Source organism: Mustela putorius, unplaced genomic scaffold (genome assembly GCF_011764305.1).
Source record: "Mustela putorius furo isolate JIRA1106 unplaced genomic scaffold, ASM1176430v1.1 tig00000056_pilon_pilon_pilon, whole genome shotgun sequence".
Taxonomy (NCBI): domain Eukaryota; kingdom Metazoa; phylum Chordata; class Mammalia; order Carnivora; family Mustelidae; genus Mustela; species Mustela putorius.
In genome coordinates this window covers 2,536,343-2,608,431 of record NW_025421263.1, presented here as the reverse complement: position 1 = coordinate 2,608,431, position 72,089 = coordinate 2,536,343, and the positions used below count along the sequence as shown (strand labels likewise).

At 38.7% G+C, this 72,089-nt stretch overlaps 1 protein-coding gene and 1 pseudogene across 1 annotated transcript; both read left to right on the top strand.

The window, feature by feature from the left end:
• The first annotated feature begins 20,900 nt into the window (after positions 1-20,900).
• On the top strand, positions 20,901-24,705 carry SNAI2 (snail family transcriptional repressor 2). Its single transcript, XM_004775699.3, has 3 exons — positions 20,901-21,164; positions 21,968-22,513; positions 23,408-24,705. Exons 1-3 carry the CDS (start codon positions 21,086-21,088, stop codon positions 23,587-23,589), a joined length of 807 nt encoding a protein of 268 aa, XP_004775756.1. The 5' UTR covers positions 20,901-21,085; the 3' UTR covers positions 23,590-24,705.
• Positions 24,706-35,706: 11,001 nt separating this feature from the next.
• LOC123394157 lies at positions 35,707-46,924 on the top strand (annotated as a pseudogene).
• The last annotated feature ends 25,165 nt before the right edge of the window (positions 46,925-72,089 follow it).

Here is a 72,089-nt window from a genome sequence, read left to right as displayed (position 1 = left end):
AAGACCCTAGGATTATGACCTGAGCCACAGGCAGTTAACTGACTGAGCCACCCAGGCACCCAAGACCATGCTTAAATTTTAACATGAAGTTATAAAACAAGCAAAAATTTAAATTTAAAACCCAACATCAAAAATTGGTGGTGACAGAGGGAGAAAAGTAAACCCTATCCTTTCAGTCCCTGCTTTCCTGATGGGGCACCAATGAATACTGCTTAACATTAATAAATCAAGGAATATTATTTGAACCCATGGAGAGAAATTACAACAATTTACAGAAATAATAACAGTAATGCCTCTGAGCATTACTAGCAACCACTAGTAAGGTTGAAGACATTTAATTTTAATATTTATAAATGTAGACTGCTTGAAAGGTGACTTAATTCTAAAACATGAGTATTTTATAATGAAATGTCAACATACATGTTTACACACAAAATTTCCTCTGTGATCTTCCCATTTATCATTGAATAAAGATATGCCAACCATAGCCTACTAGACTCAGCCTCTCCTCCTCAGCCTCATTTTACAACACTTTTCCTCTGTCCCTTCTGAGCTAACACAGGGGGCTCTTTCAGTTTCCAGGTATTCATCAGGTTCCCATCCATTTATAATTCCTTCTATCTGGGATATCTCCCAGCACCTTGCAGTCAGCTAATATTTACTCAACCTTCTGAACTCCATTCAAATATCACTTCATCGGTGTCCTGATGCCCAAGAAGAACTGATTTCTTGTTAAATGTAGCATCTTTTACACATCTCCATTCCCCTAATCTGTAGTTCATATTTTTAGAAGCAATAAGTCTCCCTTTCCTCTATGAACTGTAAACTCCATGAGCTCAGGGCTATGTCTGTTTTGCTCAATATGGTTCCCCCAGTGTCTAGCACATGGTCTTGTACAAACTGGGCATTTGATAAACATTTGTTGAATAAATAGTGAAAATATATAAATCTAGCTTTCTAAAGCTCTGTACACATCCTTGTACAGAATGTCTGAATGCCAGGTAATTATCCTTGAAGGTAAGAGTAAAGGGGAAATTAAATCTCTCTCTTCCCTCCCACACTCCATTTACCTCAGCCACATGCTTTTCAATATGTTTTAAGCCATTGCAGTGCAACAGACTTGATTCAAGCAATGCACTCAGTTATAACACCTTCATACTTTATAACTCTAGTCCCCAGAAATAGGACTAATACCTGTATTATAAGCTTGCCATATTATTTAAGATTTTGGCAGGTGTCCTTGTTAATTTTGGAAGACTTAGGTTGACTGGCAATGAATCCAAATCTGCAGATGAGTCATGTCTTAACAAGGATCTACTGTACTGTTAAATTTTGGCTGGGGAGTGACAGAAGGTCCCAAAAGCTTACCTTGGCTCAGATCCACTGCTCTCTTATGCGGTAACAAACAACACCAACCTAAGAATTAACAGTAGCCAGAGTACAGACGGGACTTTTTTTTTTTTTTTTTTTAATGAAGTCTTAGAGTTGCTTCTACCTCAACCTGTCTTAAGATGCTTCAAAGCAAAATAGAACAAAAAGGTACTAAGGGTATCCTAGACTCATAGCAACAAAGGGCAATAGCAGTGTTTCTGAAATACAACTGTTGTTGTATTTTTAAATTGCTAATGAAGTTTCTTTTAAAAAAAATGCTTTCATAACAAAAAATGATGTCGCATAAGGGTGTCATATTATTTCTGACAACAAGAGTTATCATTAACTTGATTCCTCTGTTAGAGGTCTTGGAGTAGGAGAATCTCTGGAACAAAACAGATGAAAACAAGTGTTCTGGAGCCAGGTTGACTAAATTTGACTTATCTTTAGGACCTATCGGTGATTATGTGGGCAATCCATGTACAAAATGCAATTTCATCAGGACTGAGTTAAAGAGGTTGTAAGAGAATTAAATAAAATAAAATCTGTTAAATTGCTTAGCATAGCACCTGGCACAGAGTAAACACTTAATAAAGGGTAATTCTTTTTATACTGCTATACACTGGGTACTATAGTTAGCAATTTATAGATATCATGTCAAATCCACAGAACAACTCTGCAAGATAATCATAAGTATTCCCATTTCACCAGTAAGTAAATGGAATTTATCTAGTTATTTATTTATTTTTATTGTGTTATGTTTGTCACCCTACAGTAGTACATCATTAGTTTCTGATATAGTGTTCCATGACTCATTCTTTGTGCATAACACCCAGTGCTACATGCAATTGGTGCCCTCCTTAATATCCATCACTGGGATCACCCATCTCCCCACCCTCCCACCCCTCTAAAACTCTCTGTTTTCCAGAGTCCATAGCCTCTCATGGTTCATCTCCCACTCTGATTTCTTCCCCTTCATTTTTCCCTTCTCCTAATCCTTCATGCTATTCCTTATGTTCCACAAATAAGTGAAACCGTATGATAATTGACTTTCTCTGTTTGACTTATTTCACTCAGCATAATCTCCTCCAGGCCCACCCATGTTGATGCAAAAGTCAGATATTCATCCTTTCTGATGGCTGAGTAATATTCCATTGTGTATATGGACAACATCTTCTTCATTCATTTGTCTGTTGAAGGGCATCTTGGCTCTTTCTACATTTTGGCTATTGTGGACATTGTTGCTTTGAACATTGGGGTGAATATGGCCATTCTTTAAATAATTAGCCTGAGGTCAACTAGCTGGTAACACTAATCACTATTCAAATCCAATCCTATTGAACTTCGAAGTCTGCAATCATAGACATCTGAAACTGCATGATTTAATGGGCATTTAGGTTACATCATGTTATTCTTTATTACGTCCTTAGCCAAACACAATTACCCCAGTCTGCATAAGGGCTGTAATTGTTTGATTTACTAATAGTTGGAGGTCAGTAAATTGCTGTTCTCCTAATATCATTTAAAAAACCAATAGACCTAGAGTTAGAATGACTGCTAATGTATGTGCATTCTAGGTCTCTGTGGCATCAGTTGTAAAGTGATGAATTATACCCGTCCTAGAGAGTTGCTATGAGATTTAAGTAAGATTAATAAAAAAAGTTATTGCAAATCTTAGTTCCAGGTTGGCACTCAATAAGTGTTTATTGAAAAAATGTTATACATAACATTATTCATATAACATATATATGCATGTGCTTTTTTTAAAAAAAAGATTTATTTATTTGAAAGAGGGAGTGAGCAGAGGGAGAAACAGAGAAAGAGGGAGAGAATCTCAAGCAGACTGACTGCTGATCAAGGAGCCCCATGCAACACAGGACTCCATCTCATGACCCTGAGATCACTACCTGAGCCAAAATCAAGAATCAGAGTCAGATACTTAACCAACTATGCCACCCAGAAGCCCCATATATATGCATGTACTTCTAAGAATATAAAATAAAATAAAGAACTAAAGGAATGGAGGAAAGAGAGAAGAAAGAGTTGGAAGTCCTTGCAATTTGAAAACTACCTAAACTGAGAGTATAGGCCACCTTCATGCCTATTTACCTCTTCATTTTCAGGTGAAAATGGTTCAGATAAACTATAAGCAGTGCCCGTATGGCTGTGTGGGTAACTGTATTATCTTTCAGAATGTCTAGTAGTGAAAAAGTAAAGAGGAAACAAGTGTATAGTTTTTAAATTCCATTAATTCCAGAGCTGAAGGGCACAGAAGCCTCATTGATGGTGGTTTGAGTGTGACAAGGGGAAGGTCTACTCTTCTGAGTACTCACCAACCAGCAATAGTTCTCAGTTTCCTATTCTATATATAACAGGATTTTCAACTGACTGACCTAGGTTAGGTTCATCCTGGCATTCAACCACCAGGGAATGTCTGCTGGATAGGGGTAGATCACCCCTCAGGTAGTATTTGTATAAAAGACCGAGAAGCTTTCTAGCAAAAACTGAATCAATGGGTGCAAATCTGAAGACAACTGGTTAGTTTGCATTGAGCTTAGTATTTGTCACTTCTGTTGTACTCTGAGTAAGTTTCCATGGCCTCGCTTCTTTTTTCTATGTTCTAGAATGAGGGGCTAAAATAAAGTGGAAGCAAAAAGTGTGAGGCTCTGTAAGAAAGACCTTGAGGCCATGCAGATGCTGTATTCAATGATCTGTATAGCTGAGAACAGGGCAAGTCTGGTGTGAGAGTTTCTATCCCTTTTGAGGGCTGGAGCACATTGGAGTGACAACATCAGAGTCTGAGCAAGATGCATCTGCATTTGGAAACCAAGCCAGTGGGAGAATTCTCTTGCAGGTCATTCATGCAAGTTTTGTGATAACATTGATAACCTGCACCAGATGTTCAGCAGCTCTGGTGGCTGTGGAAGGCCTGAATCAGGGCCAGGAAAGGAGACTGACATTAACATGATTACCAAGATGGGTGAGTGAAACAGTGCATGGAGGACTCTAGGCAGAAGTTGGGCAAAACCTGAGAAGAGTGGTCTTTCTACAAAGCTGGTGGGACAAAGCAGAACTATTCATCAGAACTATTCATCAACTGATTTTATTTACCTGTACCTTCTTTATTTAGGGTGATACAGCTCAAGAAATACTAAGTTGCCTGTAAAAAAGTATTTATAAAAAATTATTTTTAATTTTCCTTTCCAAATCAAAAATTGAGACATTCTTCACATAAATGTACTAGCAATCATGTTGATGCTCACTTGAGTGGTTCATCTACCCAAACTGACTATAATCTTATCTGGTAAATAACTTGAAAATACACAATTTAAGTGTTCTTAAGATGAATTATGATGATAATGATGACAATAATCATGATGAAGGGCATAACAGTTCCTAAAATTTACAAATTATTATTATTTTTTTTAAAGTTACTTTGGAGGGGTGTGTGGGTGGCTCAGTGGGTTAAAGCCTCTACCTTTGGCTCAGGTCATGATCTCAGAGTCCTGGGAGCCCCACATTGGGCTCTCTGCTCAGTGGGGAGCCTACTTCCTCCTCTCTCTCTGCCTGCCTCTCTGCCTACTTGTAATCTCTGTCAAATAAATAAATAAAATCTTAAAAAAAGTTTTCTCTAAAAAAAAATAAAATAAAAAATAAAGTTACTTTGGAATCCATTGACTCACTGCTGGTGGAAATAACCAACATTTCTAGTCAAAGTACAAAGGAAAAAAAAAAAAAGCAGCTCAATCTTATTTTCAAAAGAGAATTACACCATACATAGGATCATTTACTGAATAGTAAGTTTAATTTGCCTGGGACAGTCTACAGATACTCAGTTTCCATTCCATTTGAGAGTAAGATCTGTAGGCTCAGTTATTTTTCCAGCAGGTGTTCCCAGAAGAGCTAGTAACTGCAGAGCAAGGGAAGGTCTCCCTTTGTGGCAGGCTTCCTACTGGGCACACCCATCCTCCTCACACTGATACCTAAATCCTGTTTTCAATACCCAGGCCTTTCATGCTGAGCAGTCTTGATTTTCAACATCATTGTCAAATCAATGACTTCCCTCAGGCTTGTGGGTAATTCTCCTCCAGTATAAACTCTCCATTCTGACAGACACAACTGTCACTTTGATAATGTCATGGGAATGACATGGACAATTTGGCTCTGAGTCCTCCCCATACAAAGGTACTTTGCCATTGCCTACATGTTTAAAGATAGCTGGCTACCATGAATATCATTTTCCTTCCTTATCATAACTTGATAAATGTTCACTATTATCTTTAGAAATGAGGGAAATGTTTGTTGTACGTGGAGGAGATTGGATTGCTGTTTTGTGCCCAACAGTGGTATTTCTACAGTCTCTGCAGGAGGGTTGTGGCAGGGAGGGGAACCTAGCCAATTAGAGAACTTGTCCCACAGCTATTTGGCAAAGTCACGGTTCCTCAATGGTCACAAGTTTATTTGGTGGCTTTAAGGTAGGTATGAAAGACTAAAGAATGTAAAAGTTATCTTTGGGAACACCACCATATTCATAAAATTTGGAGATCAGAATTCAAGTTATCTGTGCATTAGACCAACTAAGCTGTCCCAAAATCATAATGATGGTCAAAGGGAATTCACTCTTCAGTTAAGTGTAAAGAGAAAACCCAAAACTGGGGGTCAGGACATCATGTTGAACACTTCATCCCTTCACAGTAAGTTCTTCCTTATGCAGAATATTTCATTTAGGGTGATGTGGCTTAAAAGTCTTCCTGAGCACTTTGGTGTAAAATTATTGATACTGAGGCACCTTGAAACTTCTGTCATTTTCTTTCCATAAGTAAGCTGACATTTCTTAAGGTAAGTACAGTTGTCACTTTAAGCAATATCCCCTGTTTTTAACAATCTTCAACACACAGCACAAGGGCATCTGTTCTGATGTGGTTCTGTACCAGGTGTAGAAGCATAAGAATGAACCAAAATTAAATATGGACCACTTCACAAGTGGAGGAGAGCAAAGCAGAACAGGGTACTAATTTCACCAGAGTTTGAAAATAGAGGTCCATTCCTTCTTTCTACATTGATTTCTTTGAAGGGCTTTAAGGAGACTTTGTAGAAGCTGATCAGTTATATTTCAGAATTAAAGACAACCTGCCACAAGGCACACCTCTGCTAGTGCTGCTGTCCACTAGTGCGTTATACTAGAAATTAGCACATTTCAGATCTAATCCCCTGTGATGTTAAGAAGATTCATATCCTTGAGCAAACCTCTCCTTACACTCCCTATCCAAAATAAGCAAACAAATAAATAAATAAAAATAAATAAAGGAAGTATTGCAATCAATTGCTAAGGTCCCCAGCTCTAACAGTCTATGATTTTATTCTATCTTGGTTTCCTCTTAAGACTCAAATCTCTTTACACTGCTCTGAAGGATAATTGCTGGTCTGGATCATCTTTCACTCATCATCAATGTAATTCCAAAATTCAAGAGAAGTTGAAAGTTTAGAATTATTCTCATGCCCTTTCATCCATAATCACTTTCAAATGATTCATGGTGTCTCCAGCTTCCTCTTTTAAAAGTGCAATAATGAATTCCAACCCTCAACAGAGTTTGAGATCCTGTGGCTGTGCTGGAGAGGGAAGGAAGGCATCTCTGTCTGGGGATACACAATGACAAAGGAACCCACCAGCCCAGCTCCTAGAAGGGCTTCCACATCTGCAATCAGCCAATTACCTCTAATTGCTGGTAAGAGTTACATTAAGAATGACTTCAGTGTTAGATTTGAATTCTCTTCAGCTGCCAGTTATGCTGGATGGCTACTTCACCTGTCAACTGGTCAACTGGGGCCAATTGTCCTTTAGTGCCAGCAAATGGTTTATATTCAAGGACAGGGTATTAAGGTCCAAAGGGATGAGTAAGCACAGTATTTATTTCCCATTATCATACAAAGACTTTAATTTTTAAATGCAAGCCAAAGAGCACTTCTAGAAAAGATCAGTCTACCTATGTATCTGGAGATACATTTCTTTTTAAATAACCATGGTATAATTTAAGAAAATGTCTATGTTTAAAAATATTGCAGTGTATAAAATGACATTTTGTCCAGGCAAAAATCCAGATATTTCGCTCTTCACCAGTGCTGATCCCAAATACCCACAAGGGTCTGCCTGACTAGGCTCTTGATCTTTTTACTGGGGGCCTGCTATAACTGGTTTGACTGGTGGTAAAAGTCATGTATCTGAAGCAGAGAAAAGTAACAAAGTGCTTGCAGATGCCTGGAAAGCTCTCACAAGCCCTGTCTTCTCGGATAGAGGTGCATTTTGGAAAAAGGCACACCAAGTTTGTGACCCAAGACTTCAATTAGGGAGAGAATCATAAATATGGCACAATTTAAAGTTTGCTTCTCTAAATAGTCTTGGAAAGTTTCAAAGTCTGCTGTTTTAAGGAGTTTCAACTTCAGTGTCCAGGTAGATGTGTTGATGATTCAGATCTGAGGCAAAGAAATAGGTGAGACACTAAGTGAGGGCATTTCTGACTCGGAGTCCGTGTGAGTAGGGGTATGAGCTCATGTGTGCTCGCTGTCCCTATCTTGGTATAAAAGTGACACCTATGTTTCCTGCCAATGAATAGGACCTGAACACACTGGAAAGTCATTTAGGAGTCCATATGGAGTCCCTCATGGTCTTCACGGCAAGCGTTCAGTTTACATGTAGAATACAAAGCATTTGTTCTCCTTGTACTCCTGTCTCTCTCTGAAATGTGCTGCCACGTGTTCCAGGCATTTTTTTTCTGCAAGGAAGAACTACTCCCCTGCAGGTACTCCCCTGACTGCACTGAGAACCAGAGTATCTAGCAGGCCCTTGTATTCTTAAAGGGCAGCACCTCCACTCCCACTGGTACCTCACATGTCTCAAACACTCCCAATACCTGTTGGCGTGGCTGCCACTATAGCTAATGCCCTGGCCCCTGTGGTTATCAATACTTTGTAGTGCTCCACTGTCAGGGATGGCAGGTACTCTCATGAGCCAGGTGTTTGTTTGTTTGTTTGTTTTTAAATAAACTCTATCTTAGATATTCCACAACAATATTATCTACCCTGTAAAGATTAACAGCATTCTAGTGAATCCATATTTCAGGTTCACTTTCTAGGCCCTACCCCAAGCTGAAGCACAGAACCCTAGGGTGCTTAGCCAAAAAAAGACATTGAAGTGACAGGTGCAGAGCTGTACTCAGAAGCAACTCACCTCTTTGGGTCCTTACAGGATCAACTTGCTGAGCCTGGCTCCCTGTTCTGGAGGAAGGACTGCAAGTCCTGCTTATAAATGAATGTGGACCAACCTACCCTACCAAACACACTCATTCATACATGAACCAATGGAAGCTTATGCTCAGAGTGAGGCAGTCATAAGATACAAGTATATGCACACACACATGCACAGACATGCATGCACACACACACACACACACACACACACACGGACAGAGAGAGACACTTCCCAATGGTAGAACTCCTCTGTTATATTTGTACATACTGATTCTTGATCTATGGGTTTATTTCCCCCCACATAATCCCAGAATGATTAGTGGTTGTCTCCCTTGGCAGACCAAAAGACCAAGGCAGCTACTCACTTAAACACTGAGCATTGTAGTCCACATGTCTTCTCAGAATCACACCCAACACCTGGAGGTAAATGTTATCAAGTGTGAAATCAAACAACCGTGACCTCATGTTACTGAGGCAAAGAGGGAGACACAGCAGAGATGATGGAGGATGGGACAGAAGTGGAAACAGAAGCTCCACATACCAGAGATTCTAAACTCTCTGTGTAAGTATTCTGAGTGCAGAAGAAAGTAGGAAGGCACATTTTCAGAGAGGCCATGTCTTGCAGTTGGTCATGAATCTAATTCAATCCTATGGTGAGAAATTATAGTCATAACAAAGTGGTGAAATGAGTAGGATTTGAAATAAAATCCCTACTTCCACCTGTTCCTTGACAGCAGTATGATTTGATCAAGATATTTCATTTGTGTCTTCATTTCCTCATCTCCAAACATGGATGACAATATCTACTTTGCAGGATTAGCCAATTTGGGGGGTCAACTAAAGCAGTTATATACGGAGTGCTTAGAATACTAGCCAGTTCATATTAAACATTCACAAATGGTAGCTAGTAGCATTACCCAAAAGTCCACAAACTGCCTGGTACTGGGTACCTTCAGGCTACCTTATAAGCCAAAGTAGTGAGGAGTCAAGATGGCAGAGAAGTAGCAGGCTGAGACTACTTCAGCTAGCAGGAGATCAGCTAGATAGCTTATCTAAAGATTGCAAACACCTGCAAATCCATCGGCAGATTGAAGAGACGAAGAACAGCAATTCTGGAAACAGAAAAACAACCACTATCTGAAAGGTAGGACTGGCAGAGAAGTGAATCCAAAGCAACAGGAAGATAGACCCCGGGGGGAGGGGCCGGCTCCCAGCAAGCGGCGGAGCAACAAAGCACAAAATCAGGACTTTTAAAAGTCTGTTCCACTGAGGGACATCGCTCCAGAGGCTAAACAGGGCGAAGCCCACGCGGGGTCAGCGTGTCCTCAGGTCCCACAGAGTCACAGAAGAATCGGGGTGTCTGAGTGTCGAGAGTTTGCGGGTATTAGAATGGAAAAACCGGCTACAGAGACAGAGCGGACAGTGGGCTCACAGCTCAGTGTTACCTTGAACCGGTCCCAGGCTCAGTGAGCTCCGAGCGAGGCCGGAGGCCGGAGGTCAGGCAGACAGGAGTAACTGGGCGCTGTTCTCTGAGGGCACATTGAGGAGTGGGGCCCCGGCCTCTCTGCTCTTCTGGGCCAGAGACCAGGAGGCCGCCATTTGTATTCCCATCCTCCGGAACTCTACAGAAAGCACTCAGGGAACAAAAGCTCCTGAAAGCAAACCCAAGCGGATTACTCAGGCCGGCCCCTGGTAAGGGTGGTGCAATTCCGCCTGGGGCAAAGACACTTGAGAATCACTACACCAGGCCCCTACCCAGAAGATCAACAAGAAATCCAGCCAAGACCAAGTTCACCTACCAAGGAGTGCGGTTTCAATATCAAGGAGAGCAGCAGAATTCCAGAGGAGGAGAAAGCAAAGCACGGAACTCATGGCTTTCTCCCTGTGATTTTTTTTAGTCTTGCAGTTAATTTAATTTTTTTCTTTTTCATTTTTTTTTCTCTTCTTCTGTTAAATTTTTTTAACTTTTACCCTTTTCTTTATTAACGTTTTTAACTAGTTTATCTAATATATATATTTATTCTTTTTTATATTTTTCTTTATTCATTTTCTTTTTTTTAACTCTTTTCTTTTCTTTTTCTTTCTTTTCTTTCTTTTCTTTCTTTCTTTTTGAACCTCTATTTATCCCCTTTCTCCCCCCTTATGATTTGGGATCTCTTCTGATTTGGTTAAAGCATATTTTCCTGGGGTTGTTGCCACCCTTTTAATATTTTACTTGCTCCTTCATATACTCTTATCTGGACAAAATGACAATGCGGAAAAATTCTCCACAAAAAAAAGAACAAGAGGCAGTACCGAAGGCTAGGGACCTAATCAATACAGACATTGGTAATATGTCAGATCTAGAGTTCAGAATGACAATTCTCAAGGTTCTAGCCGGGCTCGAAAAAGGCATGGAAGATATTAGAGAAACCCTCTCGGGAGATATAAAAGCCCTTTCTGGAGAAATAAAAGAACTAAAATCAAACCAAGTTGAAATAAAAAAAGCTATTAATGAGGTGCAATCAAAAATGGAGGCTCTCACTGCTAGGATAAATGAGGCAGAAGAAAGAATTAGTGATATAGAAGACCAAATGACAGAAAATAAAGAAGCTGAGCAAAAGAGGGACAAACAGCTACTGGACCATGAGGGGAGAATTCAAGAGAAAAGTGACATCATAAGATGAAACGACATTAGAATAATTGGGATTCCAGAAGAAGAACGACAGAGGGGAGCAGAAGGTATACTGGAGAGAATTATTGGGGAGAATTTCCCCAATATGGCAAAGGGAACGAGCATCAAAATTCAGGAGGTTCAGAAAACGCCCCTCAAAATCAATAAAAATATGCCCACAACCCGTCATCTAATAGTAAAATTTACAAGTCTCAGTGACAAAGAGAAAATCCTGAAAGCAGCCTGGGAAAAGAAATCTGTAACATACAATGGTAAAAATATTAGATAGGCAGCGGACTTATCCACAGAGACCTGACAGGCCAGAAAGAGCTGGCATGACATTTTCAGAGCCCTAAATGAGAAAAACATGCAGCCAGAATATTATATCTAGATAGGCTATCATTGAAAATAGAGGAGAGATTAAAAGCTTCTAGGAAAACAAAGACTGAAAGAATTTGCAAACACCAAACAAGCTCTACAGGAAATATTGAAAGGGGTCCTCTAAGCAAAGAGAGAGCCTACAAGTGGTAGATCAGAAAGGAACAGAGACCATATACAGTAACAGTCACCATACAGGCAATACAATGGCAATAAATTCATATGTCTCAAAAGTTACACTGAATGTTAATGGGCTAAATGCCCCAATCAAAAGACACAGGGTATCAGAATGGATAAAAAAACAAAACCCATCTATATGTTGCCTCCAAGAAACTCATTTTAAGCCCATAGCCACCTCCAGATTTAAAGTGAGGGTGTGGAAAAGAATATACCATGCTAATGGTCAACAGAAGAAAGCAGGAGTGGCAATCCTTATATCAGATCAATTAGATTTTAAGCCAAAGACTATAACAAGAGATGAGGAAGGACACTATATCATACTCAAGGGGTCTGTCCAACAAGAAGATCTAACAATTTTAAATATCTATGCCCCCAACGTAGGAGCAGCCAACTATATAAACCAATTAATAACAAAATCAAAGAAACATCAACAATAATACAATAATAGTAGGGGACTTTAACACTTCCCTCACTGAAATGGACAGATCATCCAAGCAAATCAGCAAGAAAATAAAGGCCTTAAACAACACACTGGACCACATGGACATCACAGATATATTCAGAACATTTCATCCCAAAGCAACAGAATACACATTCTTCTCTAGTGCACATGGAACATTCTCCAGAATAGATCACATCCTTGGTCCTAAATCAGGACTCAACTGGTATCAAAAGATTGGGATCATTCCCTGCATATTTTCAGACCACAATGCTCTGGAGCTAGAATTCAACTACAAGAGGAAGTTTGAAAAGAACCCAAATACATGGAGACTAAACAGCATCCTTCTAAAGAATGAATGGGTCAACCGGGAAATTAAAGAAGAATTGAAAAAAATCATGGAAACAAATGATAATGAAAATACAACGGTTCAAAATCTGTGGGACACAACAAAGGCAGTCCTGGGAGGAAAATATATAGCAGCACAAGCCTTTCTCAAGAAACAAGAAAGGTCTCAGGTACACAACCTAACCCTAAACCTAAAGGAACTAGAGAAAGAACAAGAAAGAAACCCTAAGCCCAGCAGGAGAAGAGAAATCATAAAGATCAGAGCAGAAATCAATGAAATAGAAACCAAAAAAACAATAGAACAAATCAACGAAACTAGGAGCTGGTTCTTTGAAAGAATTAATAAAATTGATAAACCCCTGGCCCGACTTATAAAAAAGAAAAGAGAAAGGACCCAAATAAATAAAATCATGAATGAAAGAGGAGAGATCACAACTAACACCAAAGAAATACAAACTATTATAAGAACATACTATGAGCAACTCTACGGCAATAAATTTGACAATCTGGAAGAAATGGATGCATTCCTAGAAACATATAAACTACCACAACTGAACCAGGAAGAAATAGAAAGCCTAAACAGACCCATAACCAGTAAAGAGATTGAAACAGTCATTAAAAATCTTCAAACAAACAAAATCCCAGGGCCAGATGGCTTCCCAGGGGAATTCTACCAAACATTTAAAGAAGAACTAATCCCTATTCTCCTGAAACTGTTCCCAAAAATAGAAATGGAAGGAAAACTTCCAAACTCATTTTATGAGGCTAGCATCACCTTGATCCCCAAACCAGACAAGGATCCCATCAAAAAAGAGAGCTATAGACCAATATCCTTGATGAACACAGATGCGAAAATTCTCACCAAAATACTAGCCAGTAGGATTCAACAGTACATTAAAAGGATTATTCACCACGACCAAGTGGGATTTATTCCAGGGCTACAAGGTTGGTTCAACATCCGCAAATCAGTCAATGTGATACAACACATCAATAAAAGAAAGAATAAGAACCATATGATACTCTCAAGAGATGATGAAAAAGCATTTGATAAAGTACAGCATCCCTTCCTCATCAAAACTCTTCAAAGTGTAGGGATAGAGGGCACATACCTCAATATCATCAAAGCCATCAATGAAAAACCCACCGCAAATATCATTCTCAATGGAGAAAAACTGAAAGCTTTTCCGCTAAGGTCAGGAACACGGCAGGGATGTCCATTATCACCACTGCTATTCAACATAGTACTAGAGGTCCTAGCCTCAGCAATCAGACAACAAAAGGAAATTAAAGACATCCAAATCGGCAAAGAAGAAGTCAAATTATCACTCTTCACAGATGATACGATACTATATGTGGAAAACCCAAAAGACTCCACTCCAAAACTGCTAGAACTTGTACAGGAATTTAGTAAAGTGTCAGGATATAAAATCAATGCACAGAAATCAGTTGCATTTCTCTAAACCAACAAGACAGAAGAAATAGAAATTAAGGAGTCCATCCCATTTACAATTGCACCCCAAACCATAAGATACCTAGGAATAAACCTAACCAAAGAGGCACAGAATCTATACTCAGAAAACTATAAAGTACTCATGAAAGGAATTGAGGAAGACACAAAGAAATGGAAAAATGTTCCATACTCCTGGATTGGAAGAATAAATATTGTGAAAATGTCTATGCTATCTAAAGCAATCTACACATTTAATGCAATTCCTATCAAAGTACCATCCATCTTTTTCAAAGAAATGGAACAAATAATTCTAAAATTTATATGGAACCAGAAAAGACCTCGAATACCCCAAGGGATATTGAAAAAGAAAGCCAACGTTGGTGGCATCACAATTCCAGACTTCAAGCTCCATTACAAAGCTGTCATCATCAAGACAGCATGGTACTGGCACAAAAACAGACCCACAGATCAATGGAACAGAATAGAGAGCCCAGAAATAAACCCTCAACTCTATGGTCAACTGATCTTCGACAAAGCAGGAAAGAATGTCCAATGGAAAAAAGACAGCCTCTTCGATAAATGGTGTTGGGAAAATTGTACAGCCACATGCAGAAAAATGAAATTGGACCATTTCCTTACACCACACACAAAAATAGACTCAAAATGGATGAAGGACCTCAATGTGCGAAAGGAATCCATCAAAATCCTTGAGGAGAACACAGGCAACAACCTCTTCGACCTCAGCCGCAGCAACATCTTCCTAGGAACAACGCCAAAGGCAAGGGAAGCAAGGGCAAAAATGAACTATTGGGATTTCATCAAGCTCAAAAGCTTTTGCACAGCAAAGGAAACAGTTAACAAAATCAAAAGACAACTGACAGAATGGGAGAAGATATTTGCAAACGACATATCCGATAAAGGACTAGTGCCCAAAATCTATAAAGAACTTAGCAAACTCAACGCCCAAAGAATAAATAATCCAATCAAGAAATGGGCAGAGGACATGAACAGACATTTCTTCAAAGAAGACATCCAGATGGCCAACAGATACATGAAAAAGTGCTCCACATCACTCGGCATCAGAGAAATACAAATCAAAACCACAATGAGATACCACCTCACACCAGTCAGAATGGCTAAAATCAACAAGTCAGGAAATGACAGATGCTGGCGAGGATGCAGAGAAAGGGGAACCCTCCTACACTGTAGGTGGGAATGCAAGCTGGTGCAACCACTCTGGAAAACAGCATGGAGGTTCCTCAAAATGTTGAAAATAGAACTGCCCTATGACCCAGCAATTGCACTACTGGGTATTTACCCTAAAGATACAAACGTAGTGATCCGAAGGGGCACGTGCACCTGAATGTTTATAGCAGCAATGTCCACAATAGCCAAACTATGGAAAGAACCTAGATGTCCATCAACAGATGAATGGATCAAGAAGATGTGGTATATATACACAATGGAATACTATGCAGCCATCAAAAGAAATGAAATCTTGCCATTTGCGACAACATGGATGGAACTAGAGCATATCATGCTTAGTGAAATAAGTCAAGCAGAGAAAGACAAGTATCATATGATCTCCCTGATATGAGGAAATGGTGATGCAACATTGGGGCTTAAGTGGGTAGGAGAAGAATCAATGAAACAAGATGGGATTGGGAGGGAGACAAACTATAAGTGACTCTTAATCTCACAAAACAAACAGGGTTGCTTGGGGGAGGGGGTTTGGGAGAAGGGGTTGAGGTTATGGACATTGGGGAGGGTATGTGCTTTGGTGAGTGCTGTGAAGTGTGTAAACCTGGTGATTCACAGACCTGTACCCCTGGGGATAAAAATATATGTTTATAAAAAATAAAAAAAATTAAAAAATAAACCACAGTAGTGTGGCAGAGCCCAGCAACAGGGTGACAGGCCCACTGAGCAGATATCCTTGGCTTCATCACCTTCATTTTGAATGTTCCTGGAACACCTTGCTCCCCACCTTCAAAACTCTACCTTGTAGAGATCATATGAGGATATAGGGAATAAGTCACTGGCGATTCTTACTAATTTTGAATCTAACACTTTTATTTTTGCCCATGTCTTTCTTTGTAACCACACAAATTGAAGAACATAAATTTTCTTTACTTACCTATCTTGAAAGGCCAATGTAATTTGTTGTAAGGTATCATTTGTGTTTCTACAAATAGAAGTCATTTGTAACTAAGAATAAATTAAAAATTCAGCATAATTTTAAATTTTAATTAAAATTATTAATTAAATTTATTATTATTAATTATAATAATTATTAATTAAAATTATTAATTAAATTTTAAATTTTAAATGGCATACCCCTGAAACTGTGCCAATTACCACTCAGTGCTCTGAGTCCCGTCAAATCATCCATTTTCCACAAGGTGGCAGACCTTGTTAAAAAGTTATGGAAAAGAATACAGAAAAAGAAAGCCATGTGTTTTCCAAAGTTGACCAATAGGTGTCTCTTTGCAACCACATATCCCTGAGTTGTTGCATAAACTAGATAACGTCAACATCCTTAATAGTCTTCTTGCTCATTTAATAAGATCATCAACACCTTCCACAAGGTACAAATAGAACACTGAAGAGATTAATAAAGCCACTCAAAGGGAAATGGGATTATAAAACCATAACTAGAAATAAGATTCTGAATACAAATGACACAAAGTAAATCTCATCAAAATGCTGGTCCTATGTTAAACAGGGTTTTCTGTTAGAAATCATCTTAATATTTACTGATTCTATATGATTGACACTTACTGAGCAAATAGTATTAGAACTAACTGCAGACAGATACACAACACTAATGTCTAGTAACCTGGTGAATGTGGCCCTGCAAAAGAATAGAAATTCTTAAGCAGCAGAGGGACATCCTGGTATCATTTTTGCTATTGTTTTTCACCCCAATTCTCTCTCTCTCTCTCACACACACACACACACACACACACACGGGCACACACCTTCACATTTGGCTCTATTGACTTCACTGAGTAGATACACTTATGTATGTCAAGTGTATATGTGAGTTTCATGCACATCCCCAGAGAAAAGGGGTCTGTCTCCTTGTTATGAAGCTCAGAACACAGAAGCAGACTCTTATGTTCACTCTGATTATTTTCCCTTTTGTACTGGAAAATAGTTGCTCCTAAATCATTCTAAAAGAGACAAGGGAAAAATATTAAACATAATTTAAGGATAGACAAACCAAGGTACTAAAGGAAATACTTCTCTTTTAAAGATTATGAATTAGGAATATAAATACAAATATATTAAGAAATAAATACAAATACAGATATATACAAATCATGAGATGATATGTCTTTGTCATTCACACTTCAAAGTTACATATAATAAACATTTATAATAAACATTTTGTTATTATGTAAATAGCTTTAAAAAGTAGTAATGTATTACAATATTTTTCAGATATCACAAACTAATTACATTCCATAACTGTGTATCTTTCAAGGGAGTTAATTCCTCCCCTGCCCACTCCAGGGCGATCCTGCCACAATGAAAGCTAGAAAGAGAAGCCATTCATTTTAGGAGACGGGGCCCAGCACAAGATGGGAGTTTCTGCCTCTGCCAAGCCATGGTTTCTTCTCGTGCTAGATTTACCCCATTTACTAAACTAAGTAGTCAGTCTGCACTGATTTTTACATACCATCATACCTAAATGTACACAAATCTCTGTGCAAAGTAAATAAATCTGAGGTGCATTTCCAAACCTCATAAATCTAATTTATTTCCCTATCTGGCAAGGCAAGAATAATGTCTTTCATGAAAAAGACTGTCTCCAGGAGAAATCCCATCAGTGCAAGGGAGCCTGTGGAGAAGGGCTGGCCCTCCCACGAGGGCCCAGGACATAAATTTACAAAGTTTTCCACCAATTATCTTCATCAACTGCTTCAGATAAAAAGAGGAAATAAGGGACTGTCAGATAAGTCACCTCAAGTCACACCCTAATAAAATTCATGACAATTCAGAAATTAGACAGCATGGGCTTCTAACATCCCACGTTCCCCACAGAAGATCGATGAAGGGAGGGACCTTCTAGTGCACTCCACAGCAGGATTATTTTTAAGCCCTCACCTTCCCCATGATAACCGAATTACGCTGACCACGGATGGAATCAAGGCCAATGAGCCTGGAAACTGCCCACGGGAAGTAATTTACCTCCTTATCTCATTTCTCTCTACCTCATTTACCTGTCAGGAGATAGGGCTGAGCCTGTGTCTTCCTTGTATTGTGTATGACCTGTGCCCACCAACTTCACCCTAGCTGAGGTGTGTACACACTAACATCTCAGGATAAACATCTTTTCCCACTATTCCAATGAGCCTAATTATGTCAACCTAAGACTTAATTTCTTATAATAGCAAAACACACTGGAATTAGTTTTGCCCAAATGGAATATTTTAAACTTGGTGTCATTGTCTCAACAAAGATTTCTGTCCCTTGGCAACACAATATTTTAGCCAGCGACCAAAGCTAGCTTCTCTATATCATCCCTCTGGCTTGCAGGACAGGAACCTTTCATCTTGTCTTAACAGAGTCTTAGCAGCTGGACTTTGGGTGGGGATTTTACTTCCCTTCCCCTGTTTTTACCACACTGTTCTGGCGCCAAATGCCCTCTGCTGTGTCTGAGCAGAGCACCTGTGCAGTCTGACTCATGCTATCAGCGTGCAGGCTCTCCCTCTTCTGACAGCAGACCAGACCTCACACAGGTCTACGTGTGACTAGTTACCACGCAGACCTGTGTAATGACATGTCTCATACACGATCCTGAACACTATCTGCTCATCCCAGTAGGTGCGGTAACATGTCCTGACTGTGATCTGTATCATGTGTGATGAGCCCCCCTGGGACATGTGGTGGGGAGCTCAGCTCAGTTATGCATCTGTAATCCAAATTCAAGATTTTTTTTTCAAGCATAGTGAATTATTGTTAAACTTTTTAAGTGGATCTTAAAAATATACACTTCAGCAGGTTATCTTGTATCATAACTACCAAAAAATCAATACCAAAATGTTCTCTAACACTCTTAACTAATGTCAATTAACAGTATAGAGTGAAAGGAAAAAATACAAGCAATTTACCTTTTCTCAACTATATTATGTTTCTAACAAAATGTGTCTTTTGCAGGAAATGGAGCAGAAAGGGCAAGGAGGAATCCTGTTCCAATAAACCAGGTGCAAGCAGCAAGCTCAGAAAACTTGCCCTGAATTATACTCTAGTTTATAGTTTGCAGATGAATCTAATGCATATTCACATTTTCCTGTCTGCTACAAATACTATGCCTTTTAACATAAAGTTTCATCTAAATTCATTTCATTGGCATTTAAATTATGACTGTTGGAAGAAAAAAAATAGAATCATTGAAATTGGCTCAGAAACTTTTTAGTGCCCCCACTTTGGTCCTCTCCCCTCCCCCCAGCACACAAGCTTGTTTTCCTCTCCCAAGATTAAGAAGTTATGCAGCCTGACAATGCATTTTCCTCTTACAAGTCTTGACTTCACCACTGTTATTTTCTTTTTCACTTTTTTCTTCCAGCACCTGTTAGAAACAAGAGGAGGGTGCTTGTAGCAATTTGTTCTTTCCTCGGTCTTTAAGCAAAAGGTAGGGAGAAAAATCTGTAATGGTCTGAGATGCTTGAAAATATGATTGAAATTTTACTTTTAAAATTACCCACCCTGGAGGATTTTTAGATTTAATACCATATACAAAAAAAAAAAAAAATCAAAGTATGTTTGCTGGTTACTAGAGTTGCTCCTTAGAACATTAACCAGGCAGTAGACATGATGGCATCCTTTCTTTAAATATACAATCCAGGAAACTGGAAGAAAATAGTACCATATAAAAGCAGATAAATATTTGAAAAGTAATAATTGTCTCTAAGGCCCATTCATTTTGTGTGTGTCTGTGTGTGTATATATATACACACATATATATGTATACACACACACACACACACGTGTTATATATATAAAATATCATACACACAAACATACACACAAATAGAGATACATTTTCCATGGTTCTTAATGACAGTTTACATACTGTCCCCTCTCTCTGTGTAGTGGTGTGTCCCAGTTCTTCCAATAAGCACGTCTTTCATGGGCTACAAAGCATTTCTTTCAAGCCACCATAGCTAATATGGTGACATGATTACTTAATTTCCACGAGGAAGTGCGGCCTCTGGCTTTGCTGAGCCTTTAAAGACAAGAAGTGCATTCCCAGCATTCAGAACACTCACGGCATGTGGCTCAGCCTCTTTTGCAGACCAGGGAAACCCCACTGTGAGGGCGCCCTCCTCACTCACAGGGGCTTTTGTCTTGACGCTGCTACCTACCTTTTTCAAAAGCCAAGAGTTAATTGTTCAGTCCCTGCACAAGTAAAACCTCTCCAAATGTCACTTCCAAATATAGGCTCTCATTAATACCAGAGGCTGACCTGGGATCTTGTAGGACACCCTTTCCTTCCTCCAGCGAACATTTTGTCCCATTGCGTTTGCTTTACCCGACATCTGGAAGCCAGGCCCGCTTTAGAAATCACACTTCCTAGAACTTATCTAGCTCTCTGAGAGCACGGATAACTGGCAAGCTAAAGAAGTAAAATTACCTCTCTTGAAAATACTTAAGCACTTTTTTCCCTCTCCACTGAAATCCCGAAGAACAGCCCATTTTGAACCAGAATAATTTAGTCTGACAACAGATTCTTCCTCTGTTCACAGCTGTCCCAGAGGGAGGAGCTGAAATCCGAACCTCTCCTCTGTGATTGGATCCTTCTTGCAAAAGAGAGGAAAAAAAAAACCCTCCCAGCCAAAACGGGCTCAGTTCGTAAAGAAGCCAGGCGACTTCAGAGGCGCCGGCCCGTCCGCCAGCCGCACCTGAGCGCGGCCCCAGCCCGAGCCCCGCCGGCCGCGATGCTCTAGGGACCGGCCGCGTCCTCCCGCCGGACCGTTATCCGCGCCGGGAGCCCGCCGGACTCGCCGGCAAGATGCCGCGCTCTTTCCTGGTCAAGAAGCATTTCAACGCCTCCAAAAAGCCTAACTACAGCGAACTGGACACACACACAGGTAAAAAAATAATAATAATAATAAATAAATAAATAAATAAATAAATAAATAAATAAAATTTAAAGAAGGAAATTTTCTCTATCTACCTGTCGATCTCTCTGTATATCTATAAATCTATCGATACGTGTTACAACTCAAATATTATTACCAAAGAACCAAAGTTGTTTTCTTTTCAGTGTCCTAAAAGAGAGTTCAGATTATTTTGATAATTTCGGGTAAGTTTTAATTCAAAACTTTTAGAGCTCCTAACTGACAAGGAAAACTTCATTCAACTCTTGCAACTTCATTTTCTAAAGCTTGTATATACATGCATAATGAGTACATGGAGGATGAGTAACACAATACGTAAATGTTGAGTTACTGCTTTTTTCATGTAATAATGTTCCTTTCCTTCAGAAAGCAGCTTGATCTACACGTATCTTTGTACTCACAAAGAACCTGAAAATAACCCATGCATAAAATGGAAAACAACTTTTTTTTTGTATCTTTAAAATAATATATAAATTTTTCCTCCTCAGTGCAGATTGTGAAGGCACCCACTTGGCTGCACTCCTTCACTGCACAGCATGTTACAGCTCCTGTCACACTATGTATGCAGGAGGCATAGATGTGCATTAAAGCACAAGTATTTAGCAGCAAGGATGGAAATGAATGTTTTGCCAATGCCTGTGTCTTTCCTAAATGAGTCTATTTACTTCATTGTAAAGTCCTGTGTGTGGGTGTTGCAAAGTAGCTCCTTAGTGTGTTTTCGAAGTTATTTATTTTTTTTACCTTAATCTTTCCTTTCCTTTTCTTTCCACTAGTGATTATTTCCCCATATCTCTATGAGAGTTACCCCATGCCTGTCATACCACAACCAGAGATCCTCAGCTCGGGAGCATACAGCCCCATTACCGTGTGGACTACAGCAGCTCCATTCCACTCCCCACTACCCAATGGCCTCTCTCCTCTTTCTGGATACCCCTCATCCTTGGGGCGAGTGAGTCCCCCTCCTCCATCTGACACTTCGTCCAAGGACCACAGTGGCTCAGAAAGCCCCATTAGTGATGAAGAGGAAAGACTACAATCCAAGCTTTCAGACCCCCATGCTATTGAAGCTGAAAAGTTTCAGTGCAATTTATGCAATAAAACCTATTCAACTTTTTCTGGGCTGGCCAAACATAAGCAGTTGCACTGTGACGCCCAGTCTAGGAAATCTTTCAGCTGTAAATACTGTGACAAGGAATATGTGAGCCTGGGCGCCCTTAAGATGCACATTCGGACCCACACTTTACCCTGTGTCTGCAAGATCTGTGGCAAGGCGTTTTCCAGACCCTGGTTACTTCAAGGACACATTAGAACTCACACTGGTAAGAGAAAAATGTAGACAGGAATGTGACTGTCTGATAGAATGAAGCTCTGGGCTGCCTGTTGAATTTTCATTAAGTAGTGGCACAGTGTTTTTTTAATGATGGATGATCATTTATAGCTACTTCCTGATGACTCAAAAATTTGTTAGAGCAGAGTGCTCCATTTCTTGTTAACAGCCTCTGTTCCAGACTGCAAACAGCATTTAGACTTTGGAAAGTAGAGTCAGAAAGTTTGGTCTCAAAGATCAGTTAGAAAATCAGGAAAGATGTGCTTGAATGTGTGTTCTGTGAAACTGCTCCCAATATTCAGCAAACACAGATGTTGCTATCTTCATCAGCTGGCTTGGAGATGTGTGAAGGGTTTACCTATAGTTTTCTGTTGGTTACATTCTTGCCGTGGTATCTATCACCCCATAGCAAGTTAGAGAATTAGAACTGAATTTACTCTCTGCTGTTTTATTATATTTTGTTTTTTGCTGCTGAATATTTTATTCCTAGCACAAAATCATCCTGCAGGGAGCCAAGGCATTTATCCAACCTTAGTCATAATACAGAATGAGGGAAAAGGGGAAATATTAGGAAATGTTGGGAGGAGCTCAACATTAGCTGCACCTGCTGAAGCAGAAAGCTTTAATAAGTGAAAGTCCTAGAACTGCATGAAATATTTCTGCATGAGTAGCAGCAGTAACAATATTCTTGGTGTGATTTTTTAATGCAATATTCAAATTTATCTTAAATGGCCAGATATGAAAATAAGTATCTGTTATGGGGAATTTTAATCAAGTTTTTTTTTTTATAAAGTGTGATTGTTATTCACAATAACTTTATCTGACTTTATGTTTCCTCTAAAAACACTGACTGTCTTTCTTTTCCAACCCCCACCTCCACCCCCAGGGGAGAAGCCTTTTTCTTGCCCTCACTGCAACAGAGCATTTGCAGACAGGTCAAATCTGAGGGCTCACCTGCAGACCCACTCGGATGTAAAGAAATACCAGTGCAAAAACTGCTCCAAAACCTTCTCCAGAATGTCTCTTCTGCACAAACATGAGGAATCTGGCTGCTGTGTAGCACACTGAGTTACGCAATCAATGTTTACTCGAACAGAATGCATTTCTTCACTCCGACTCCAAATGACAAATAAAAGTCCAAAGGCATTTTCTCTTGTGCTTACCGACCAGATAATGTGTATAGGCGCGTGCGCGCGCGCACACACACACACACACACACAAACAGACGCATGCAGACACACACACACACATACACACACACACACTAAAAGCTGCAAGAGCACGAAATCCATGTGTTCAAAGTTAATCCTTTCCATGTGAAGTTTGAAATTACTATATATTTACTGACAGCTAGATTGAGAGGATAAAAGACAAGAATCTTTCTCTTCGAAAGATGAAGCAAAAAGCACATTGCATCTTTTCTCACTAAGAAAGAATGCAAAGATTTACATTGCTGCCAAATCATTTCAACTGAAAAGAACAGTATTGCTTTTGTAACAGAGTTTGTAATAGAATTTCCTATAGGAAGAGAATTTGCCAGATGCTATCTCAGGTGCCTTATAAAGTATTTCAAGTTTACTTCATTACATGTCTGATGTCTGGTTATCATTTTTGAACTAAAGCCTTTTTTGATTACCTGTAATGCTTTAAACTGTATTTTTAAGAGAGAGACAGAGAAAGAGGAAAAAAAAAAAAAAGAACAGGAACAAAACACAGGAGAATGTATTGAGAGTGTTTTGTTTTTGTTTTTGTTTTTGCCAGCAAAGAGTATGCTCCCTGGGGGAGGAGGGAAAGAATGGCTTTGAACATTCCTGGTGCATGCTCTATGTCTTACCTTTTAAAAGAACTTTTAATGATTTTCTAAAATTAATTAAAGATGGGAATAAGTGCAAGAAAGGGTTCTTAGAAACTCAGTAATGTACTTAAACTATTTTAAATGCATATGACAAATGCAATTCATACAGCACCCTTCCAAGTGCCTTTTTAAAGTAATTGTATAGATGATGAGTCAATGTAAATTTGTGTTTATTTTTATATGATTGAATGAGTTTTGTATGAAAGTGAGATGTTGTCTATAGCTGATGCTTATAAACAACCTGAAGATTTGTGAAATCAATGTTTCTTTTTTTAAAAACAATTTTTAAAGGTCCTTTTTTACAATAAACATTTTTGATTTAAAACCCATTGTTTGTATACTATTTTTGAAGACTTTACTTACTTCATGATTAGTACCAAAGTTCTATACAAAGAAATTTTTTCTTAATAAGAAAAAAAATGAATAGCATTTTTATGAACATCGTGTTATTTTTATGTATTAGATTATAATAAAGTATAGTGCTAGTATTTTTTTCTTTACTCTTAAGATAATATTGTCACATTCAAAAAGATCACAATAGTTGTAATTCTAAGTATATACATTTAACAAAAAACTACACTCTCTGAGGGCTAAAATATTCATATTAATACTCAAGAATAGTTTTCAGAACTTGTTATTTATGATGACTTTATTAGGTTGCTCTATGCAAATTATAATCACTCATTGTAATGAGTGATTATCACGTAGACCCTGGAATAGTTGATGAGGGTTTTTGTCTCTCAGCCAAGCAGAGAGCCTGATGCGGGGCTCAATCCCAGGACACCAGGATTGTGACTTGAGCCAAAAGCAAAGGCTTAACCTACTGGGCCACCCAGGTGCCCCATAGTTTTAAAAGAAATACCACTTAATGAAACATAAGAGGAAAAAATAGAAAATCTGCATGAAAAGATCAGGAAAACTGGATTTATGAGAAATTAGACAAGTCGGAAAATTAAGCCATGGAAAGAAAATTTAGTGATATAAAAAGAAAGGATAGGTTTGATGGGAGCAGGGCTAAATAATACAAAGTTAAGTTTTCCATTTATAGTTTTATGAACTAGCTCCCACCCAAGCCCGAGATACACTTCATAAAATATAGTACAAGCAGCCATTCTATATACAAGCACATGTTTACCAAATGCTTGGATACTAACTCATATGTAAAAATGCTAACATTATAACCCTAGTGACAATTACCAAAATATATTTGAATCCAAACTCCGAACCCACTATGAAGATAGTTCCTGCTAACATTAAGCACTTCTTGTATACTCAGAGTTTGCAGAATTATTATCATCCCTTCTAATGTCCTTGTGATAACAAATAAAAGCCAGAACTAGTATCTCAAAGATATTAGTTATAGACCATTAGTAAGTGACCTAAAATACCAATACTATTCTCTTAATGTTCACACACATTCCACTGTATGTTATATTTAAATTTTTGGCCAACATATAAAAAAGGTGTGCATTTGACTAAAAAAAGGAAAACTTTTAAATATATACATATACGTGTGTGTATATGTATATAGTATATGTATAGTGTGTATATATATATATATATATATATATATATTACAAAAGTGATTACCTGTAAGTTTCCAGGCCACCTAATATGTAGAAGTTTCTTACAAGGGTAAATGGGAGTGAGTTAAACATTCTCAAATTTATCTGCTTAGCTAACCCAGGAACCACATCTACCCACATTTCCCTCATGTGTAGATCTACAGGCAAATCATTTCGTGGTCTCCAAAAATTAAAACGGATCATTTTCTAAAAAAGTCTGCTCATTGATTTAATTTCTTAGTGAACAATTAGTAATAATAATGTTATAATATATTTCCACTTTATCCTTGCCATTCTAACTTCATTCATCCTTAAAATATTTTACTTTCATCAAGGTAACATGAGTTTGAGTTGCAGTACATGAGATGTGAAGATTTTCTGTAATATGGCTCAGTAATCATTTAGCACTTTTAGTGTTTTTACCAAGGTCTTCGACTAGATACCTGCTCTTCTGCAACACATAAGACCTGGCTCAAATGTTATTGACTCTGAAATACTTTTCCAAATTTGCTCTTTCTGGGATCTTTGTTAATTTTTTATTGATACCCTTATTTTTCACCAGACAGAGCATTGTTCAAGCATACATTCCCAGTACTCAAAACATCATCTGGAACACAGACATCAACAAATGTTTGTTGAATGAATAAATGGATAAAATAAGAGAAATTGGTGAAAAATAGCTTGCAGATCTAAAATAAATCCAATGTATCCCCTTTAATGAAAAGGGTGTCCATAGTTTTTGAGAGATCCTCCAAGCAAATTTACTAATATGTCTCCTAACATAGTGATGACAGCTTACTCCCTACCCCACCAACAAAAAGTGAAGAGGGCAAGTACAATGTATGTGGGCCAGATTTTTTAAGCCTTCTGAGAGCCTGAACTTTGAAAACTTTGGATTTTAATAATAAGCATATAGGTTGATAAGCATTCTCATTATCCTCAATTTTTTTCCTATAATATGAGACAGTGTGGTCTAGTATAAAGAGCACCAGCTTTTAAATGCAACATATGAGAAGATATTGCTTCAGTTTATATAAGCACCAGCAGTGGTGGATTTTCCCACATTCTTTGGTAATAAACTATTTAGGTGTCAAAAAAATAAAATAAAATAAAAAATAAATAAATGCAACTTATGTGTTCTCTGAATCATTGCCTTCAACTTATTGGCTTTATATCCTTATACAACTTAATTAACCCCTCAGTGTCTGTACTTCCTAAGTGTAAAATAGAAATAGATTCTTTTTAGTATCACAATAAAGTACTATGCAGTCCTTGTAGATAATATCAGGTACTCAGTGCTATCATCAAATGCTTACTGTGTACCAGCTCTTGTATTAGGAAACCTACATATGTCATCTTCAATGGGAAAAAATGTATCTATGGAAGTTGGTATTTTACAGATAAAGATATTAAACTCAGAGATAATGGAGCCAAGATAGGAAAGGCAGTGAATTGCAAAATTGAAATCAAACCCAGATTCTTCTGGCTCCAGACACCCCACTTCTTCCACTGCACCAAGAGAGTGGAGAGGCGGCTAAAGTACACTCAGCATGGTGATTTATAAGTTGTAGGCATGTTGGGAGAGTCGTTGAAAAGGACAATGATAATGTGCCCTGAAATTAAATATTTTAAGGGTGAATTTAGGAGCTATCATTATTCAGGAATTATGCAGTTACATACAACAATTTTCAAGGCCATTCCAGTTTCCTTCTAGAAATCCTGTTGGCTCCACTTCCTCAAGTATGGACGCTCCTTGTCATGACATGTTCACTTACAGCCACCATAAGTTCTCCTGGTGCCTGGGAGCCCATTTCCTCTGGTCTGCTCTCTGTGGAGATGAAAAGCAGCTGGTCTCCATCCTCTGTACATTAACACTTCATCTTCTGAAGGCCACTGTTACTCCCTCACACACACATACTCCTCACCCAGGCTTTTATCTTCCTGGCCTAAAAAGTCTTCCAAGCTAAACAGTCATTTCTTTCACCACTAAAACGTGGACACTCTAGTGTAATGAGGCAATTATAATTTTGAAAAGTCTAAAGCTTCCCTGGCTAAGAGCCACATCCAAGAAAATGTTCCTACTTTAGATATGAGAAACATTTTGAGCAAAACTAATTTGAGAATGAGTGTTCTGTCATCTAGGGAAGTAACAACTCTCAAAAAAGATGACTTTTCTCTCATTCTTGTTAAGAACCTCATTAGAAGCAGATGAAGTACAAAAGTATCCCCCATATTTGAGATGGACACATAGGAGGGAAAAAACTTTCATCTAATTTTTAGTAGTAAATGTAGAGAATCTACAACCATACGAGTAAATCTCTGGCTAAAGTTAGATTTAGTTAGCCCCTCAGCCCTCCAGGAAGTAATAATTACTTTGTGGAAAGCATGCATGTAAAAAAGCAACAAGCATGGCAACTTTTCCGTTGTGGCACTTAGCCAGACCCCCAAACAATGAGAGATTAGCAAAGGAAATGGCAGCATATCCATGTCCACAAACTCCAAAGGGACTGGTGAGGTATTTATAGGAGTGAGTGGGAGAGCTGCTGTGAATATAGGATGGGACATTTATATATTTTCTGTACTAGCTCATTTAATCAAGCTCCTCCGGTTAGGACAGTCAGTTTAAGCCATTCAGCCAGTTCTTTCCTACACTTGTAGAGAAAACTGTGAGGCCCTTCAAATTATCACTAAGCAGTTTTTGTAGACAATGGCTAGAGACATGAACCAGTCATACACCAATTTTAGCAGTTGGAATGGGGGTCTCTCTCTGTAAATTCACTCTGGGGACAGAATTTACTCCCCATGCCAGATAAGGAGCACCACTTACTCTACTTCTTCAACTACACACTTAGAGGGTAGCAATATTTAATTTAAGGAGTAGAAAGGATATAACTGGATTGAATAAAATTGTGACATAAATGTGTGGCAATTATATTTCCTGTGAGTTCCAACATGTCTGCCTACTTATCCATCACATGTATAGAGGTTTAAAGATTTCCCATATTAAGACTTTGCTTTAGATTTGTCAGAAAGGACATTGAACGTGGCTATCAGCTTTAGCATATGCAGTATCACTGACCTACAGGATCTGAGATCCTGTCATGGCTCCAGACTTGCTGAGTCTCAGTGTGCACAGGATCACCTGTGGGTCTTGTTGACATCTTGGTTTGGTGGGTCTGGAGAGAGTTGTGAGAGTTTGCAATTCTAGCCAGCTCCCGGGGGGCGGGGGGGGGGGGAATGTCCATGCTACTGATCTTTGCATCTCACTTTAACTAACCAAGCTCTAACCTCAAGCTTCACTCCTAGCCCCATGCTTTTCCCACCCAACCTGAGTTCCTCATCTGAAGCAAGCCAAAATGTCTAGAGGGCAGCAGTATACTGCAGACAGATTAGTCAGCAAGTGGGGTCCGGAATATGCCTGCACTCCAAGTCTGCCTAGGTGAAGGCAGGGGCAGGAGGAGACAGGACAAGACAGACTTCTACCAAAGCCAGCTTCCTTTTCTCCACACCTCTCTGATCCCTACAAGTCACCTGATACCCTAATCCCTGATCTACCTAACAAGCTGACCTGGTCATGCTTTGGTTTTCATATCTCTACTCCAATTTTCTTTTTTTTTAAATTTTTTAAAATTTTTTTATTAACATATCACAGAACTCACCATAGCCCATATCTCCCCCAATGTCCATAACCCAACCACACTCTCGCTAACCCCCTCCCCCAGGCAACCCTCAGCTTTTTTTGTGTGAGATTAAGAGTCTCTTATGGTTTGTCTTCCTGATCCCATCTTGTTTCATTTTTTCCTTCCCTACCCCCAAGCCCCCCACTTTGCCTCTCCACTTCCTCATATCAGGAAGATCAAATGATAATTGTCTTTCTCTGATTGACTTTTTTCGCTTATCATAATACCCTCTAGTTCCATCCACGTCATCGCAAATGGAAAGATTTCATTCCTTTTGATAGCTGCATAGCATTCCTGTGTGTGTGTGTGTGTGTGTGTGTGTGTGTGTATCACATCTTCTTTATCCATTCATCTGTTTATGGGCATCTAGGTTTTTTCCATAGATTGGTTATTGTGGACATTGCTGCTATAAACATATGGGTGCACGTGCCCCTTTGGATCACTACGTTTGTATATTTAGGGTAAATACCCAGCAGTGTGATTGCATGCTCTATTTTCAACTTTTTGAGGAACCTCCATGCTGTTTTCCAGAGTGGCTGCACCAGCTTGCATTCCCACCAACAGTGTAGGAGGGTTCCCCTTTCTCTGCATTCTCTCCAGCCTTGGTCTTTTCCTGACTTGTTAATTTTAGCCATTCTGACTGGTGTGAGGTGGTATCTCATTGTGGTTTTGATTTCAATTTCCCTGATGCCGAGTGATATGGACACTTTTTCACGTGTCTGTTGGCCATCTGGATGTCTTCTTTGCAGAAATGTCTGTTCATGTCCTCTGCCCATTTCTTGATTGGATTCTTTGTACTTTGGATGTTGAGTTTGATAAGTTCGTTATAGATTTTTGATACTAACCCTTAATCTGATATGTTGTTTGCAAATATATTCTCCCATTCTATCAGTTGTCTTTTGGTTTTGTCGACTGTTTGCTTTGCTGTGCAAAAACTTTTGATCTTGATGAAGTCCCAATAGTTCATTTTTGCCCTTGCTTCCCTTGCCTTTGGCAATGTTTCCAGGAAGAAGTTGCTGAGGCTGAGGTCAAAGAGGTTACTGCCTGGGTTCTCATCAAGGATTTTGATGGATTCTTTTCTCACATTGAGGTCTTTCATTCATTTGGAGTCTATTTTTGTGTGTGGTATAAGGAAATGGTCCAGTTTCATTTTTCTGAATGTGGCTGTCCAAATTTCCCAGCACCATTTGTTGAAAAGACTTTTTCCCATTGGACATTCTTTCCTTCTTTGTCAAAAATTAGTTGACCATAGAGTTGAGGGTGTATTTCTGGCCTCTCTGTTCTGTGTTGCTGATCTTTGTGTCTGTTTTTGTGCCAGTACCATGCTGTCTTGATGAAGACAGCTTTGTAATAGAGCTTGAAGTCTGGAATTGTGATGCCACCAACTTTGGCTTTCTTTTTCAACATTCCTCCAGCTATTCGAGGTCTTTTCTTGGTTCCATGTAAATTTTAAGATTATTTGTTCTATTTCTTTGGGGAAAAAAAAGATGGTATTTTGATAGGAATTTCATTAAACGTGTAGATTGCTTTAGGTAGCATAGACATTTTCACAATATTTGTTCTTCCAATCCATGAGCATGGAACACTTTTCCATTTCTTTGTGCCCTCCTCAATTTATTTCATGAGTACTTTATAGTTTTCTGAGTACAGACTCTTTGACTTTTTGGTTAGGTTTATTCCATGTTTTATGGTTTTGTGTGCAATTGTAAATGGGATTGATCCCTTAATTTCTCTTACCTCTGTTTTATTGTTGGTGTAGAGAAATGCATCTGATTTCTGTGCATTGACTTTATAGCCTGACACTTTACTGAATTTCTGTACAAGTTCTAGCAGATCTGGAGTGGAGTATTTTGGGTTTTCCACATAAAGTATCATATCATCTGCAGAGTGATAGTTTGATTGCCTCTTTGCTGGTTTGGATGCCTTTAATTTCTTTGTGTTCTCTGATTGCTGAGGCTAGGACTTCTAGTACTATGTTGAATAGCAGTGGTGATAATGGACATGCCTGCCATGTTCCCGACATTAGCGGAAAAGTTCTCAGTTTTTCTCCATTGAAAATTATATTCACTGTGGGTTTTTCATAGATGGCTTTGATGATATTGAGGTGTGCCCTCTATCTCTACACTTTGAAGAGTTTTGATCAAGAAATGATGCTGTCAAATGCTTTTTCAGCATCTATTGAGAGTATCATATGGTTCTTGTTCTTTCTTTTATTACATTCATTGATTTGCAGATGTTGACCCAACCTTGCAGCCCTGGAATAAATCCCACTTGGTCGTGGTGAATAATCCTTTTTTTTTTTTTTTAAAGATTTTATTTATTTATTTGACAGATCACAAGTAGGCAGAGAGGCAGGCAGAGAGAGAGGAGGAAGCAGGCTCCCCGCTGAGCAGAGAGCCCGATGTGGGGCTCGAGCCCAGGATCCTGGCATCATGACCTGGGCCGAAGGCAGAGGCTTTAACCCACTGAGCCACCCAGGTGCCCCGTGAATAATCCTTCTAATGTACTGTTGGATCCTATTGGCTAGTATTTTGGTGAGAATTTTCCCATCTGTGTTCATCAAAGATATTGGTCTGTAATTGTCTTTTTTGATGGGGTCTTTGTCTAGTTTTGTGATCAAGGTAATGCTGGCCTCATAAAATGAGTTTGGTAGTTTTCCTTCCATTTCTATTTTTTTGGAACAGTTTCAGCAGGATAGAAATTAATTGTTTTTTAAATGCTTGGTAGAATTCCCTTGGGAAGCCATCTGGCCCTGGGCTCTTGTTTGTTTGGAGACTTTCGATGACTGCTTCAATCTCCTTACTGGTTATGGATCTGTTCAGGTTTTCTATTTCTTTCTTTCAGTTTTGGTAGTTTATACGTTTTTAGGAATGCATCCACTTCTTCCAGATTGTCAAATTTGCTGGCATATTGTTGCTTATAATATGTTCTTATAATTGTTTGTATTTCTTTGGTGTTGGTTGTGATCTCTCCTCTTTCATTCATGATTTTATTTATTTGGATCCTTTCTATTTTCTTTTTGATAAGTTTGGCCAGGGTTTATCAATTTTATTTTCTTTCAAAGAATTAGCTTCTAGTTTTGTTGATTTGTTCTATTGTTTGTTTTGTTTTATTTTGTTTTGTTTTTGTTTTTGTTTGTTTGTTCATTTCTATTTCATTGATTTCTGTTCTGATCTTTATTATTTCTCTTCTTCTGGGTTTAGGCTCTCTTTGTTGTTCTTTCTCCAGCTCTGTTAGGTGTAGGGTTAGGTTGTATACTTGAGACCTTTCTTATTTCTTGAGAAAGGCTTGTATGCTACATATTTTCCTCTCAGGACTGCCTTTGTTGTGCCCCACAAATTTTGAACAGTTGTGTTTTCATTATCATTTGTTTCCATGAATTTTTTCCATTCTTCTTTAATTTTCTGGTTGACCCATTCATTCTTTAGTATGATGCTCTTTAGCCTCCATGTTTTTGGGTTCTTTCCAAGTTTCCTCTTGTGATTGAGTTCTAGTTTCAGAGCGTTGTGGTCTGAAAATAAGCAGGGAATGATCCCAGTCTTTTGGTACCAGCTGAGACCTGATTTGTGACCCAGGATGTGATCTATTCTGGACAATGTTTCTCTACTCCAATTTTCTAAGTACTTCTCCAAACTTGGTCATTCTTCACCCACTTTTGGAGGGCCCAGAAATGGATATTGGCTCTTTCTAGTCCAGTTACACCAAGGAGTCTTTTCCCTTGTCTCTGCAGAGAAGCTTAAAAATGCAATTTTACTCTGAACTGAAAAGACTACTCACACTGATGAGACTGAGCATGAGGATGGTGGGGTTGGGGTTCACTGCTGAGAGGTCTCTGGTTCCTCACCTCCAGCACACCTCAGGATCTGGGACTTCCCTTATTGCAGGGATGTTCCTACCTGAACACCTCATGGGTTTCTCTCAGGGATGTCTTTGGCTACCTCGGGTGACCAAGGTGCTTAGGCTTTTCCTGCACTATTATCTTTAAAAATATTTAACATTTTGCCAAGTGAGAGTTATTTGGTGTATTTTTTCCTATAATTCTTTAATTTTTCATGTCATTTTAACAACTTATTATTTCTTAATATTATTCCTGCAAAGTTACAAATAGGAATTCTTAGAAGAAAATTATCTTCTCTGAATTGATGACAAGTAACCTCTCTTTCTGTGTGTGTGTGTGTGTACGTGTGTGCATGTGTGAAGCCTCTGATGTTGTTCCTTTAAGTGTGCAGGCCCGGACACGAGCACATGGCTTTGGCAGGGCTCTCCTTGACTATCTTGTCTCCTCGACTCTCTCTTAGTTGACTTATTTTGTTTGTATCAAACTCATATGTTACTCTCCACTAATTGCTACATGATTGTTCTATTGCTTACAACAAAGTCCTAGGACATAAACTTTTCCACAGTTTAAATGTAGGTCTGCTTTTCAAGGATGGTTTGTCCGACCAGTCTTTGAGGTTTGTTCCTACACCAGGTGAGTTCGTCATGCCTGCATTTTTCTGTGGTTCTCTCTGGTAAACTAGCTTGTTTATGGCTTAGCTTATTGCTCTCATGAAGCTACCAGTCTCCTATTAATTGCTTACCACCAAAATCTATTGCTTTTGAGAGTGTCTTTAGGCTTAGCTCCCCTGCATTCTGTTTCTAATAAAGTCATGGGCAGAACTTGGAAGTTCTTTGCTCTTATAGCTTGCCTGTCCCCCTGGGCAAAATCTCTGAACCACTGCTCCCTAGTAGGTGGTGAGGACAGTGATTCAATTTCTCAGAGTGACACTTTTGCTTTATGGGCAGAGCACAGGGGTGGAGGAGAGGAGGGGGCTGTAACCTGGGCCTCTCCCAGTGTAGAACGGCCACCTTTGAGTGAGCTTGGGTGGGATGATCAGGACCCCTCCCTCTATTTTAAATGTTTTTATTTTTAATAGTTAGAGTTATTCAAAATTCAATTAAAAGATAATAGATTACTAAATTGAGTGTCATTTTACTTAAGTGTTATTGAAAGATTGCTCTATTTCTTATAGTACAATTTGGTGAAATTATTTCACATTATTGACAATGTACCAATCAGATTAAATTCTCTTATTTTATAATGTGAGTTTATTTTAAAATCATGGTTATTAAAACAAAATAAGATGGAGATCACTACATCCTAAGTGTACAAAATCTAAATGAAGTGAAGTCTTAGAATATAATAAAGGGAATTCAGCAGGAATTCACACACAAAAATAGGTGAGAAACAAGGTAAGATCTTGGGAGAAATACAAAATACCATAAATCAGCACTTTAGCATCTGTTTCTACGTGTCAACACTGGACTAGTGTAGACTTCCTTTTCAATGTGGCCACCTATCAAGTTCAATTACCTTAGTCCTCCTACATGTGGTGCTTTATTTGGACATGGTAACCACCTTTCTGGATGTTTACTAGGAGATCTAGCCATACTGAGCCTACATAGGGTAGAGCACTGTGAGCTGACCTAAAGGAAGTAGGCAGTGTCAGCACCTGTGGTATCTGTTTGCTCATGGAGCTACGTGTTTCTGCCCTTCTCCCAATGTGACTTTCCAGTGTGTTTCAGGGGTTTGCTCATGTTTAGGGGCAAACTGATCATAATTATAAGTTATATTTATGCACACATAGACATTCTTCTGAGTACAGGCCAACAACACACAACTAGCTCCCCACTGAAGCATCAGGGACTAATGGTCCCCTTCCCATCTGTCTATTGCAGCAAGAATGAGGATTATGCCCTTGATCCATCTTAGCCAAGCAGGGACTAGAGACTCTTCCAGCCTTCTTATGTTCTGAAGACAAAAGCAGAAACAGAGAAGCCTAGCCCATCTCACTCCCTCTGACAGCCAGGATTATGTGGATGGATGCAGTCTTGGTGCCGCCAGGGAGCAAGAAGGGAGGCTCCAGAGGGCATGGGTGAGGGAAAAGAAAACAATGGTGCAAGGATGCACTTGCATCAGTGGCTCTCAAACTTCAAAGAGTCAGAATCAGCTAGAATCTTGGTTAAAACACAAATTGCTAGGTCCCACCCTCAGAGTTTCTGGATTAGAAGGTTTGTAGTGGGTCTAAGACTTTGCACTTCTAACATGGTTGTGGTGAGGCTGCTGCAGCAGGTCTGCGGACAACTCTCTGTGAAGGACAGAATGACAACCATGGGAGATTGGGGTAGGGGCCTGAGACTCAGCTGTCATAGTTAATGATAAGCTGAGCTGTAAGCCACAAGTTGTATAGGAGTTTAGGATCCCTTCTCTGTCTCTACTATTCATTGCATTGGACTGCTTGCCAATCCATCGCTGTATTAGCCACACAATGGAAAGAAGTATTGAATAAGATTTCTTAGTGGAAAAAAATGTAAAACGAAAGAGCACACACCTTTTTCAAAGCTTCCGAATTGTTTATAGATTCCTTTAACAAATTAGTTTATAGCACAGGGGCTTTAAAAGAGTTTGGAGAGATATGCCATAAAATACAGAGTGGTGAAAGCAGGGGGCTTCCCTGCACAATGAAAAACTATTTTATGTGACGAAAGAGAAAGAAATGATAACTTCTATAGCTATAATGATTTCTTTATAAATTTAAATTGGGTGAGAATCCAGGCAATTTTCTTAATATATTAGGAATTTTGAAATCACTTTCTTGAATTTATAAGCTAAAAATCAACAAATCTGTTTGCTGTAATAGGGCTTTTACTTGCCAGGTGAACATTGATCACCTACAGTTTTTCCTCCATGAACATAGTTAGACAAGTCCCTTTTGGATTCTGCATTTTAAATCAAAATATGTAAAAGGATCTTTTGTGTTATTGCTTTCCTGAGGCAATAAGAAGGCAATAAAAAAAGAATTAGAAGAAAAGATGATTCTAAAATGTAACTTTTAGATTTTTACAATTTAGGAAAATCTTGACAACTCCAGGGCTGAGCTCTTGCCAGTGGGTGCTGGCCGGACCTGGGCTGGGTGTGTGCCTCTTCAGGGGATGCCAGCTCCCTCCTCTGCTCCTGCCAACCATGAAACAGCCCAGGTAATTTTCCATGGAGGTGTCCTGATTGATTTTAAAGGCAGCTACTCTTCTTCTTCTTCCTTTTTGTTTTTTCTTCCAATTTCAAATCTTCAACAAGAAGGGGACTGCATTTTTGTTTGTCCTACAAAAATTGCTGTTGGGCTATTTGAAATAATGGTGGACAATAAAAATATGTATGATGCATTTTTTTAAATAACTAATCAATGAAGCCACAGTCCATTCTGGTCTTTTATGTCAGCACAGAGTGTAGTATGAAGACTCCAATCAGATTGACCAGGATTCAAGGTACAGTTTTACGACCTATGTTATCAGTGAGGATAGCTGTGCTCAGTCTCATCTAGTGTACGGTGGGGATACTTCCTGAGTCCAGGTGGAGACAAAGATAATGCACAAATCTATGACAAACCCATGGCACAGTGTTGCACAGAATGGAGCTCAATGTATTTTTTTTTCTCCTTAAAGGTGAAACTGGCTTTAAATCTACACATACCAATACTCAGGTGGAAGATAAAAATGTACTGGTTACCCGAGGAAGCATTATTTTATCTTTGTCTATTGGAAAGAGGCATTCGCTCACTATCAGTCTCTCACTGATCCCCTTTCACCATGAAACAGAAAATCACCTAAGACGAATATGATTAGAGAATCAGCTATTTTATCATAACAGATTAAGGTATATAGATAGTATGCCCACAGCTTCAGTGTCTCACCCAGAATAATGCAGAAAGCTGAAAAAGTAAAAATGATGTTCCTTAGACTTATAAATCACTAAAATATTCTTAAAGTTCTCCACCATCCAATGAGTTTGGTAAGAGCTTTGAAAATCTCACCCTCTATGAAATGCATTTATGTAATATGCATGCATATAAGGAAGTATAAATTACTTCTGGAACCAGAAAAAAAAAAAAATCGAAGGACAGAGTACTTTGTTTATCTCCCATTCTATGCCCAAAGTTTGACTTGTACTGTTTTGTTCTCTCTCTATGTCCTTTATCTGGATCTCTATCAAGGATCAAATAATTTTAAAAACCAAGACAATTTTCATTCAATCAGGGGGATTAAAATGACATGCAAAGGAAAATATTTATTTATTTGAGCACATTAATGGGGGAGGGGCCAGAGGAAGAGGGAGAGGAATAATCTCAAGCAGAGTCCCCACCGGGCTGGAGCCCACCATAAGCCATGGAGTGGAATCCCAACCTGAGATCACAACCTGAGCAGAAACCAAGAGTTGGTCACTCAACCAACTGAGCCATCCAGGCACCCAGAGAAGAAAAATATTTTGAAACTGAGTTGAAAAGGAAGATAGAAATAGGATTTTCACTTTTACTTTAGTTTATTATTATTTTTTTTTTTGTCAATAAATTTCTCGCTGACAACCATGAATTCTTCCTGCCAAAACTCTCCCCTGTGACTGGACACAACACTAAGGCAATACATTACTAGAACATATTAACCCTTTGGTGGATAGTAAACAAATGCTTGGCTGCCACGTGCACTGATTATCTCCAGGGGTCCTCCACAAGAATGATAATGTCCTTACTCATTTAGGTGCCAGAAAAGCCAAGCCAAGAGGAGACATGTGTAGTGGGGCTGGCCTTAGCCTGCTGCTCTGAGATACTTGGCTTCCAGAAAATGGATTATATGCCACCTATGGACCACTGTCTTTCTCCCCAGTCAAGAATACCCTTCAAAAGTGTCACATTGAAAGTCATGTGAGGTCAAAAGATCACATTTAAGACCTCTCAAAATGCAGTGATAGCCTTTTGCTCTTCAGAAACATATTTTCAGGGCACCTGGGTGGCTCAGTGGGTTAAGCCTCCGCCATTGGCTCAGGTCATGATCTCAGGGTCCTGAGATCGAGTCCCACATCGGGCTCTCTGCTCAGCAGGGAGTCTGATTCCCCCTCTCTCTCTGCCTGCCTCTCTGCCTACTTGCTATCTCTGTCTGTCAAATAAATAAATAAAATTTAAAAAAGAAACATATTTTCACCCCCATGTGAATTACAACACTTAAAATTCTAAATCACCTAAAATCCAAAATTATTTTTTAATTTTTTTTACTTACTTTATTTATTTATTTATTAACATATAATGTATTATTTGTTTCAGGGGTACAGGCCTGTTATTCATCAGTCTTACCACAATTCACAGCACCCATCATAATAGATACTCTCCCCAAAGTCCATCACTCAGCCACCCTATTCCTCCCACCTTCCGCCCCTCCAGCAGTCTCCTCTCTGGTTTCATTTTGTGAAATCTAAAATTATCAATCTAGGAAATTGAAAAATAGAATGTCTAAACCAAACTGAGGTACTTTCTTGAAAATACTACTTAACATTTAAATAGAACATAGATAGCTTTTAGGTTTCCTGCCTGAGTGGAAGTTGGGTTTGGAAGCTGGTGTCCCATTGGTGCTGAGCATGTAGTTTTTATTATGAATATTCTTAACCCCCTCTGTGAGTGACTCAAACACACAGATGTCACATCTCTCCAGAGCCAGTCTATATGGTAACCAGATTAGTTTCTAAACCCAGACTCCTCAATAACTTTGAATTAACTCAATTTAAAATAACAAGAAATTTAAAATACTTATAAACAACCAAAAAAAAAATTAAGCTGGATATTGGTAGCAAGTCCACTTTAGAGGCTGACCTTTAATGTTCCTTAGTACCCACCTCATCACTTTCCTATCAGCCCATTTAATCCAGTGAGATATCAAAGCACCAATCCTTTTATCACTTACAAAAGGAAAGAGAAAAATGTGATTCATATTTAATAAGGTACCATATTTTTTACTCTATTTTCCATAACAAATAAGAACATGAAAATAAAATAAATAAATTACTGGGATTTTACATTTAGGTATAGTCCCCGCTCAGCATTATCAACTATATATCTCATTAAACAGTGTTTAAACGCAACTTAATTCAGCAAACTCATCTATGGAGGGCATCAGAAGACAGAAAAGCTCAGTAAATCATATTGAAACTTCCACATTTTTCTTACTGGTCTTTTTATATCTAGTAATCACAAGATTATATTTGGTCAGTTATAGTTAAACACTCAGAAGAAAGTAAGAGATGATTAAGAGATTTTTTCTGGTCTTCAATTTAATTTATTTCCTATTACAAATATTTTTTTCCTAAATATATGTAAGGAGAACCCAGGAAACTGACTTTTCTACCACAAAACACCATGGCCAATTCATTAACTGCATTACATAATTTGTTTCCCAATGGCTGTTCATCCCCCAACACACATGGAAAGGGTGGGAGAAGTTGCACTGGAGGATCAATGGGTCTTAGAAATTCAGAAAGTGTCTATTTGGGGATCATGTAGAGACTTTCAAATAATTCTGACCAAACCTCAACTTCTCTGAGTAAGAATATATGGTATGGCTGTGACTCTAGGCTGAGTCCTTGATGAATGAGGAAAAATTAATAAGAGGATTTCTGGCCCACTGGCTCAACTCCAAGAGAAACATAATATTGTTGGATAAGCAATCATGTCTTTGCATTGCTTTCATGGAAATATCCCACCCTGTTCTTTCAACCAGGATAAAAGATGACAGAACAGTCACAAAACAGACTTTTTGTTTTCCATATTTAAAACATAGCAAAATCTTGCAAAATAAAGTAATTTAAGCCCAAACACTTTCTTAGCACATGATACTAAAGGTAACTTTTGTGCATGTTAATATTACTCAAATCCATAAGCTTTTGTTGTTGATTCCTCAATGATAAATAATTTGTTTTGCTTTATATTTTTTGCAGAAATAGTGGAACAATTTATAGTTTCCTAAACCAACTAAATTATTACATATACCATGCCTACTGCCTCTAGTGCCCATTCTACCTGTATCTATGTAGCTAATTCCTATATATTCCTAAAATCTCATCCAACTGCTGCCTCCCCTAAGAATTCTGCCAAACTTTCCCAGGTCTATATAATTTCTTATCCATATCCCATTGAATATCATGCATAAATTATGTTAGCAGTCATTTGCCTATGTGCCTAACTCCTCACTAGACTGTGAATTTTAAACTTAAGGGTAGGTTCAGGGATCATACTTTTACCCCACAATGCCTTGCATAATCCCGGGACCTAACAGAAGAACAGAGCATATCTACTGAGTGAATGACCCAAAGTAGACATGATTTAGTCAATTGTGGGAATAATTTAACTTTTCACTGTAAATATTTAAAGGTAGTATAGAACACCTCAAGGTTGAAACAATGCAAAGCACAGATGTATATCTATACATAATCAAATAGCCTTTCCCCATAAAGCAGTTAAGCAAAGTGTTAACTACATTAATGCATTTTTCAAACCCTTATGCTCTAGCCACCATTTCCACATCTCCCCAGAGAGAAGTTAAAGGCATGATTAAAACAACAATAACAATGATTCTAACAAAAACCATATTTCCAACTTTGTGAGACTTCTTTGTCTCTATTTCTGTCTCTCTCTCTCTCTCCCTCTCTCTTCCTCTCTCTTTCCTCTCTCCCCTATATATTAAGGAGGAGGACATAGATGGGATTTTCCTATGGTGTGGTGTGTGCTTTTGATGTTTCTTATAGGTTGCCTTCCTGATTTCTTGTGGTCTCAGAAACCCTTCAGAGTGACTCACCTACCACTCAATGCTCTGGGTTGTTTAAGACTCTTTCATATCCTGAAGTTCTACTTATAAGGCAGTTGCCTATTATCAACTGTGATCAGTCACTAGTCAAAGAAGAAAAATTGTGATTCATTTCAGATGACCTTTGCTAATGCATAGATTTATGTCACTGTCTACATTTATGGTATGTGTGTGTCTGTGTGTGTGAGAGAGAGACAGACAGATGCACGTGTGCGTGTGCGCACACACACACACACACACACAGAAGCACCATGATTGTGTACAGTCCTTTATGCTGGAAGGCTTGATGCAATGTTCAGTCTTTGAAAATCCCTATTTAGAACATTAGAAACATCTGGAGAAACCACATTTCCATGTTGAAATAAAGATAAGTTGTCATTTCTGCTACTCATTTTGAATTAATCCCACAGCCTGATGAGAGAATTTTGCCCAGAGCAAGTTATAGAGTACGTAACTAAAAAAGAAAAAAAAATTAGTGAAAGAAAAAAGAAAGGGAAAAAACCCCACAGAGGTTAGGAAACTGATTTTATAGCGTTCTACCAGAGGTTTCCTTAACTATGCCTCCCAATATCCTCGGTCCGTCCCAGTGAGTGGTCTCCTGGGAGATGCTGTGCTGCAGGCAGTAGGATCCAATTCAGCCATGGGACACTCCCCAGGCCTATTTATCAGCCTCTATCGTTTTTCCACCCACTAAGTTCAAATAATAATATTTTTAAAAGATTCTATTTATTCAGTGAGGGGGAGAGAGTGGGGGAGGGAGAAAGAGCATGCATAGGCAACGGGAGGAGAAGAGGGATAAGCAGACTCCCTGCCGAGTTGATAGAAGATCATGAGGCTGGATGCCAGGACCCAGAGATTGTGACTTGGACCGAAGTCATACATTCAATCAACTAAACCACACAAGAGCCCCTAAATTTAAATAATAATTTAGAATTGTGCTTAATAATGCAAGTATTTGGTCTGAAAATTTAGGTAAATGTAGTAAAAATATAAGGTCCTAGGTTGATGCTCAAGAATCATGTTTTCTATTTCATACTTGAGAGCTTGTCTTCTTGGGTTTGTGATTAAAAAATCACAATTTTTAATGTGTCTTATCCGGAGAAAGTGATGCAGTTTTGTAAAAGTCCATCCAACTGGAGCTAGCCCTGAAATGCAGCTTCCCTATGTTGCAGGCAGCCATTGTGGTGAATTCAGGGACTTTACAGCCTCTGCCCAGGACAGCCTCGTGCTCAGCTGAGTGTCCAGCTAATGAACTACATGGGGAATTTATACATAAATCAACAGAACTACCTTCATCTTTCTTTCCTTCTCTTGAGCTCCCACAGTGATCTCCCACTAAGAGGGAGTCCTTTCATTTGCTCATGGTTCTAACGCACTTGTGGGAAAAAAATATCAGACATTTTTGGCTTTTGGATTTCATACTCAAGTTTGAATATGTGGTTTCATTCCAAAAATACCATAAGAAAGTCTGAGGAGTAGCAAAGCCAGGGGGAAAAAATAGCTGACATTGAGATTCAGTCTTGAACATCCACAAATATTTCTAGAATCCTTTTTTTTGGAGGGGGCGGTCAAGGAGACCTTTCTTCAAAGAAAAGCTTAGTCACTGAAAAGCCAGATATATAAAAGAAATTAGTAAGAAAGACTCTTCTTGAAACAGGCCTGAATCCTCCCTCTTTCTTGAAATAGGCCTGAATCCTTTCTCTTTGCTTCTTTTCAAAGTTCCTCCAAGGCACTCAACAAGTAAGTTTGAAAATCAGTGCCTGGCTCTGGTTTCCAAACTGTGCTCCAGAAAATATGAATCTTTTCAGATGTTTCCCAAAAACCTCTCTGGTCAGAATTCTGCAGAATTCTACCATATTCTCCTCTTGCAGTCTCAAAGTTTTCTTGAATACAGGAAGACTCCCTGGAGTCTTCCTGTAAATCAAAAGGATTTAACACCATGTTATCTTTAGGTCATGGACACTGCCTTATATTCTAGACTGCCAGCCCATGGTGTTTCCCCTGGTTCCCTTAAAACACACTCACAGGGGGCAGCCCTTTGGGGGAGAACTTCCACCTGACTTACTGGACTACTTTCTGCAGGGAGACAACTCTGAGTAGTGGTTGGGATGGCGGAGAGGCACAGGTAACTCTGTGGGGCCCAGAGGAGCAGAGTAGAGAATGTAAACAAGGGGTATAAACACAGCGTTTATGTCAATTGGAGTAAACGTCATATCTTCTCTCTGTTTCTCTCCATGTAGACCAAAATTCCAATGGAGAACCCTCTCCTGACATTCTTCCATTTCCTCTCGAATCCCTCACCAACCTCTTTGAAAACCGTAAGGCATGGCAGCAAAGCATATCAATCAAATGATGGGTGTCTCTGCCTCTCTGAAAAAAAAAAAATCCTCAAATGAATTTAAATATTTGCTTATTATTCTATTTCTAGTACTCTAATGGCTTCAATTTCCTTATTAATATGTACACTAGGTGATTTCTGAGGAATGACGCAAAGAACAAGCAGTGAAAAACACAAAACAAAAAACTAGAAAGATTTGTCACATGGCTCACACAGATCGTGCTAAATCTATGAATATAAATTTTACAAATTGATGCTCCTTATCCTGCTTGTCAAAATAGATTAACAACTGTTCTTTTTTTCTTCTTCTTCTTGTAAGTTTTCATTTCCTTTTTCTTTTCCTTTTTCTGTAAAGGAATGAATGAAATGCTTTTGGTAAACAGGTAAACCAAAAAATCATTCTGAGCCATGACCTCAGCCATCAGCTGTCCCCATATTTTCTAACATCCTGAAATTTTCCATTCGACTTGGGTGGCTGATTTTGCATTTTTTTTCCTGGACCTCTGTACCCTGTGGAGTTTGGGACACCACCAAAGGCAGGGAGTGAGCCTGACACCTGCCTGTGGTCTCCAGGCTCCTGCCCTGCGAAGCACAAACGGGGGGGGGGGGGGGGGGGTGTTGTGGGGGTGGTGACAAGCCTGAAGGTCACGCTGCCCTCCCACACAGACTGGAGGAGGATGCTGGAGGATGAGAAAATTATATCTGGGAGACGTTTAAAGGAAAAAAGAATTGTGAACCAAAGCTTTGCCTGGAGAAGGTTTAATTAACCTTTACTTTTTCCGATTAGATTGTGAATATTTGGATTTACTTGAAAAATATTTTCTTACCCTCTCAAAACAGATCTGAGCCAGAGATAAACATATTAAAATCCTAATTGTGAAAGCAAATAAAAAGATGTCCTTCATGGGAGGTTTTACCATCATAGTTTCAAACTTCAGTGTAATAGAGTGTTTACAGCACCTGTTGGATACTCACCCCATCCGGGAAATACGACTCTCAATCTAAAATTTGCTTTGAGAAAAGTGCTCAGAAATGAATGATACACATGCAATCACTCTGAGTTATTACTTTGGAAGAAATAAAATTTGTTTTCTGAAGATTTTCATTCAGTATTTTTTATAGGACTGTTGTTCTTGCATACTAATATGGTCCTTTTCTTTTGGGAAATTGTTAGTTATGAAATAGAACTGACTATCCTGCCAGCACCTATGTTAACAGAACAGGGGGCAGGGAAGGTAATCTCTGTTTGGAACCCTTCACCTTGAAAGGGTCCTCTGTTGTTAACTAATTAATGTAGAAACCACGCTGATCTGTCTGAGATAGCCAGTGCCAAAGACCATTTTTATATTAGGAGAAGCAATAATAAAGCAGGATAAATCTAGCATCATTATCAGCACATGCCTTCCTCTTACCTATATTCTAATTCTGTGAAAAATTTTTCAGTAATTTCCTGACATTTCCTGACAAATTTCTAGCAGGCACTAGAAGTTTGGAAGTTGCCCTCCATTTCATTTGTCACCTTCAACATGAGCGCTCTATGAAGTGCTGATAATATGCAACTGCACAGAGCCATACCCAAGTGCTTCAGCAGCCTGTTTTCACATGTCATGCTCTACATAGGGTCACATGTGACATGGATTAAATCATAACCCCCCAAGGCAATAATACTGTCAAAGCTCAATATAATATAACAATTGAATTTCTATCTCTGCAAATCATTAAAAAGGAAGTTGTGCTATACTATCATTTTCTATAAAAACAGACCACCATGTCCATCCTGACATCTTTATCCTAATTTAACGTACTATTTATCTAATGGGGAAAATCCACCCCATACCTACTTTTATTCCTTAAAATGTGTACTCTTTCCATATAAATACTCTAAACATTAATATTTAGTAAGGATCTTTTCTGTACAGATGTCAAAAAATAGTTTTCTCACCCTTATAACTTATATTTTTCACTTAATTTTGAATTATATATCTTAATGAACAAGTAGCTTAAAAACCCCTCTGTGGACAGAAAACAAGAACAAGATTTTCAGATTATAAAAGGTCAATACATTTGCAAAGATAAAGTGATTCTTCATATAATACCTCTTTGCAAAAGAATTTCTCTGGTAATAATACCCAAGTCTCCAGAGATTTCCCTGGCCTTAATTCTGTGATCTAGTTTGGATCAGTAATATGCATTATGTTGGCCTTGTTTTCTTCTCTACAATGATGACTAAAACCATCAGAAAAGTGAGCTTCCGTTTTCATATTACTTCAGATTGGATGCTGTGGAAATCGAGGAACAGTGGCACCTTTGGCATCTCCAAGATTACTAGGACCCTTGCCACCACATGTCATCTGCAGATCTACAGGAGCTCTTGGTCTGTGAAGGCTCCACTGGAGACCACTGAATGCTGGTTACTGCCTCTTTGGAGGCACCATATTGGTGACTACTCCTGGACTGAGCAAGGAGGAAAAGACTCTGCAAAAGAAATTCAACAAGCTCAAGGAAAAGAAAAAGGCAGTGCTGGCTCTGAAGAAATAAACTAGCAGCAGCAGAGCCAGCCAAGGCAACCAGCTGGTAAAGTCAGGAGCCATCAGTGCCTTCAAGGCTAAGACCAAGAACTCAGACTTCATTTGTCACTTCCTATTCTCGAACCTTAGTGGGGAAGTTAATGAACCCTAAGAAGAGTCCAGTCCCCACTTTCCAGCTGTTCCAAAAGAGTATATCTGCCCTAGGGAAATCTCTGAGAGTTTTGGGTCTTCCAGTGATGGGCTTCAAGACTTGAGGCCAGTAGGAGAAGAGGCAGAGGGCCTAGGGGCTGGTGAGCTTTTTGCTCAGAGCTTTGACTGGCCCTCTGAAAAATGGGTTAGTGCCTGCTCCTCAGCCTCCCCTCCTCAACCACGGTTATGAGTGGAATGGGAACAAAGACAGGGACCTCTATCAAAAACCAGAAGGCCCTTTCCACAGGTAGGACTCATTCCCTGAATGTAGGGCTCCTCAGAAGGGGAATACTCTCTGATGCCCACTGTCTTCCGTGGGGCCTTCTCTCCCTTTGGAAACATCATTGACCTCTCCATGGACACACCCAGAAACTGTGCCTTAGTCACCTATGAAAAGATGGCATCATCAGATCAGCTGTTTGCTGAGCTCAATGGGATGCAGGTAGAATTGGTACAGCTCAAAGTCAGTACTGCCTACAAACAGCCCATGCTGGATCCTGCTACTGGCAAAACTGTCTGGAGCTCCCTTGCTCCAGAACAGCCCTAAAGGTTGCCACCAGGACAAGAGGATCCAGATTGTCTACACTTGATGATGTCTACAAGAAAAACCTGTGGATGGCTTCTAGGAAATGGAGCTCAACTTGTGGGCCTCATATGTACCAACACTGGTCTCAGCAAAGCACTGAGGTAGAAGCTCAACAACAACAACAACGGCAAAAATCAAAACAAACAAACAAAGATACAGGAGCTCTTTCTTTCCCCCCAGTTTTATTGAGAAATTTTTTTTTTTGAGAAATTTTTGACATGCATCACCTCATATGTATAATGCATATGGCTTGAGGTGAGGGTTTAATTTATACACATGGTAAATGATTATCGTAATAGGTTCAACTAACATCCATCTTCTCATGTAGATACAATAAAAAGAAAAAAAGTCTTTGTGATGAAAAAGAAAGAAAATAATCTCCTTAGGATTTACCCCCTTAACAACTTTCCTGTATACCATAGAGCAGTGTTAGTTGTAGTCATCAGGCCGTACTTAACATCCCTAGTACTTTTTTGCCTTCTAACTCTAAGTTTGTTCCTTTGACCATCTTTCTTCCAGCCCCCCTCTCCCCATCCCCTGACCTCTGGTAACCACAAGACTTATCGCTTTCTTGGAATTTGTTTGTTTTTGCTTTTAGGTTCCACCTATATGTGTGATCATACAGTATTTCTCTTTCTCTGAACATACTTCATTTAGCATAGTGCCAGTAAGGTCCATCCATGTTGTCACAAATGATAGTATTTCCACATTTTTTATGGCTGAGTAAGATTTCCACAGTTTCTTTACCCACTCCTCTATCAATGGGCACTTGTTTCTGTGTCTCAAGTATTGTAAATGCTGCAGTGAACGTGGGGGTGCTGATATCTTTGGAATTTTTTGTTTGTTGTGTGTTTCCTTCAGATATATTCCCAAGTGAAATTGCTGGATCATATGGGGAATTGTTTTTAATTTTTTGAGGTTCTCCAAACTGTTTTCCATAGTTGTATCAGTTTACATTCCTACTGTTAGAATGGCCATCATTGAGAAGACAAGAGATAACATGCTGTCATGGACATTCTTAACTTTCAAGGCCTGCCGACTGGGGTATGACTGACCAGCATGTGCCACTGTGACCAGTGAGTGGAACCAATGAAATTACCCATCCTGTGGCCAGGGGCCATCATCTCCCACTGTGCATCCCCAGAGGCCCTAAAGGAGGCCCCACTTACAATGAATGTGTTGTTTGCCAGGCACTTCTTTCACTCCCACTAAGAGGGCTACCCATAGACAGAATGAGCCCTGCTACTGATTCTACTGACACCATTTTACATTAAATTACCCCAGTGTTCTAACAGAAAGCCTTTTTAAAGTCTCCAGAAGCAAACAACCTTGAAATGATTAGGAATCTGTGTTCAAACTAGGTTTTTTTGTCGCCATGAAAGATGATAGAACCTGGCTTCAGCACTATGTCAGACAGTGATGGGTGAGCTCCCATGCTGGGCCCAAAGCCCGGAAACAGCAAAGACCTAACTTGTATACATGATATGCTAATCTGTTTGCATGAAGTAAGTTGCTTATTCTTCAGCCCCACATCTTGCATTACCAAATATAGCCATATGCTTAATTTAGAAGTGATATATTTACCTACCTCAAAGGGAAAAGATCTCTGCCCAAATTCCTGCTCCCTCCTTCCAGCCCCATACAGTGATGGTCATTCCCCTTAGAATCAGTGCAAGCTTTCCTGTTTCTGAGCTTACAAGCTAACCACCTATGTTCTTGAGTGCTTACCACACACTGACTCACAGCATCTTAACTTCAGGGGCTGTAGCTGGGAAGCAGGTGACAGCAACAACCCAGCACCATCAGGACATTCAACACAAGTGGGTGCCAATTTATCCAACCACAAATTGTAAGTCTAATAATCAAATATTACCCCACCCCACTCCAGATGCACACGCTCTAACTTTATGTGACTGAAAGCAATCTCTACAAACCCTTATAACTCTTCAAACTGAGTTTGCATGAACACTGTGCATGGTCTCGTTCCCAGGCACTTTTCATGGTGAACAAATAGTGTCCAGTGCTTCACCCTCATGGACTCGTTTAAGAACAAAGGCACAAGAGAGCAAATAATAGTAGTCAGAATGAGGCAAAGTGCTCACTGATCCACTAAAATAAGTGATTGAATTGTTTCTAGCAAGACATGTGTGTGTGCTTTATGTGTGATTGTGAAAGTGTGTGTTTATAAGCCATATATTGATAAGGTATGTCAACCTATGCAATTGCAGACTATAAAGTAAGTCATAAGCAAAATGGCACCATGTTTTCCATTCATTTTCTCACTTACTCATCTATTCAGCAAATACTTATTCAACAAATACGGGAGACTGCCTACATCACAATAAAGAATTAATAATGTGCTAATTTTCAAACATGGTTCAAAGAACCCTAATAAAATAACTTGCTTTATTCTCATGAAAATACTTGGAAGTAGAGCTGTTATTATTTCCATTATACAGAGGAGAAAGCTGAACACTAAGTCACTTGCCAGGCCATGGTGCTGGGACAAGCCAGAAGTAGCACAGCCAGAGGCCCACTCCCTGCATGACATCAGGCTGTCTCCCCATGTGGCTGGATTGAGAGAAACAGCATGGAAATCAGGCCAAACCTTCCTCCCCACCTGCTGTTGTGAGCCCCAAGGAGAGAGGACACGTCCTAACCAAGAGTCTCCCTTTGACCTCCTTTCCTCAGGGTTAGACTATAACCCAGGCCATATGTTTTTGGAAAAACATACGGAATATTATAATTTTGGAGGTACGTACTAAGATATTTGTTTCTCTTAAATGAAATACCAAGAGTAAAGCTTTTGGTGTTCCATGACTAGCAAAAGAGAGCGGGGCAGCATCTGGCTGGGTGTGAGGACATACTCTACCAAAAGGGAATACATGCCCAGAGGAAGACCTGGGACATGCCACTCTAAGACTTCTGGGGAAAACCAGCCATCTGATAGAAGGCCAGGTGAGTAGCTTTGCTATATGCTCCCACATTCAGACCTCCTGTGAGTTGTGCACCTGTAGTGCTGCCTGAACAGAGAACAGTGGAACTTGCACCCTAAGTCTTGTCTGAGTCTCTAGACCAGGACCATATAGGAAGAGTGGTAACCATCAGAGGCTGCTAGGAAAGAGCCTTCTGTTCTGGTGAAAGCTTCCTAATGACCACTACACAGAAGCCAATCCTGACTTTAATCCTGCTACTAAACACTTCTGAAACTCCTCAATAGCTCCAGGTTGCTTGGGGAAAATGCGGGATGCCTTCCCTTGCAACACAGATGCTAAGTGCTCATCTAGTACTTGTCTCCTATCTTACTGAGTTGACCACCAACACGTACATAAGACTTGCCTCCATGCTTAGATCATACCATCTCCTACCTGACCTTTCCCTATCACATAAGCCCCTATTCACCTCCACAACTCAGCTGAGACTGCGCCACCTGGAAATCACTCTTCACTCTCCTCCTTAGCTTCCAGGCCCAGTCAGATCCAGTTCATTTCTTCCTGTTGCTATGTGTTATCCTTCTGGGTAAGGGTGTACTTGACAAGAAGGTCCAATTCAAAGCTGAAATAAAGTTTAATTACCTGTAATTATGAATTATCAATCTAGTAGTCCAGTGTTTTCCAAAATGGGCTTTGTTGTCCCTAGAAAATGTGAGTTCTAGAACACTATTAATGTATTTCATTCTTAATTATAATAAAAAATATACTTTATCAGTTATAAAAATTTCTCTGTCAGTGAAATTTTGACTTGAAAGATATACTCATAGGATAAAAGTTTAGTTTCTTAAGTAAATTACTCTCAAATTAGTTTTTAAAATAATTAGGATGCTGGCCCCTGAGAGATCTTCAAACCACGGGTTATTCACATTTTTCCTTTAAAAGGAAATTCCTGGATATTATCCAAGCTTTGAAAAATATTGGAACACTAAGTATGACCTTAACTACGTAAAATGTATTCACAGGAAAATCTGAAAAGGAACATAATAAATAGCTAACACTGGATATTTCCAAAGGGAGACAGGAGTAATTTGTTATTTTCATGCTATAAAATGTCCATGATTTATTTTTATCTGAGGGAAAAAAGTAAACATTAAAAATATATCAATAATATGTGTACACCATTAAAAATGATATTCTGAATTTAGCAATCAAGTTACCAAGTAAAAATCTAAAAACATTTTTCATTGATGTGAAAAAAGTTAAGATATGGACATTTTTGGAGGTTTTCTAAAGCCCTGTGATTCGTATATTTCTATAAATGGATATAGGTCTGAAATTATTCACATTGGAGAATTTTTGAAGATGATATATTAGATTATTTAAAAAAATAACAGAAACACAGCCTCCAGCACATTCATAGGATATAGTACATCATGGCTAAAGGATCACACTCCTGCTGTCTCAGATATACTTCCTAGTGACCCTGGTTGGGGAGGAAGGACAGGCACGGAGGCAGGGACATAGGGAAATAAAATTGGCAATGTAATGAGAATTGTTGACACTACATGTTAGGTGAATCAGGTTTATTTTACTATTCTCTTTACTTTTCATATGTGTTTAAAAATTTCCATTATAAACATTTTTTAAAAAAACTACAAAACCAACCAAAATTAACCACTCAGTGGGATACATTATCCACTCATCAGAATGGCTATAAAAAAAGATTGATAATTATAATTGTGTCTTAAAGCTCTTAAAAATCATATCTGTTTAGGAGACAAAAACTCTTTATAGTGAAGCCTATAGTTTTCAAACATAAAATCTTTATCGGTTTAGGGACGCCTGGGTGGCTCAGTGGGTTAAGCCGCTGCCTTCGGCTCAGGTCATGATCTCAGGGTCCTGGGATCGGGATGGAGTCCCGCATCGGGTTCTCTGCTCAGCGGGGAGCCTGCTTTGCTTCCCTCTCTCTCTCTCTGCCTGCCTCTCTGCCTACTTGTGATTTCTCTCTGTCAAATAAATAAATAAAATCTTTAAAAGTGAGACTGTGGAGTTGCTTGGTGGAGCAGTCTTTAAAAAAAAAAAAAAAAAAAAGCTTTATCGGTTTATTATCTCTTCCAAGCCTGAATCTTTGTGTGCCTTGATAAATGTTAATGTTTGAATCATGTGTGCATTTACTTGGAGATAATATTCATGTGTGTGTGTGTGTGTGTGTGTGTGTGTAAAACTGGCTACACAAAAAACATACCCTCCTACCCTTTGTAGACATGATGAATTTGGCTCAAGCCAAAAACTACATGAAGCTAGGCAAAGACTTTCTGATAAGCATGCATCAGTGACATAGCACAAAATCTTGACCTTGTTATCACACTGTATATATCACAGATCTCTATATTAACATGCCCTTTAGGATTTTCAAACATTGAAAGAGTTCAGTATGACTCAAGACTGAGCAGTGGAAGTTTTTTATTCCATATATTTCAAAAGTAATAGAGTCACCAGCAGTTTACTGTATTTACTAATTAAGAATGTTGCCTTTTGGAACACTGAAATGAAATAAAATAAAATAAAATGAAGGAAAACAAAAAGAATTCTGACTAAAAAATAAAGGAGATGGGAGTGCAATGTTGTGTTATTACAGTTCCAAAGTTTTCATTCAATTACAGTACATCATGACCATCATTCTAGAGCTGATGATTTATATTGTACTCTAAAGTTGAAATATTCTCTTAGCTCAATAATTATGACTTCTTTCCTAATCTTTTAAGTCTAACATTGTATAGACAGGTTTTATTTTCACAAGAAAAAATAGGCATAAAACACTAGAATATTATTTATTAAAAAAGCATGTTAAAATAAGGCACAGAGGCATGAAAAAAGACAAATAAATATAAATTGAGATACAGATAGAGATAAGGATAGGGAGATGGGAGGGAGGGAGAAGGGAGAACACAGGAGTGAGGGAAGAAGGGAGGGAGAGGAGGGAGAGGGGAGAAGAGGGAGAGAGAGAGAGAGCGGCGAAAGGAAAATCTGTGACCATTGCCACATCAAGAAAGGGCTAGGAACCCAGAAATTCCGGCTGTGATTTGCTCAATCATTATGAACCCCCTTCTCACCAAAAGTAACCACAATGCAGACTTCTAACACTAGTTTGTTTTTTTAACCTTATATAAATAGAATCATAGTGTATATATTCTCTTGTATCTGGCTTCTTATTTCAACTTTAAGTTTGTGACTCACCCTGCTGCTGAATGTATCTATTGTTCACTCTATTTCAGTGTTCTTTAGAACTCATTGCACACATGTACCACAAAACACATATCTATTTTGCTGTAACGGACATCTGAATAGTTTCCAAATACAAGCTAGCATAAATAATGTTGCTATGAATATTCTTGAACAAATTTCTGTGTTCCACGTGTATACATTTCTGTGGGTATATACACCAAGGAGAGAAATTTCTGAGTTTTTGTAGGTAATGCTTTTTTGCAAGTGGCTTCTAGTGAAAGAAAAAAAAATGTGGAACAACTCATTTCTTGCCTACCCACAAGTACCAGGAAAGTAATTTAAGAACAATGTACTTAACAAACGAATCTGAGAGTAATTTACTTAAGAAACAAAATCTTATTCTATAAATATATTTTCCCTATTGAAAGTTATCACTATAAAAGAAAAGTTTTTATAACTGAATTTTCTAGTTTCTCAGTGTGGGTGCAATTGAATTATCTGCTAAACTCTGAATTCCCCAGGAGGTTTCTAATATGGCAAATGATGTCTTACAGCAAGCTTTCTTTTCTAAACATTCAGAAAAATACATAAAACCACATTAGTGTGAGATGTGACCTGGTAATGAGAATATATTTAAGTTTACACATCCAAATCACTGCTGTTCCTTTAAATTGGCCATTTGGGAAAGCTACGCATTTATAAAAAGAGGAAAACCTCAATTAAATAGTGATGCATGCAGAGTCCCCAGGTGCAAAGTGGGCAGGGCTGGCCTGACCCACCTTCCTGCAGCCCCATCTCCCTCCATGCTGCTACCACAGCAACCCTCTGGAAAGCAAAGCCAGTCCCTTTCCTCCATTGGATAAGATTTTTCAGTGTCTTCCCTTTTAACCAGGTCCAAGCCTGAGGACATTTGCCTGGCCCATAAAACCTCAATAGCTTGCCTTCAGCATGCATAGCCAGGGTGGTTTTTGTTCAAGCTCACTGCATAAAATGCCATGTGCCTGGCACTCTTTGAAGTGAGTGACAAGTATTAACTCACTTAATCCTCATGTCAACCTATAAAATGGGCATCATTATTTTTTTTTAAGATTTTATTTATTTATTTGACAGACAGAGATCACAAGTAGTCAGAGAGGCAGGCAGAGAGAGAGGAGGAAGCAGGCTCCCTGCTGAGCAGAGAGCCCATATGGGGCTTGATCCCAGGACCTTGAGATCATGACCTGAGCCAAAGGCAAAGGTTTTAACCCACTGAGCCACCCAGGTGTAGGCACCATTATTTATACCCCGTCTTTACAGATGAGGAAATTGTATGAGGAGGAAAATGCCATCGCTCAAGTCACACCACAAGGACAGCACACCCAGTCCATGTGACTCTGAGACAGGGCTTGCAGCCACTGCCTTTGCTTGTCCCCACTACTCCTCACTCATACTCTGCAGTCATGCTATACCCTAATCTTAACACTTCATCCCTGGCTTCCTCTCCTGCCCATGCTCACACTTGTCCTGACAGGCCTCTCCCACTGGCATCCACCTCAGGGTCAGCTTTTGTTCATCTTTGATCCTTTTTGGACCCCTATACTTGGGACTTTATACTTATCTCTTTGTTAACTTGCCTATTTTAACAAAATTATTATTTTTCATGTCAGTGTCCTCTATTAGAGTGGGAATTTGTTGAGAAATAAAGTGACATTATATCCAAAATTTCAAGAGTCTGCCTGGGTGCTTGGCTCACTTTAGCAATTCAATAAAAAAATTGTTGACTGATTTGATAGAAAGGAAGGAAGGCAAGCAAGAAAAAAGAAGGGAAGAAGGAGCTAAGTTGGAGATTCAGTAGTGGAAAGTTGAGCCAGAAATGCCTGGGTTTGAATTTCCATTTCAAATACTCATTAGCTATGAAACAAATAACTAAATCTCCCTGAAGCTTCATTTCCAAATGGGTATAATAAGTATTAAGATGACTATTTCTGCAGAATTATTCTAAGAATAGAAATTATGTAAAGTGACTTGCACACAATAAAAACTATTGTCATTACTATTACTATTTTAATACCATTTATGCTGCATAGTGACATTTTATGTCTCTGTAATCTACGTCCTAGATGATGTAAAATCAATTCAGCTCACCTTCAGGAAGAGCAGGGCAATCTCTTCTGTGCCAATAATGCACCATATGCCTAATGCTTTGGTAACTTCACAAAATATTTCAATTGCTTAAGTACATGCTGCCAGGAGTTGGACATTGAGAACTTGTGGAAGTCGCTCTATATTACTCAAGACATTAGTAGACTGCACCATTCACTGTATAATGTTGCAGTTCTCAACTCGAAAGCTCGTAATTAAAAGGTCAGACCCAAACAGATCCTGCACTCAGAGAATCTGGCACATGATACTGCATGTGATGAGGGAACGGTCACTTGTCTCTCCTCCTTGAGGCCCCAGGCAAGCCCAGGGCCCTGGAAGGAGCTGCACACAGTGCAGAGCTGAGCATGTATTATCTTAGAACATTGCTGTGTTGTTCCTACCTTCCTATAAAATGAAGACAAAGCTTATTTTTCTAGGAACCTTCTAGCCCATAAAACACGTGACTACTCATGATTCATTTTGTCATGTTATCAGAATCCACAAGCTCCTTAGCATCACTCCTTAAGCAACTGAAATTTCTATTTGGCAGCAAACAATTGGGAGTAAAATACTCTTAAGTAAGGAATGCACTTGAAGTGCTTCTATACTAGTAATTATACATTTGGTGTAAACACAGGTCCAGCTCTTTCCAAAAACTTGATTTATTGTTCGTACTTCCACCTGCGAGAGACAAGTGCTTACAGGAAAAGCCTTGATAAATTTTATTCATCCATGTGAGTGTATATGACATCTCTGGTGGAAAAGGGTATGGGAAGAACAGATGCAGTGTTGAGTCCTCACTGTGGCAGCTCCTTTCCCAGCTCTGAAATGAAAGGATTAATGCAAATATCCATCACAAATGTTACAAGGTTAATCATTACAATAACTGCAGGAATTCCAAGAGTGATTTTTAAGCATTGGCCATGGATTCAATTTAGCAATTTTTTAGAATTCATAGGACAATTATAATGTAAATGTGTCTGGGATAAACAAACAAACAAACAAACAAAAAACAAAACATATTTTCGAAGGACTTTCAAATTGACAACTTTGTACCAATAACATGAGATTTACATGAAAAAGAGAAGTATCTACTACTTTTTAATGAGGAGTTCATAAAGTCTCTCTGTCTCTTTTTTAATTTAACACACAAATGAACATGACTTTCTGAATTGCTTGTGAATTGGTGAACAAGACCATATCAGGGTGAATTAGAGAAGCTGGAGGAAAATGAAAAAGCAGAGAAGAAAAAAAGAAATAAAGAAGAAATAAAAGGTAAGACTGGCAGGTCAGGAAGGAACTGAAAGTGGTGTCTGGGTGCCCATGGATCCCCTGCCTAGAGCTCTGCATGCAGCAGCACCAGGGGCATCTACAGTGAGGAGTGGTCACAAGGAATGTTAATTTAGAGTAAATCCCCAAGGGGAGAGCAAACTCAAAGGAAACTTTTGAGAAGACGATGACAGGGGAGGTCAAAACTGTCTGATCAAAGAGTCAGGAGGCAAAACGGGAACACAGGCTACCCAAGAAAGTTACAAGGACATCCAGGAAAATATTTGATCCATAGGTGATTGGGGAAGACCACCTCTTATGTATTCTCTTATAGTGAAGTTCAGTTCTGTCTAAAAGACTAAAAATTAGACACCCGGGTTCTACCTATTATCTGTGCTTTGTTTATGGACATTACAAGCTGGCCTAACTAAAGCACTAATTAGTTCCAAGGTATAAATCAATAAAGAAACCTAAAAAGGATTAAGAAAGTGCTCATTTTTTTTAGTAGGACAGAACTTAGTTTGAAGTTCAGCACTACCATTTCCATGGCCAAGTAAAGACATTAATCTTCAAACTAAGTTCTGAGGGGTGTCTGGGTGGCTCAGTTGGTTAAGCGTCTGCCTTGGGCTCAGGTCATGATTCTAGTGTTCTGGGATCAAGCCCCACATCAGGCTCTCTGCTTGGCAGGGAGCCTGATTTTCCCTGTGCCTGCTGCTTCCCCTGCTTGTGTTCATTCTCTCTCTCTCTCTCTCTCAAATAAATAAATAAAATCTTAAAAAAATCTTTAAGTTTTGAAAGTGACCTACCTCATGATGCCCATGATTAGTCCATGAGTGCCCAGCCCACACTGCATGTCAAAAAATTTCGTATAAACTTGACTTAAAACCCTATCTCTATATCTATGTCTATCTCTATGTCTCTATATCTTTATACTATGAGAGAAAGAGAGACAGAGAATGAAAGAGAGAGACTGAGATTCATGTCTTGTTATTCACAGTAGTTGTGTTCTATAAAGACACCATGAATACTAAAATAGTGAATATTGAACCACTGCTTCTAAGGAAGATACAAAGTTAGGGTCCAGTGAGTCTCTGGTCATAATATTTTATCAACGTGTCAATACATACCTAATTTATGTGTGTTTCTGTTTAGATACTTATTTAATATATATTATTGATTCATTAATTTTGTACTCAAAGCCAACAACACTACAACTTGTGCCTGAATGAAGTTTTCTAACACAGGTATATTCTTGTAGGGCACATCATTGCTGTCCTTCCCTTGAAGCACTCCACAGCATGTTGGCACTATGTTTCGGGGTCATTTTACACATGAAAATCTCCAACAAAAAAAACACAAAAATGCAAAAAAAAAATTTAAAAAATGGAACTAGGAAGACCATGAAGAAGACACTAGCTGGCATTCCAAGTGTGAGATTATGAAGTCAAGGTTGCCTCTTTCACCTCAACTGGGAACATATATATCAGTCAAGTCAAAGCTTTGTCACTCACCAAACATCCCCAATGACCTTTATTTGTAACCACTAACCTTCAGTATATTCTTGGAAAATAGTTTTGCTTTGTTCCTCATCTAGAGCAAATTTCCATGGTCTCAATAAAAAAGTAGTATAGCCACACAAAATTTTATTCTTGGTACATGTTAAAGGTGCAGTCTAGGGATGCCTGGGTGGCTCAATTGGTTAAGCATATGATTCTTGGTTTTGGCTCAGGTCGTGATCTCATGGGTGGAGAAATGGCGCTCCACCTTGGGTTCTGCACTCAGGGGCAAGTCTGCTTGAAGTTTCCCTCCCTCTGTACCTACCCACATTCTCTTTCTCCTGCACTTGTGCTTTATCTAAAATAAATAAATAAATATTTTGAAAAATAAAATAAAAGTACAGTCTATCTTTCATGTGAAGAGAAAATGATGTGGCAATTTCTAGAGTTAGTAATAATAACAGTCTTAGGGAGATGAGTGTGCAGAAGCAACTATAAGGAGGCACTCTCTGCACAATGCCCATATGTTCACATTGTTTCCTCCATTCTTCCAATGCCTAAGATATAGCCACATGGCCCCTTATGATCCCTTAAAAAGTCATGTAGTGCCACTTCATCACATGCCAGGTCAGAACAATCTCAAGCTTACTGGGATCCACAAGGAGGGAATATAGACCCTACCTTTCAATAAGAAGGGTGTCAAGATCACATTATAACAATATGGGTCAGATAGGAAATATTGTTGTGGGCATCATCTGGAAAATATAGTCTGCCACAAGTATTTTTAAGATAGTTAAAGAAAGATGTGTCTCAAAAAGGAGTTAATGATCACCTATGTCAAGTGTTACTGTTAACCTGCTAGATAAGAACTGAGACTTAACTATTAACATTTTGCTGAGTGGGATTTATTGGTGATCCAGACAAAAGCTGCTACGAGTGGAGTAGTCAAAAGAGGGCACGGAAGGAATGAAACTGGAGACAGTGAACAGAAACAACTCTGTGAGGACTTTCCTTTAAAGGACAGAAAAAGGAAGGGATAAATAGTAGCTAAAGGTAATAGGTCAAATGAAAGTTTGATTTTGATTTTTTTTTTTTTGAGATGGGAGATATTACAAGATGCTTCTGAAGGGCTTAATACAGTATTAAGGGAAGATACGGGACTGAGATAATCTTTGAAATTTTTATTGAGTATGTGAGAAAAGACAATATCTAATGAACAAGTGGAAGGGCTATTGTTTTATATGAACATTTACCCATAGTTACAAGAGGGCAGGAAAAGAACATGGACACATGTGTAGTCAGACTGGTAGATATAGTGGTGGAGGCAGGTGGATGTTTTCTTTTCTCAGTAAAAAATCATCAACTGACAATGAGGTATTAGCAATTTGAAAAAAGAGGAAAAGATGTAACACATGCATCAAGAGAAATGTAATATAATTTCTAGTTAGTAAAGAGTCACCTAAAATTGTTAGTTGTTTTCCTCCTTCCTTACTGAGGTGCCCTGGTGAAGACATGCACTAGGTAGAACTGGATACAACCAGGCTTAGGGGTTAGCCAGAGCAATATGAAGATGAGAAAGCGCAAGGAGACTAATAGAGGATAAAAATAAGAATGATTATAATGGTGGATTATAGAATTTAAACTGGTTATGAAAGGAGAGGACATTCAGATGGTGAGTCAAAGGGAAAGATAATAGAGTCAGGGGATTTTAAACCCTAGTAGGGCCAAAGTGACCAGAATGGAAATTCTTCGGCAGCGTATGTTAGAAAGATTAAATGGGTAGAGGGAAAGTAGGATTCTTGAACGTTAGATAATGGGAGGTGTTGAGCAGACCTAGATATGGGCATCAGAGGCAGATGTGGAGTGAAAACAGGATCACTGGAGGATCTGAGGAGCCAGAATGTTTGAGTCATCATCCATGTGGATTCTGAAACCCAAAGTAATGATGACGGTTGTGGTGTCAGGATTGACTATAGCCTAGGGGTTAACATCTTCAAGGACCAGCATAGGTGCATGACTAGAGAAACTGTAGCTTGCTGAAATGAGAATTAGAGAGGAAATAAAATAACTTGATGACAGTGTCCAAAGCCTAAGCTTTGAGAGAGGAAATAGGATAATTTGATGACAATGTCCAAAGACTATGCTTTATCACTATAAGAGTGGTAAGAGTGACAGTAATCTGAAAGTGGCAATGAAGAGCAAGGGGAAACATTTAACATTTGATATAAATATGCAAATGTGTTTATAATAAGCAATGTAAGTCATGGAAAACACATTTGTCTTTAGTGTCCTCTACCCTCCCTTTTCTTAGGTCTGATAACCCCCTTGAGGTAACAATGATCAAAGCCATCAGAATTTCCACTTCACACCTCTGAAAGTCTTAATAGGTCAATCTATTGAACAGGGTCATAATGCTTACCCTTATAGAATGCACTGGTGAACTGATTGATTGACTGATTGATTGCTTGATTCAACAGTTATCACTGAAGTTTTCATGGATGTTAGGCACTATTTGAGGCACAGAGACAGGGCAGTAAAAGTTAAGTGATAGTGCTGTACTCATGAAACTTACATCCTCGTTGTGGAAACCACACTCTACAAATGCAAAGACAAAAGTAAGCAAATAATATAAATTTAGATTGTGATGATTAGTGCTAGGAAGAAATTAAATAAGAAACTGTAATGGAGAACAGCACTTGAAGTGGACTTACACGGGGTTTAGGGAAAGAATTTTCAAGCAGGTGATACTTTTACAATAAATGAATTACAATTGCTGAAATACAATAGATGCTAAATAGATTAAAACTATTTGATAATATAATGTATATAATGTTACAATGTATATAATGTTGGCTACCTACTTATATTGTGTTTTATTTATTATTATTATTTTTTAAAATCAGACGGAGAGATTAACCATGATAGACTGTGGACCTGAGAAACGAACTCAGTGTTTTAGAGGGGAGGGGATGGGGGATGGGTGACCCCGGTGGTGGGTATTAAGGAGGACATGTATTGCATGGAGCACTGGGTGTGGTGCATAAAGAATGAATCTTGGAACACTGAAAAAATAAAATCAAATTAAAAAATAAATAAAGATTTCATTTGTTTATTTGACACAGACAGAGATAACGAAAGAGGGAATACAAGTAAGGGAAGTAGGAGAGGGAGAAGCAGGCTTCCCGCTGAGCAGGGAGCCCAATTCAGGGCTCAGTCTCAGGACCCTGGGATCATGACCTGAGCCGAAAGCAGACACTTAATGACTGAGGCATCCAGGGGCCCCTATACTGTGTTTTAAAGTATAATAGACTTTTAAATGACACTAAAGTGAACAACCTTAGTTTTCATATCATTTTACATTTATAAAAACTAATATAAAAAATCAAACTTTAAGCAGAGGTGATGTACTAAAGTTTCATCATGAAAGCTTGAGTTTTCTTTAAATTACCATGTCCAGTTTATTCATGCCTAACACCATTCTCTCTCTCAGAGCAGCAGACTGTATTAAAACTTTTTTTTAATATTTTGAGACTGCTAAATCTTACTTAAGGCAATTAAGAACATCACTAAAGACTTTAATAGAAAAAGTTGCTTAAAAGTGGAAGCAGGGTAAGAACCTCCTCAACAAACCTGGCATGTATCATTCTGTTACCACATCAGTGTCCTCTTTTTCCTTTAGTTTTCCTCTTGAGCATAAAAATATGTGTGCTGCCACTGGCTAGGCCTCACACTAAGAGCAATTCCTGTGAGATTAACAACACTCAACTTAAAGAAGACTATTGACTAGTGACTACCAGAGAGAGGTAATACCTAGATTAATGATACTAGTTCTGTGAGCTCAGTTATTTTATATTTTTTCATGTGTATAAACACCCAATGTGTAATTACAAGATGGATTATATGTAAATGTCTCTCTTGCTTTTGTTAACTCCTAAATGTCTGGTAGCTGCTCTGTTTAGTGAGACAGACTTAATACTAAAGGGCAGAATGTGAATTTTCCCCTCACCTTAACTCAACAAAACATGGTCATCTCCAATCATTAGGGAATGGCCAAGCGTAGGTCCCCATTTCCTATTTATATTTATCCTAACATTTGCCAGCTTTAACTTGTCGGTAAAACTATTATAATATTGGTTTGCATGAGCTTTTCATCCTGTGGTTGGAGCTTTGTTTATCTTGGCTTCTGAAGTCTCACCTTCAACTGGCACTTTGCAAAGAGGAAGCATGTTCTTTACCCACATAACGACAGGTGGACAAACGGCTTCCCCATTCCACTCTCCCATTCAACTATAGAACTGAAATGATTGCCAAACTTCCCAGAATTTAGTACATTGTATGTTCTACCTGATTGAATGACATCTCAATAGTATATCAGAATAGTCAGTTAATCAAAATTAAAACGGAAGTCACAAAATAGGTCCAAGGGTGACCTCCAGTTATTTCAAGATAGAGTAGCTCTATTCTACCAGGCCCTCCCCTTTACAACTAAAATGAAACAAAACAAACAAAAACAAAAACAGAACTTAGTCTTAACACACAAAAAACAAACATATGTAGACTCTGAAGATGAAAAGAAGGAAGACACTCTAAGAAGCTCAGCACTTGAAGAAAAACACAACAAAGAGTCCACTTGGTTTCCTGATTGCCTCCTATATATTTTAGGGTGCTATAGAAGTTTCCAATTCAAAACCACTGGTAACAGAAAAAGACTTCCAGGAAAGCTTGTTTTCCTGGCCAAAAAGCCAGGAAGAGTGTGGCCCAATAGAAAACTTTTTTGATAATATGTCCTCTACTGCAGGTATATACCAGTAAAGAGCCATACCCTTTTTCTCTCCCTCTATTTCCATGTTTTCAGTAGGACAAAAGAGGGTTTGAAATTCCATATCCCCTCCTGCTTTGTGGTGCTCAAATTCCCCTGCTGAGGCAGTGTCAGCAGGACTAACTAGGGAGAGAAACTTCCATTCCTCACCAGGAAATTAGTCTCAGGAACAAGGCAGAACACAGCAAAGGTCCAACGTCTGTGTTGTCAGAATTTGAGGAGAAGAGTAAGGAAGTGAGGCTAGAAGAGTTTCAAAGAAATAATAAATGCAGACTTCCCAAGTGTGGAAGGTGAAAGATATGAACTATATTTTCAAAAAGCTGAGCCAACCTCCAATAGGACGAGCCCATGGAAACCCATGCCAATTCACCTCATAATTAAATGTCTGAAAACTAAAGGCAAAGAAGAAATTGAGAGCAACCAAATAAATGACTTATCTCTGTAGAAAAACCCCAACTTGAATGACATCAGATTTCTTATTCCAAACCATGGAGATTAAAAGGAATGGATACAATATTTATTTAAGTATTGGGAAAAAAGATAAGAAATGTCAATCATTAATTCAATATCCAGTGAAAATATTCTTCAGCAATGAAGGGGAAAGAAGCACTCTCTCACAAAGTAAGACAAAGATGGCCTGCTGCTAGCAAACTTGCCCTTGAAGAATAGAGAAAGGAAGTTCTTTACACAGTAAAGAAATACCAGACTGCTCATATCTTCAGAAAGGAAAGAAAACCAGTGGAATGAGTAAAAATAGGGGTAAATATAAAAGAATTTCTTAAATCATATTTGATGTTTAAATCAAAATATGTAATACCATCTGATGTGGCCCTAAATGCATATATGGAAAAATACTTAAGTTTCTTGCTTTTTAAGATTATAAAGTGCAGGAGTCCCTGGGTGGCTCAGTCGGTTAAGCATCTGCCTTCAGCTTGGGTCATGATTCCAGGGACTGGAGATGGAGCCTTGGATCAGGCTCCCTGCTGGGTGGGGAGCCTGCTTCTCCCATTATCTCTCCCTCTGTGGTTTCCCCTGCCTGTGCTTGCTCTCTCTTTCTCTTTCTCTAATTAATAAATAAAATCTTAAAAAAAACTGTAAAGGGTAGTGAATGGGACCTAAATGGAAATATGGTTGCTACACTTCATTTGGGATAAAAGATCAAAACAGGTAGATATATTATGTGTATTGTAATACCAAAAGCAACCACTAATTAAAATTTAAGATGTGATATACTCAAAAACATGATCAAAAAATAAAAGTGGAATCCTTAAAGTTTTTGCAACAAGTCAAGAAAATAGAAACCAAGGAATGAGAAAGGGAAACAAACAGAAAACAAGTAATGAAATGGCCTAGTTGAAACCTAACATTCCAGTAGTAACCTTCAAGTGTCTTAAATATACCTAATCAAAAGAGAGAAATTAGCAAGAAAGGACACAAAAAATATATAATATGCTGTCTTCAAGAAATTTGTCTCCTGCTCCCAGAATTTATCAGGGCAAGAGCTGTCGAATGTTTTCCCTGAGTGTGCGAAGGATCTGCAAGTGAGGTAGCTGCTCTGGGTCTTCTTCATTTCTGTGGGGTTGCTGGGGACCTTAGCAGGAAAGACCTGGAGATGGGCCACCAGATTCCTGTGGTGCTGCAGAGAGATTAAGACACTCACCAAGACAGACATGTGTCTGTTCACATCAAGGAACAGAAGGTGAAGAACACTACAGAAGGATGTTTCAGAGAACCCATCAAAGCTGCCCATTAAAGAAAAGTTCTTCTTAAAACACTGGAAGGACCTAGAGAGTTCAAATGAGCTTATAACACTGCTATTCAGGTGATACATATGAAAACTGCATGGGGAAACTGTCTTCATTTTCTTGGGAAGTTTGGAATTCTCCCAGGAATCTGAACGCAGATGTCAAAGGGCACGAAGTGTGAAACGCTCCTTTCCACAAGATTTTAGCTTGAGAGAAACAGCCAAAGAGCTGAATAGTGATGTGCTGCAGGTCTCAGATAGAGGTTGTTCCTTTAGCATGTGGTTTCTAGAATGAAGATATGGGGAGAAGAGCCACAAGAAATAAACACTTGTTTCTGCTTGGACACATGACTTGCAATGGCCAATGGAACATGAGTAGAAGTTGTGTGTGCTATTCCTAGCAGAGGATTTGAGAGCCATTGCTGCTTCCAGTTCTGTGCCTTTATTCCTGATAATAATATGTCTTTATTAGCAGTCTAGAACCCAAATTGAAGAAGATGCATGGGGCAATGCCATAGCCAGCCCATAGCCAAAATGTCCTATGAATGTCCACACCTTTATTGTTAGAAGCCAAAGAAGAAAAAAGAAGGAAGGAAGGAAGGAGAATAGAATAGAGTAGAATAGAATAGAATTACACTTTAATACAGTGACAAAGGGAGTTTAAAGTTAAAGGGTGGTTAAAGATTTGCCATGCAACACTAAGAACAAAAGAAAAAAGTAGGAGTGGCCATATTAACTTATAATACAGTGTATGTCAGGGAAAAAGAAAATTATTAGAGGCAAAGAAGGGTATGACATATGGCTGGTTATGGATTGACCTTCTTCAAAAAGATAGAATAAAGTCCTCATTTTTGGTACCTGTGAATGTGACCTTATTTGGAAATAAGATCTTTGCAGGTATAATAGACTTAGGAGATGGTGTTTCTGGGGTGATTGGTTGCCTTTGACTCAGGTCATGATCCCAAGGTTCTGGGATTAAGACCTGTGTCAGTCTTCCTGTTCAGCAGGAAGTCTGCTTCTCCCTCTTCCTCTGCACCCTCCATCCTCACTCTCACTTTCACTCTCTTAAATAAATAAATAAATCTAAGAGAGACAGAGAGAGAGAGAGATGGTGTTTCTCAATTAAGAAGGATCTAATCCAATGTGACTGCTATCCCTATAAGAACAGGGAAATTTAGACACAGACAGACACACATGGAGAATACCAAGTGACAGCAGAGGCAGACATCAAAGTGATGAATGCACAACTCAAGGAACTCCAGCCACTGGCAAACGCTTGAGAGACAGAAGGAAAGCAGGGAAAGATTCTTTCTGACAGCCTTCAGAGGGAGCACGGCATGCCAACCATTTGGTTTTGGACTCCTAACCCTCAGGACTTTGAAAAATAAATCTCTGTTCTTTTAAGCCACTAGTTTGTGGGAGTTTGTTATGCAGCCCTAGGAAACTGATATACTGGTAAATGGTTCAATACATGGATCCAAAATATATATGCACCAAACAATGAAGCCTCAAATTCATGAGGCAAAAACCCACAGAGTCCTCCATCTACATAATTTTTTTTTCATTTCAAGAGTGTTATAAGCATTGATTCATAGAGTATGTAACTTTCTCTTGCACCCACCATTCATCAGCTGAATCTATCTTGTCATTTGGATCTGACCTAGTCACTTCTCAACATTCTAGTGGTAAATGTGGGCTGTTCCCAACATCCATATTTTTCAGTCATACAACTGATTTTATGTGTGAATAGTATAATTCCCTTTTGAAAATCCAAATTCAAGGGGAAAAAATGAACTACTGGGATTTCATCAAGATCAAAAGCTTTTGCACAGCAAAGGAAACAGTTAACAAAATCAAAAGACAACTGACAGAATGGGAGAAGATATTTGCAAACGACATATCAGATAAAGGACTAGTGTCCAGAATCTATAAAGAACTTAGCAAACTCAATACCCAAAGAACAAATAATCCAATCAAGAAATGGGCAGAAGACATGAACAGACATTTCTGCAAAGAAGACATCCAGATGGCGAACAGACACATGAAAAAGTGCTCCATATCACTCGGCATCAGGGAAATACAAATCAAAACCACAATGAGATATCACCTCACACCAGTCAGAATGGCTAAAATCAACAAGTCAGGAAATGACAGATGCTGGCGAGGATGCGGAGAAAGGGGAACCCTCCTACACTGTTGGTGGGAATGCAAGCTGGTGCAGCCACTCTGGAAAACAGCATGGAGGTTCCTCAAAATGTTGAAAATAGAACTGCCCTATGATCCAGCAATTGCACTATTGGGTATTTACCCTAAAGATACAAATGTAGTGATCCAAAGGGACACATGCACCCGAATGTTTATAGCAGCAATGTCCACAATAGCCAAACTATGGAAAGAACCTAGATGTCCATCAACAGATGAATGGATCAAGAAGATGTGGTATATATACACAATGGAATACTATGCAGCCATCAAAAGAAATGAAATCTTGCCATTTGCAACAACATGGATGGAACTAGAGCGTATCATGCTTAGCGAAATAAGTCAAGCAGAGAAAGACAACTATCATATGATCTCCCTGATATGAGGAAGTGGTGATGCAACATGGAGGCTTAAGTGGGTAGAAGAATAAATGAAACAAGATGGGATTGGGAGGGAGACAAACCATAAGTGACTCTTAATCTCACAAAACAAACTGAGGGTTGCCGGGGGGAGGGGGTTTGGGAGAAGGGGGTGGGATTATGGACATTGGGGAGGGTATGTGATTTGGTGAGTGCTGTGAAGTGTGTAAACCTGGTGATTCACAGACCTGTACCCCTGGGGATAAAAATATATGTTTATAAAAAATAAAAAATTAAAACACCAAAAAAAAAAAAAAAAAAAAAAAAAAAAAAAAAAAAAAAAAAAAAAAAAAAAAAATCCAAATTCAAGTCTCTGTTATTTGATAGAAGCACACCAAGTAATAATTACATATGTTTATCTGGGCACATAGGATATTCCAAATAAATAATTAAAATTTTTTCTGTGGATTAAATTGGCTAACCTAGCTGCTAAATAGGTTATTTTAAAATCCACATTCAAGCATGTTGTCTGAAACTAATAGCCCCCACAAAGAATATATTGTATTTAAATTTTAAATCTTTACTTTTTGAGGTCCTTATCTAAATTATAAGTTTCATGAAGTATTGCCATATCTACAGAGTATAGAATAGTAGCTGACATGAATGCTCACATTAATACATGATGAATATATGAGTGAAAATGAGAATGGATTGCATTAATTTTTAAGTGTAATACTATTCTTCAGTGATATACTTGATGTGATTCAGATTTATTTTCTTTTACTTACTAAGTGTAATAGGTTCAGAGATCTCTTAAATTAGACCATCTTTGATCAGAATGTGCTGTTAAATATAATCAGTAATATTAATATTATTAAGAAAGTTTATAATGGAACTATTGAGAGCTTACCATGTCAGTTCAGTTTTCAGTACTTATTTTTCATGATCTCATCTAATCCTTACAACAATCCAAGGAAATAGTAATGTCATGATGCCCAGTTTATATGAAAATATCAAGATTTTAAGTGTTTGACTAAATTGTTCCAAGTCACACAGCAAGTAAATGGCAGAGCTTTTTATGTATGGTAGTTGTATGTTCAATTTTATAAGAAACTGCCAACCTGTTTTGCAGAGTGGTCATATCATTTTACATTCCCACCAGCAAAGCATGAGTGATCCAATTTCTTTCTGTTATCACAAGCACTTGATGTTGTTACCACTTTTTGTTCTAAAGGCAAAGAAGGATATAACATATTGCTTATTGTGGGTTGAATTATGATGCCCCCCCAAAGATATAATCTAGTTTTAATGCCTGGTACCTGTGAATGTGTTCTGTTACCATAAAAGTGAGCGATGCTGAACATCCTATCATGTGCTTATCTTCCGTCTGCATATCCTCTTTATCAAAATGGTCTTTTACCAATTGTCTAACGGATTGTCTATTTTATTTTATTGTTGTGCTTTGAGAGTTCTTTAAATATTCTAGATACAAATCCTTTGTTGGATATATACTGGATACTCATGCTTTTTTGGAATCTAATCCTTTGTTGCAAATATTTTCTCCAAGTTGGTAGCCTGTTTTATATTTTGTTTGTTTGTTTGTTTCCCATGATTTTCATAGGGTCTTTTACAGAGGAAAAGTTCTTAATTTTTATGAAGTCTAATTTATCAATCCCATCTTGATTTCTTTATAGTGAGTTTTAGGATGTTGCTTCATATGTTTTTCTTAGTCATTGCTGCAAGTATTATAGTATGTATACATGCAGAAGTTATCACAGTCTACTGGTATTGATATTTTACCAACTCTAGTGAAGTTTAGAAACCATATGTCCACCTAGGTCTCTCAACTCACTCACTTTTTCAATACAATTCCCTTAGGTATTTTTTCAACATATAGTGAACATCATTCAAATGGTTTTATAAATTTTGCCTCACTTATCAAATATGACTTAGGTAAATCATAAGAAGAGTCTACTATATTGTATGGTTCTTCTTTCTGAAGTTCTGAGAACAGCTTAACAGTACTTTCTTCTTAGAAAACTTCTAGTACTCATTCTCTAAGGGCTGGTTTGCTAGCAACAAATGCTCTTAATTTTCTTCTTTCCCTCTTTCTTTCTTGAATGATGTTTTTGCCAGGTATAGAATTTATAGCTTACAATTCTTTTCCTTCAGTAGTTATAAAGGTTGTACCATTTCTTTCTGGCCTCCATGTTTTCAGACAAGAAATTTGCTGTCAGTCAGTCAAAGTGGTGTTTCCTCTGGCTGGTTTTTAAGATTCTTTTTTTCTTTGCCTTTCATTTTCAGACATTTGATTATGAGGTATATTGGCATGGATTTCCATGGGTTCATCCTATTGAAGTTTGGCTCAGCTTTTTGAAAATGTAGTTTATGTCTTTCACCTTTCATATTTAGAAAGTCTAAATCCATTATTTCTCTGAAACTCTTTCAGCCCACTCTCTTACTCGTCTCCTTCGGGACTCCAATAACACAGATGTTGGGCCTTCACTATTTTCTGCCTCATTCCTGAGATCTTTCCCTTTTTACCCCCTATTTTTCTCTCCTTTGTTCAGATTGGGAAAATACTACTGATCTGTCATTAAGTGAAGTAATTCTATCTTCAGCCATCTCCAGACTGATATTGAGCCCAACCTATGTGTTTTTATTTTTGCTGTTGTATTTTTCAGCTTTATAATTTCCATTTGATTCTTTCTAAAACTGTCCTTCTTTGGCTTCTATAATTTCAACTTCTATTTCTCATTTATTTTAAAAGCATTTTAAATTGCAAGTTAAAGCATTTTTATGATGGCTATTTTAGAGCTTTTTTCAGCTAATCCCAAGGTTTAATTCAGTTCCATGTTCTTTCTGTTGACCACATTTTTTCATTCTATTTGTTATTTTTCTTGATTCTTTGTCTAACAGGTGATTTTTTAATTGTATCCTGACTTTTTGTCTAGTTATTGGGGGTTTCTGGGTCCTATTCAAATCCTCCATTTTGACAAGAGGTCACCCCCTCTAGGCTAACTAGCAGGTCCTAGATAATTTTGTGGGCTGTGGCTCCGGTGACAATTTAAGTTCATAGTCCTTGTGGTGTTATTTTGGTCTGGTTGGCTTGTTTGGGATCACTGGTGCTCCATCACAGATCCATTTTGGTGCTTGCTGAGTGTGCAGAATAAGCCCCCTAGCCTAAGAAGCATGGGATCTCTAGAAGGGGATGAGGTCTCAGGCCTCTGGGACAAAGAACACTTCCCAGGCTAGTGCTTATTATGACAAAATAGCTCCACTGCTTCTCCCTTATTCCTCAGTAGGAAAGAAAAGTCTCAAGTTTAGCCTAGCAGAGAGTATTACCCTGATTATGAGTGAGTGCCTGATTATCATGGTTGAATCAACCATTTGTTGGCTCTCTAGTTGCCTAGTGTGTGCAGTGATGGAAGGAAGTCCCGCCCTTGGGCTTGAAGAGTGCTTCTGGGTCTGGGCATCTGTTGTAGTGGTTCTGCCTGGGCCCACAGTGCCTCTAGCAAAGAAGAGAGGGTTTCCAAGGTTGGGTGGGGGTGTCTTCATCCTGTGAGGATAAAGAGTGTTTGTTGACATCTTATCTGTTGGTGCCTTCCACTGGGGCAAGGAGGAGGTCTCAGGCCCATTGGGAAGGAGAGCCTGTCTCCTGTTCTCTCAGTGTCAGTAGGGTTCTTCAAAGACACACTTGTAGGTACCATGGGCTGATGTATGATCCAGGAAGGAAGTAGCACACATGGGTCTCTTTCTGTTGGGTGGTATCCTAAGCCCCCTGCACTAGGCTACTCTGGAGCCCTGTGTTCCAAACTAATCTGTTTCTCTCTTTCTATTCTAAAGTACTCCTGTGACTGCATTTGTGTTGCTTTTAGAGTTTATAGTTGAACTTGTGGACATGAGCAGGGATGAGCCAATGCTCTCTTGTCTAGACCAGAAGACCTGGAATTCAGTTTTAAACATTTAGAAATTAAAATTAAATATAGCCATGCTATGGGAGATGTCAAAATTGCTGCTAAGAAGATAAGGCATTATAGTAGTGAGTGTCTGTGAAGCCAAAAATGAAAATTTGGAAACTATCTGCATAGAGGTAGTACTGAAGTCATGTTTCCCTCAAAGATCTTAGTCACTAAGGAAAAGATAGAACACAGAGTCCCAGAAAGATGACATAACAGTGAGCAACTAATAGTATATATATTACCATTATTTTAAACATATGTATTATACACAATGAATGTGTAACAGTTCATATAATTTAAAAAATTTACAAAGAACATGTGGAGCATAAAGGAAGTGGACATATTTTTCTTACATGCCCACCTATATTGCCTTTATCAAATGCATATCAAGGAAGAGAGAGGCTGCTTCCCATCTCCATGAGGATCTCTGATTAGACCAGGACAATATACTACAGGAAAATAGAAGAAAATCTTGGTCTACCCAATGAAGCGAATTTCAACCAAAGTCACCTATGTATCTCTTTCTGAGTATAGTAATTCCTTCCATGGGCTGGTGTATGATCCAGGAAGGAAGTAGCACACATGGGTCTCTTTCTGTTGGGTGGTGTCCTAAGCCCCCTGCACTGGGCTACTCTGGAGCCCTGTGTCCCAAACTAATCTGTTTCTCTCTTTCTATTCTAAAGTTCTCCTGTGACTGCATTTGTGTTGCTTTTAGAGTTTATAGTTGAACTTGTGGACATACTGAGTGGGAAAGGTGTTTATCCAGAAAGCAACTGTTACAAAGGAAGCAATAAAATGTACACACATTTCTAAATGCATATGGCACTCATCGGTCCAGCAGCTTACACTCAGTATATGCCCTAAACAGACTAAAAGATACAGCACAATGTCAGCTGACTTTTGCAGACACTGCCTTATCATGTGCCCCCATGAGAAACTAAAAACGTTTATGGAATACAACCATAGTCTGGTTTCTAACACAGATTCCAGCTTGATTGTTACAGTCTGAACCTTGGGATTTCCATCTCTAACAAGCTTG

Bases quoted from the DNA above. Each gene is read 5' to 3' on its own strand.
- SNAI2 (XM_004775699.3), top strand. From the start codon at position 21,086: ATGCCGCGCTCTTTCCTGGTCAAGAAGCATTTCAACGCCTCCAAAAAG. The intron at 21,165-21,967 runs GTAAAAAAATAA...TCTTTCCACTAG, and splicing joins CGAACTGGACACACACACAG to TGATTATTTCCCCATATCTC. The intron at 22,514-23,407 runs GTAAGAGAAAAA...CTCCACCCCCAG, and splicing joins ACACATTAGAACTCACACTG to GGGAGAAGCCTTTTTCTTGC.